This window comes from Brachypodium distachyon, chromosome 4, assembly GCF_000005505.3.
Source record: "Brachypodium distachyon strain Bd21 chromosome 4, Brachypodium_distachyon_v3.0, whole genome shotgun sequence".
NCBI lineage: Eukaryota > Viridiplantae > Streptophyta > Magnoliopsida > Poales > Poaceae > Brachypodium > Brachypodium distachyon.
The window spans coordinates 9,318,054-9,389,505 of NC_016134.3; the positions used below are offsets into that span (position 1 = coordinate 9,318,054).

Below are 71,452 nucleotides of genomic sequence, written 5' to 3' on the forward strand. Positions count from 1 at the left end.
TAGCTGGAACTAATTTGTTTCCTCTTTTGTGTTACATAGCAATTTTCAACCTCTTAAATATTGGTTGTCACTAGAGTCTTCTGAAATTCACTACAATTTGTTTTTCATTTTTGTTTTTGGGATTTTCGTGGTGTTTCGACCTTTACCTTTTTTTAGAGCAACGATCTGGCTTTATTGATTCAACAGACAAAGTACAAAAAGATCGATACACGAACGAACACAAATAACGAAGATACTCAACAAAACTAAAAACTTCATTGTAGTAGCTTCGAAGTAAACTTCTCTTGATCCATCCTTCACATCTTGATGCTTCTTCACATATTCGTTGACAAAATTGCAGAATACCATGCTTGCACAAGCTGAAATAACCTCAGAGGTTTTGAAAAGCTGCATAAGCTGCCCACCTCAAACGGTGGGCAAAAAAACACAAAATGGCGTGCCGTGAGAACCAGTGAGTCCATGGCATAGGTTGCAACGCCTACGCTAGGACGATGAAGGACCATGACACCAATCTCCTAGACGAGGGTGTCTCCATTGCCAAGACGCCACCGAGATGCACACAAAAACTTAACAAAAGAAGGTAGCAAAATTTGATGCCAGACGTTGATTCGTGGTTCCCCTTGTCTTTTAATGCCATATCGGCCGTGAGACAAAGGCCAGGGGAACCGCTGGAGATTGAACCTTCTTCGAAGATGATGGCGGCGGCTTGGGTTTCTTCCTCGAAGCGTGCAGTTGGCTTGTTTCAACATTTACCTTTTTTTTCGAAAAGAAGGATAACCTTCGGCCTGGATGCACATAGCCATTTTTAACCTTTACCTACAAAGTGAAAGACTTTTCTCCAGTCTTCTTCGGCTAAAACATAGCCCAACTCTCCCATTTTATTATCTTACTCGGGCTGAAGGCCAGCATCAAGGCCCAACTTCTCCCCTCTCTCACTCTCTCTCTCTCTTTACTTTTTCATATTTTCCCAACCACGATCCAGACAAATCATCCCATTAGACGGTCTTCATGCTGATGTGGCCAATTTAAGACGGTTTTGTTGCTGATTAGGATTTTTTACCTCTCTTTTCACCTGCTGACATGGCGCTCTGGATTTTGGGTCTTTCTTCTTCCTCTCTTCCGGTTCCTCTCTCTGTGCCCGAGCCGCCTGGCACCGACCCCAGGCCACGCCGCCTGCCCGCAGCCCCACTTCTCGCCGACCGCCGCCTGCCGCTAGCCCATGCCCGCGCTCCCTGGCCGAGCTCTAGTTCGAGCCGACTCCATGGCCTCCAGCCGCCCCTGAATCACCCCTCTGAATTTTGTGCTCAACCTCTGTGCTGAAATTCTATCGCGGCTCTGGAGGTGGGGATCTCGTCTGACGCGCTAGCTTGTTTTCTGATAGCATTCGCCTCGGCGGAGAGGAGATCCGGTACCTTCACAGAGGCAAGGTACAGCATGCCTCGACCCTCTGCATCCATCTTCCACTGAAATCTGACGGCCAGCAGCAAATCCAAAAGCCCATGAGCACCTGTGTAGCCAGCCAGTCAACGAGGGCAAGCAGGGGGAAAACCCTCCCGCGGGTGTTCTCGGGCAAATCTGAAGCTATGCGCGCGCTCTCTCGCCGCTGCCGCCGCCGCGCCTCAGGAGAGGAAGCTCCGGCGATCTTCCGCCCCTGCTCCGACGGCCCCGTCGTCCGATCCCTCGACACAGCGGACGTCCATGCCAATCTTTAGAGCTGTGCAGGCTGATTCAAGTCTCTGAACAATTGTATCGTATGAAGAAAGAGACCGATTGAAGTCTCTGAACAATTGAAAGATTGAATACCAATCTTTAGAGCTGTGCTATTGACTAATTGAGTGCCAACCTCATGTGTTTTACACTTGTAGCTCTCCGGTTACTGGAGTCTCTGAACAATTGAAGGACCGAGTACCAATCTTTAGTGCTGTGCAAGTGTAAAACTGAACACAAGCAAAAGCTGTACATCTGAACAACTGAATTTTTGAAGCACTTGACTGAAATCTTCTCTTACATGATCATTCAAGTGCAGCACATATATTACTTGTACACTCCTTGTAAAATCTCAGTTGTCAAGCTGAACATCAATACATCTGCAAAATCTCTTAACACAATAGTAATAATCACCGAACTGTTCCTATCATGAACATGCCTTTGCACAAGGAAATAACTGGAGAGGAACCCTGACCAGAAGGCTCGAACCCAAGTTACCCAACACAGCAGCTATCAAGTCAACCAACCTCAAATAGGGCAATTGCCCACCGTGGGATTGGCCGGACTGCGCGCAGATCCCACGAGATTCTTTCCAACTGTTTCTTCTAGGCGCGCGCGGAAGGAATACGAGCCAGAGCTACTCCCTCCGTCGTAAGTGTCAAAATATTACATGTATCTAGACGCTTTTTAGGTATAAATGCGTACATACATATTTGGACAGAGTTGAGACACTTAATATGAGACGGAGGGAGTACAAGATTCGGGGCGGCTGGAGGACATGGAGTCGGCTTGAACTCGAGCTTGGCCAGGGGCGTGGGCGATGCGGGCAGGAGGGGCGCGAGCAGGGGTAGGCGGCGGCAACGACCGGCGGAGCGGCCTGGGGTCGGTGCCAGACGGGCTCGGCCGCACAGAGAGGAACGGGGAGGGAGAGGAAGAAGAAAGACACAAAATCCACGAGTGCCATGTCAGATTTGTCTGGTTTTATGAATTTGAGGGTTAAATTAGACGGTTTTTTACCGAAGAAGAAGTTATTCATCCCCAAAAATACAGTTGAGGGTGAAACATGGACTTTTTTCTTTATTTTAAATTCTCATATCTGTAGGGCATTTCCACGTTGGAAGCTCACAGCGGTTTTGGCTTTCGGTGGATAAGCTTATAAGCCGGGTGTTTTTTCTGTAAATATCCGAGGTGGTATTAAATTATGCTTAACAAACAACGTACTCCCACGGCCGGTTCAGCAGCGCGTTTGTGTTGATTAAGGAAACCGGCCAGAAGGCTTTGATTTGCGGACGCGGCTTGCCTGTTCCCTCACAATATATCCGTGCTCCCCTCCTGATCTATGGCTGAAATTTCTTCACATCTACTCCTCTTTCTTCCATCGTGAAAGCTCTGGCTGCAAAAGATACCCCATGGGCCATGGCTTCGGCCTTCACCGGCCGGTGACTGGTCTCTCGCGTGCTGAACTAATTAACGACTCGGTAAGGCTTGCGCTTCAACCAACGCCTAGCGCTGATCTTGGCTGTCGAATTTTGCGACCGCGGGAATCCGAAAGCCGCCCATCCTCTCTGCTCGCAGCAAATTTCCTGCACGGGATGCTAATTTTGGCTGGTGACCACGGCTTTCTTCAACAGTACAATTCCGTTCTACGAGGATTCCATTTCCACTATCACCAACCGGAACCGGTGCTAATCGATGAATGAATTCTAGTTCAATGCCAACTACTCCATCCTCTCTGCCATCAAGATCAAGTTGTATGTTTTGGGCCTTGGTTGAGTAAATTTAGATCTCTTATTTATTCTTTTTGAGACTCCACGACGCGGTGGCACCCCGCCGCTGCGACCTAGGAGGATTTGAAGAATTCCAGCCGATCATCGTCAAGGCGGAGGAGGGGCTGCTTCATGTCCAGAATCAGCATGGGTTGTTCAGATCGACCGCGAAACTGAACTGTCGTTTGGATTACAGAGTCAAAGGAAGAAGAAGAAACGTGGTCACGTGGGCACAGCTTAAAGCCTTAAACACATCTGAACCGTCAAGAGCGACGGGAGCACTGGTGCTCCACTCCTCGGCCATGGCCTTTCGTCCCAGCCAATGATGACAAGGATATGCAGTAGCCCTCTGCAAATCTGCCATAATTATCACCCTGGGCGACGGACAGCGAGCCAAGTTCTGGACTGACAATTGGCTTCCCGGTGGAATGTCAGTACGTGCAGGATATGGCGCCAATCCTTTTTACTTTCATCAGGGACTCAGGTATCTCTGTGGCTGCCGCTCTCCAGGACAACAGATGGATCCGCGACATCAAGGGCGGCCTCTCTAGTTCTCTGGCCATTGCAGATTATTTGAAGCTCTGGGACATGACTGCCGATGTCAACCTCTCGCACGACAAGGCGGTTTGGCTACTCCAAGGATGGCATCTTCTCAGTAAGCTCTGCCTATAAGTTGTTCTTTGCTGACAACACTCTGTTCGCCTGTGCGAAGCCCATCTGGAAATCCAAGGCTCCGATGAAATGCAAATTCTTCATGTGGCTGGTGGTTCATAATCGATGCCTCACAGCGGATAATTTGGCGCGTCGAGGATGGCCACATAATCCAATCTGCGCCCTGTGCTCTTCCGAGAATGAAAGCTGCTCGCATCTTTTCGTTCAATGCCACTTCACTCTCCAGGTTTGGCATCACCTTCGGCTCTGGTCCGGCTCGTTTTTCCCCATCCCAGCCGCCTTTTTCACAACACCGAAGACTGGTCATGTGGGACTGTGGGTTGCGGCCCAGAAACGTGCCCCAAGTCTCACCGGAGGGATTTCGACACTTTCATCATACTTGTACACTGGAGAATTTGGAAGGAACGAAACGCCCGTGTATTCCACCAAGAGGAGAATCAAGTGGACAGAGTGTTTGAGCTGATCATTGAGGATCTCCCCTCCTGGCGTGCGGCAGGCTGCATCTCAGCTACCTAATTATTTTCTCCTTTTAGTCTGTGGCTGTTGTATCTCTGTACCGGAGGTTTAGTTGTGTAGTTCAGCTTGTGCTCCTTTTTCTCCGTATCAAATTAGCCAATCGCCTAATCCCTGCTCCTCTGTACTTTGCCTCTTTCTTCCTCTTTCTTCGCCTATTGGAGGGAGTATTTTTGTTCCAAACGATTTTTCGATCAGTTTCTACTATCATCAGTGAACTGAAAAAAACCCCATAGTTTTCACATACTTTGTGCTCTAAACTAACAAGAACGGACCCAAGATCGCAGAACTAAACAGGTTCACGCAGTTACATGGCCAGACAGATATTACAGACAATTCTCAAGGTCGCCAAGTATCCACAAAAACACAGTTTTTCCAAAACCCATCTGGCAGTCACATCATCATCTTATACGTCTTCTGTCACCCCCCGCCGTTCGACACCAGGCAATTAAAACATGTGGATACGTAGGTGATTTGTTTTTCACATTTTTGTGCTTGATTCAGTTATGCAGTGCTAGATGAAATAGATGCTCTACTGTCTATTTACTGAATGTTATTTTTCACATTTTTTGGTTGAAGCCATATATATATTCCCACTTTGGAAACAGATTTGCTCAGTTTTGACATTAATAAATAACCTATCGTATAACATGTTTTATTCTCTTCTTCAAACGTTGTGAAGCGTGTAGAGAACGCTGTCTTCTCTATCACTATCACTGTACATGTCCCAATTGATCTTGAGTAGATATATATCTTTTAAATTTTTACAATTAATCATCCCTAAATTGGTGGATTTGTAAGTTTTCACGCATGCTCCGTCCTGTACACTTGAGACTATCAAGTTCTTTGGTTTTGATTTGCTAATGAAGAATCATTCAATGATCGACTTGTTACATTTCAGAATTATAGAGACCAATCAACCAAATCCAATAATTATTCAAAACGAACAAGGTGACGCACAACTGAGAGGCCAGTTTCTAATTATTCGCCCTGCAGTATGCATATACAGCATGCAGTGTAGGCGAATAGGCGATGAATCACGACCGTGGATCGACCTTGGAGCCGTCCATCGGACAGCAGCACTTGTCCGTTTCCGATAGGCAAAACGCCTTTGTCTTGTCGTACCCGGAGTTAGCGCATAAATTCAAGCATTTCGTTGGGTTGCATCCATCGTTAATGCCAACGCAGTAATCTAGTACACGAGAATACAATAATAATTAGTATGAGTTTTAGCACAAAATATATAGTACTCCTACAGTTAATCTAGATTAGGAATCATGAATAAGCACAATCTCAACATGTAAATATTCTCAAACTAATCTGGATCCATAATCGTCTCAACTAAAAAATATAGCTAGCCCGTTTAAGGACAGTCTAGACATAGATTAGGAGAATATGTACGATGTTCAATGTAAACTAATTAACTAACCTCCTTTTGCATCACAGGACTGCAGCACAGTGGCGGCCATCACCACCAGGATTAGGGCTGTCAAGCATGCAACGGTTGTAGTACTGTTTCTCTTGCTGCTAAGCGCCATTGGGAAGAGATATAGATGACGAAAGGTAGCTAGATATATACTCGTCTGCTATAGCTGTTTGATCTTCTGCTGGCTAATGAGTTGATGATGTCGCTCGCTCCTTTGCTAGTGTTTATATAGAGGGGAGAGGCAGCTGTTAATCCTGCATCCAATCATAGAGGATTGAATTATGAGTATCAAGTCATTAGTATTTACAGATAAGTCCGTATCGTATATTTTTGGATGGAATTGATGATTATTATTCTCAATAATAATGCATTTATGTATAAGATTGTAGCAGCTGGAACCTTCCTGATCTTGTAGCTGGAATTAATTTCTTTCCTCTTCTTGTGTAACGTACCAATTTTCTTTCCTGATCTTATATCTGATTTTTTGGATGGAATTAATGATGGATATTCTTAACTCTTAAGAATAATATATTTATGTATAAGATTGTCACCTCCCTATCTTTTTAGCTAGAGGGGGAGATACATACGCACTGTGAAATATACACCAAACTTTTGGCAGGGATTAATGTTTTACTAATTAACGGCTATCCTTGGATAGCTAATCACCTCCTGAATTTTTAGCTGCAATTAATTGGTTTACTCTTTCTAATGGAGAATTGATCGTTGGTTTCCATATATACGCAGATGCACAAGACCGTAATATTAAGTTTTTTCATTCATTTTCTAGTTTTTGATTCTAAATTAAAATGGAATATCACAATTGTTTTGGATCGAATTGATAATTAATATTCTTAAGAATAATACATTTATGTATAAGACGATTGTAGCAGCTGAAACCATCCTTATCTTTGAGCTGGAATATAATTATTTTTCCCTATTCTTGTGTACCGTACCAATTTTCAACTTCTTGAATACTGGGTGTTACTAATGTCTTCCAAAATTAACTACTCCCTCCGATCGGTATTACTTGTCTCAAATTTGCCCAAATACGGATGTAGATACGTGTAAAAAGCATCTAAATACATGTAATATTTTGCATTTTATTCTAATTTTTGTGAAGTTTCAGCCTTTACCTAAAAATGGAAAGCCTTTTCTTTTCTCCTAGACTATTTACAGATAAGTACATATCGGATTTATTTGGACTTAATTAATGATGGGATTCTTAAGAATAATACATTAATGTATAAGACTGCCACCTCCCTAATCTTTTAGCTGGAACAAATTAAGTTGTTTCCTCTTTTGCGTAACATAGCAATTTTCAACCTCTTAAATACTGGTTGTCACTAGAGTCGATCATTTGAAATTCAATCCAATTTGTTTTTCATTTCTTTTGTGGTGATTCAATCTTTACCTACGAAGAGAAAGACTTTTCTTTCTCCTAGACTTCTTCGGCCAAAACATAGCCCAAGTCTTCTCATTTTGTTACTTGGGCTGAAGGCCAGCATCAACGCCCAACTTCTCCCTTCTCCTCTCTCTCTCTCTGCCAAAGCCCATCTCTCTCTTTTATTTTTTATATTACCCCTCGGCCATCTCTTCCCCCGGGATGCCGGGATCGAGGTAGTGGAGCTGAATAATGTATGCTGACTATAGATCCGCAGGCAATAGGAACTGTCCCATCTTAGGATGTGTCGACCGATAGTCCTTCAGCTTCCTGTAACTCCTTCGATCCAGCTTCTTTGGGCCACTCCAGCGTTTCTAGCGGAGCACAGAACGTTCGGCGTAGCTCCACTATTTGGCTGGTCCAGAAGCCCGTAGTCCCTGGGCCGGAAGCCCATTTTCCTTTTATTCTTTTCCAGGTCCTCTTCCCCGATGCTTCCCAATCGATACATCTCGCCCCCACTCCTCCCAAGTTGACTGCCCCAGTGCTGACGACGCGTTGTGGTGGTCGACCGGTCCCGGACCCACGGATCGGTGGCGGCGCTCGACGAGGCGGCCTACCGGAGCGTGAGACGATGCCGCGAGAAGGTACCCAACGGCGCTCCTGGCCGCACCAGCGGTCGAGGAACACATACTATGACGACATGGCCCAATCCGTGGCCTAGCCGGAGATACGGCCTAGCCAGCGACGCTGCCCAGCCAGCCACAAGGCCGCCGCCGCCGCGTAGAGGTAGACCACGATGGCAAAGGCAAAAGATTAATTGCTACTGCCATAGGATCTTCTTCAACTCTACTTATGTCATCTCCTTTTCTTTTCAAGACAAAATCAATTCTTCTCTGAGTGGGCTTCCCCCTGGGACACGGCTTCGGTGAAGTACTTCACCTGACGTTGGGTAGTTGACATGTGGGCCAACGTTGTGTGGGGCCCACATGTCAGCCTCTTAACTTCACTGAATCCTTCTCCTTCCCCATGGCTGTTGCAATTTCTAAAAGTGAAAGCATATTCATGGAACAATCCAATCGGTGCTGAACGGGTCCCCTCCTGGCGACGTCCATGGCGTTCGCCGGCACGGGGGAGTTTTCCGGAACAGGGTCACCACTGGGTAGCGGCATAGACGGGGGCGTGAGCGCCTGGTGCTTCGAGATAGAGAGAGAGAGAGTTTCCGCCGGTGTGTCGGCAGGGCACGCACGGCGGTGGCCCAAGGCGAAAGCCTCGAGAAGTTTTTCCCAGACCGGCCGGATCATCTGCCCGAGATAGCTGATCTGCGCAGGAGGATGATGGATCTAATCCGATCCTCGGTGAAATCACTCAAGCCCGAGATTGCCGTCACCCCACAAACTAGCATGGGGCAGGGGGACACGGATCTCCGGCCATCAAGTTTGAAATTTCCGGTGATTGCTATGGAAAAGGAATCTGAAGATTCGGGGATTGGCGGAATTACTGGGGACGGCCCAATAGTTGCGCCGTACGAGGCTATTCTCCGCGACGGGGTGATCCCGACTACTGCTGTGAGTGGAAAGTTTCCTTTCTTCAGAGGTTCCGCCACTATCAGTCATCTCTTTCTGAAGGTATGAAAGGTTGCGGACATCAGTCGTGTTTCCCCAGTCCCTCCCTGGATAATTCCAATGGCAAAATATTTTTTTATATTAGAGCATTCCTATAACAGCAATATATCACAGCACAGCAATAGATAACAATATGATAGATAACAGCAATATATATGAGAAAATCACGCATCCATGATAGATAACAGCATCCGTTCACAAAACTTATTACAAAAACACAGATATTCAATATTTAACATTGTACATCAAAGTTTCAATACATCGGCAGAACCCCGCCTTCATAAAAATCATCATTTTCCTTCAGGACCTCTTTGTTGAGAATGGTGGCTATCTCCCTCTGAATATCGAACACAAGAACAGCTGGGTTGTGTCCATATTCTGATTCCATCTTGAAGTAATCCGCCATCTGCTGGTAGGTCGTCTTCGTCTTGGGCTTGAAATTGGTGACCCAATTGCGGATGATGTACGCGCAGTAGTATCCACAGAAGACTGTATCGTGCGGCTGTTGTATGCATGCGAAGTTTCTGTGATAGGTTATTTTCTTCCTGCCGTAGCTTGGCAACTCATAGTCAGTCACCGCCTTTTTCCACGCCTCTTCGAAGAGTGTTCCGACGGCTTTGAAGTCGCGCGGCTCATAGCCTTTCTTCAGTCGGAGTGGATCAAGATACGTCACCGACGCTTCTTCGAAAGAGAAGGCCACCACCACCCAATGTTCGCTGTTTACAAAAGGAACACACATTTATAACCAAAAAGAGAACAACTTAGTGGAACGAGAAAGAAAGCAATGGTCGTGAGAACAACTTACTCTAAATGTTAGAGTGTAAGAACATAACGGCGTTGCTTGTGCATTGCGAAGAACTTAGCTAGGTATGAAATTGCCTTCTCTCTCGAACCCCGTTTCCATTCTTCTAGACCGATGGTTGCTTTGCTGAACAGGAGAGGATCGGCGATGGCAACGTGTCGTTCTTTCAGGCGGAAGGAATCCCTTGTGAAGCATGCACACTAGAGTCTTAACATGTTGTTGTCTAAGCACTTCTGGTTGAAGACGTGAAACAAGTCAAGGATGTCCACGCCGAAGGTAAATTCCTTTGTCTGCAGGTCCCCCGTTTCGGCGTCGTAGAAGCCATAATACTCTAGCACCTTCACATTCATCTGTTGACCATGCTGTGCAGAATTAGCTGATGATGCCATGTAGTAGCCATGTAGCTCTTGCATCTCTCGCGGGAGGCTCCTTAGGTCCTTAAGGCTGACCATCGGTTAAAAAGGGTAGAACATCAACACTTTATCGAACTCCCTGGCCACGAAGTAGGCTCCACCGACTAAATCACCAGCTAAAGGGGGGGGGGGGCCTTCATATTCAAAATATCTAGCCGGTTTTCCCAATTCCCTTCGATTATTGGAGGATTGCTGGGTTGCTTGCCCGTTGAGTCCAACTCTTCACTCTTCGAGTCACTGGATCTCTTGCTGATTTTGGACCCCCTCTTATTATTGCGCCGGCGTTTCAAAAACTCGGCCTCCTCTTGATCCTTGAAGGTCTGGGAGACCTGCTTGCCAGATGCGTACTCCAGCGCGCCCGCCATAGATTTCCGTGGCACGGGTGCAGGTCGTGGTGGTTGTGAGGGTTGGCTGTCTTTACGGTGGGGCGGCGACGGATGAGGCGGCGGCACATGAGCCGGTGCAGCGTCATCATCGCTGCAGTCTTGCGCTGGTTCAAAATCGAAGCCTCCTTGCGCCGACGTTGGTGAATCCAGACGTGCCGACTTATTGGGGGATGGGCCAAGGGGCGATGGAGAGGGAAGTCATCGAGCGGAAGCCGGTGGAGACGCTCCGAGACACGACGGAGAGGGAGAAGGTTGGGTAGTGACGGCAACCAACCTCCTGGGCCACTGGATGTACGTGCCCCGTCATTGCCCTAGAGTCACTGATTCCTCCTCTGGAGGATAAGGGACCGGCGTCTTGTCAAATTCCGGGAGCACGGAGTCCACCTGCACCCTGACATGATTCGGGGCCATGGGGTGTTGTGCACGACCGGCATTCTTGGCATCAGCAGACCACGCGCGCCTAACGGATTCCCGGTGGATGTCATCAATACCCGGCACTTAATACTCTTTTGTGCGTGACAAACAAATTAACATACGTACATTAGTGTTATGGTGTGAAGAATGACGTAATTGAGTATATATATACTATGGTACCAGTAAGGAGTTTACCGGGATGTCATCAGATGGGCCATCAGGGTCACTCAGGAGTTCGGTGCCGGAGCCAGCACTGCTCTTATACGGTGGCGGCGAAGGATTCGGAGTCGACTGATGATCATGCAGAGTGATAGGCCTCGGTGTCGCGCCCCGGTTGCCATCATATGTAGCAACGAACTCCTCCATAGTCTGGCCGGAGTCCCTTGCTTTTTTCGAGCAAGCGAAAAACTCCTCCCTCGCCGCCTCTATTATTTCTTCGTGCTTCTCGGCCTTTCTTTTACGGCTCCGGGCTTCTTTCTCTTGAGGAAAGACTTTGCGGCGAAGGGCCCCGGTTCCTAAGGCTCGAATATGGCCCCCGTGCTCATTTCTTCCTAGAGCATAGCTTAGTGGTGAATCCCACTGTGCACGGAGCTCGTCGTGGGAGCCTTCCGACTCGAACTCGGCGACCTTGTCCTGAAATAAGACAAAGTCGGTGCCAATTTATAAGTGAGTGTGTTAGAAGCTAAAATGGAAAAGAAGTGGCGGTTGAGGCCTTACGATTAAGACGTTCTCGTCATCGCGGATAGGCTTTAGGCCCGTCCACTATTCTTTTGTCATGGTACTCCGCACAAAGGTGGTGGACTGGTCATGATGGAGCATTGTTGGGACATGAGGGACTATCCCTCTTGCCGCTTCTTTCCCTCGATACCACGACTGCCAAGGCGGTGGTTAAATTTCCTCTTGGCACGTAGCGCCGCGTACCACTCTTGGTTGCTTTGAAATTTGGATCCTTTTCCTTCTCCTTGAACTCCTCCCATTCCTCCTCTGTGATCCTCGGCCATTTCTTATGAATCACCGTCTCCCAATCTTCGTTCAAAAAATTTCTGGCATTGGTACCCCAATTGCTCTGACCCCTACGCATTGTGGTCTTCATCGCTCCGAATACTTCTTCACGGAGCGTGGGATCAGGCACCTCGAACCTCTCCCATGCCTTGGCGTAACAATCTTCCTTTACGCTCTGCGGCACCTCGGTCCATCTTAGGTTGATGTTCGTGAACTCCCGAACGATTGCATTGCAAGTGTTGGTGAAACACGACGCGGCCCTCTTTGGTGATTTGGGTTTCCCCACGTCGTCAGTCTTGGTGACGATGAATTTCTCCTTCGTCGGCTTGTTAGACCCACGTGGCGCCTTCTTCTTCTTCTTAAAAGTAGACTACGACGTGGTAGCCTCAGAGCCTGCGTTGAAGCCTGAAGGATCACCGCCGCCGTGTTCAGGCTCATCGTCTTGGCTATGGGCTATTGTTGTGCCCGATGACGAAGAACCCTGAGGTGAGTCCTCAGGGTTTTCTCCATCGCGACCCTGAGCTTCCTATACAATGCCCTTACATGGATTACTTTAAAATTTTGAAAAATTCGACATGACCCGTACTGTAAATCTAGAAAAATTCGGCATGACCCGTGCTATAAAGCTAGCGAATTGGTCTACCAGACCATGATACCTGCATAAAAATTACCCACCCACATATACCCCCTCGGCGCGATGGCCGGCCCCCTAAATTTCAACGGCCTCGGCACGATGGCCGGGCCCACATCATGCATATGCCACAAAATGCATATTCAATTGTATTAGCTTTCCTTTCACCAATGCTTTGACCACAAATTACTCTATTAATATGACCAACAATATGGGGCGTATTAGCTTTCCTTTGACCAATGCTTTTACCACAAATTACTCTATTAATATATAATTATATCACATAGATTCATATTCATTATATTCCTACTCAAGGAAATTTGCTGATGGATATGATTTTGATCACATGAGTTACATATTCATTTTGAGAAGAGCATAGCTTGCATCGATCCATCAATCCACGGACGATTTGCTTTACACTTTACCCATCGCCAAAGCAAGGAAAAAAATCCCTAACCCTAGAACATGGATCACTAAACCCTAGAACAGTAAACTTAAAAAAAATCCTAACCCTAGAACTTACCTCATCGCCGGCGGGCTCTCCCTCGTCGCCGGCGGCCGGGGACCCCGGCGGTGTCGTCACGGCGGGGCTTGGCCGCGGGATTTCGGACCTCGTCCACGAAATCCGGAGGGCCCGAATCCGCCGTGCGGCGGGGTGGCAGCGCCTCCTCCGTCGGCTCGTCGCGGGGCGGGAGATCCGACGGGGCCGATGCCGTGGAGAAGCCACGGCGGCGGCCAGTTCCACGGGTGCGAACCATGGCGGCGCGCGGCGGCGGGGGCGACGGGTCGGGGACGGCAGGCCGGTCTGGGAGGAGAAGGGGAGGGGAACGGCCGCGGCGGCGGCGAGTCGGTGACGGAGCAGGGCTTCGCCCGCGTTAGTTAAAGCTGTGCCGCTGCTGGCCTGTGAGACGCGCGGGCGAATGGTTCGAAATTTTGTTAAGTCCCGTAGCTATCTATTTATACCACGGCAGCACTCGTGGCGGTCCGTAGCATAAACCGGCCACTAGTGCTGGCCAAGGGGATTTTTTCGCCAGCACTAGTGGCGGTTCACCAAGCAAAAAATTCACTAGTGTTGGACACTAGTGGCTGGTTTGTGCTTCGGACCGCCACCAGTGCTTCTGAGAGCGCTATAGCACTGGAGGGAGCACTGGTGGTGGTTCACCAAGCAAAACAACCACTAGTGCTGGACACTAGTGGACGGTTTGTGCTTCGGACTGCCACGAGTGCTTCTGAGAGCCTATAGCACTGGAGCGAGCACGGGTGGCGGTTTATATGCAAAACCGGCCACGGGTGCTGCACCCGTGCTCCTGGATCTAGCACGAGTGGCCGGTTTGTGCCACCAACCGCCACCAGTGCTCCTCAGTGCCTATAGCACTGGAGCGAGCACTAGTGGCGGTCTATTTGCAAAATCGTCCACTGATGCTGCACCAGTGCTCCTGCATCTAGCACGTGTGGCGGTTTGACCGCAAAACCGACACTGGTACTAATTTCTGAATCAAGTTTTAAATTCATATTAAATTCTATGTAGATCCAAAAATTAAAACACCTGTCCTTTTGAGTGTAAACTACTAATATCATGTCACATGCAAAGTTTGAAACCTAAATACAGAAATATCATCAACCATTTATATGATTATGTTGTTCATATTCAAGTTATTAATTGCTATAAAATTGAATTTTGCTCAAAATGATCTGAAATTTTGCATGGAATGTTTCTATCAATAAAAAATCTTACATATAAATTTTGGTCCAAAAATTCAAAAGGATGTACCTTGGTTCTTCATTTTTTTCACATTGCTTTTTCATTTTGGAACCATCTAGGTAGATCTCTCAGAAACCATCCCACCCCATGAACCAAATGTGACATGTTTTTTTTGTTTGAATTTGAATTTTTTTTATGGGTGTTCTATAGCAATAGGGAAGTGTCCACACCAAATTTGACAATGTTTTGAGAAAAATTGAATTTTATAGAATTTTTATAGCACAAAAGCCACACATAATGACACTTAATCATAGAAGGGTATATAACATTTGAATTTATGGTTCAAAAGTTTATTGAGAATAAAAAATCTTATTATACACATAAAAGAACAGGTGGTGTATTTATTTAAAACCCAAAGAATATATTATCAATTTAATAGCTTATTGGAAATTCATCACCAGTGGCGGTTTCTGTCGTGAGAACCGCCACTGATATGCGGTACACAAATTTAGTGTCTTCAATGCTCCTGCGTATCATACCAGTGGCAGGTTTCATTGCGAGCACCGCCACTCGTGCTTCGTACTAGTGGCGGTTCTCTGCGTAGTCACCGCCACTAGTGCTCCTCAGAGCAAGGGAAATTTTTGCGCCAGCACTAGTGGCGGTTCGTGCGTTTTTACCGCCACTAGTGCTCCTCAGAACGAGCTTTCGTGCTGTGGGTTGGGAGTTTTAGTCCCACCTCGCTAGTTTACAGAGAATCTGACCAGCATAAATAGCCTTCTCCACCTGCACTCTCACTTCCGAATCAGTTCCCGTACCTCTCTTCCTGGCCGGCGGGCCCGGTTGTCCTCTTCTCCTGGCCTGTGGGTCCGGTTGTCATTCCGAAACTTGGTGGGCTCGGTCAAAGCTCTGTGGGCCCGGTCAAACCTGCCCTAGTAGGTAGTAGGCAGCTCCCTGGTTCGCCGGGCTGGGCCGAACCCGAAAAGCTGTGTTCACTGGGTGGGCTAATTTTTTTTCCATGAAATTTGATAAAGTTATTTTGAAATTCAGAACATATTTAAGACATTTGATTTGAAATTTGAACAAGTTATTTTGAGACAATTAATTTCAAATTTGATCAAGTTACTTCAAATTCAGAACATATTTAAGACATTTTATTTGAAATTTGAACAAGTTATTTAAGACATTTTGATTTCAACTTTGAACAAGTTATTCCAAATTCAGAACATATTTTTGATTTCAAATTTGATCAAGTTACTTCAAATTCAGAACATATTTAAGACATTTTATTTGAAATTTGAACAAGTTATTTAAGACCATTCAGAAAGGAGGGCCCTAGTAGCATTATCTCGTCGGTGATATGGACCATCAGATGTACCATGATATCGAAGAATGTTGGAGGGAAGAACATCTCACATTCACACAAATTTTGTATCATTGAATCCTTTAGCTGGAGGCAGCGTTCCACCGTGATGGATTTTTGCCTGATTGTGTCAAAGAAGTCACAAAGCTTCATCACCGTCTCTCTGACCCAGGGCTCCATGGCACCTCTTATTGCAACTGGAAGTAACTGCGTGATAATCATGTGGCAGTCATGAGACTTCATGCCAACAAGCTTGTGACTCTTCATGTCAACGAGTCTCTTGATGCTGGACGAGTAGTTGGATGGAACTTTTATACTGTGGAGACACTGGCACATTCTTTGTAACTCGGCTTTGCTCAAGGTGTAACACGCAGATTTACATCGTTTCGTTACCGTGACTTCACCATTGTGGTTTTCCGGTGACTCTTCGTCTACCGCCCACAGCTTCTTCCTTATGCCTAAGAACTCTAGGTCCTTCCATGCCTTTGGCCCATCTATTGTCTTATCTGCATTGTTCATTAGCAAGCCCAACAAGCTATCGCACACGTTCTTCTCGACGTGCATGACATCTATGGTGTGACGGCTTTGTAAGAATTTCCAGTAAGGCAGGTCCCAAAACACCGACCTACTTTTCCACACAGGTCCATCGCCATCCTTCTCTTTCGCTTGCGGATTTGCTTTCCCGGCAACAACTTCCAAGTTCCTAACAATTTGATAGATTTCATGCCCAGTCTTTTCCCTGGGCTTCGGGTGACGCACTGATCTCCCATTGAAGTTTTTCTTGTCCTTCCTGCATGGGTCACCGGGTTGCAACCACTTTCGGTGTCCCATGTACACAATCTTCTGTGAAACTGGCAGCCTCTGTGAGTTCGTTTCATCCCCGCACTTTGTATACGCTTTGTACCCATGTGTGCGTTGGCAAGATGAGTTTCCGTTCGCAGGGTAGTCATGCACACATGTCAGCAGAGCTGGCCGAAGGGTGAACTCCTCCTTCTTGTGAGCGTCCCAAACCTTTCGGCCCGTACTCCAAAGTTCCGCAAGTTCATCTTTCAGTAGCTCCAGATACATGTTCAGATCAGCCCCCGGTTGCTTAGGGCCTTGTATGAGCATGGATAGGTGGATGTACTTCCTCTTCATGATAAGCCACGGAAGAAGGTTGTATATGAACAGGATCACCGGCCATGTGCTGTGTTTGCTGCTCATGTTTCCGAACGGATTGATTCCGTCCGTACTCATCCCGAACCTAATGTTCTTGGGCTCTGTGCCGAAGTCTGGAAACTCCTTGTCCAGGGTCCTCCATTGAGCCGCATCGGCGGGGTGTCCAAGTACACCATCTTCGTTACGATACACCTTATCAGGATCGATATCCTTCTGAGTCGGGGTCGTGGAAGATGAACCACCTGGCCTCCTTCTCATTTTGAAACCAACGCTCTAGCCGGCTACCACACGGGAGGTACCATACCGTCTTCGCCGCTGGACCACGAGTCACTTCTTCCTCTAGGAGGCCCTCAGGATTGGGGTCTTTCTTCCTGTATCGGGATGTTTTGCATACTGGACAGTTGTGCATGTCTTTGTAGTCACCCTTGTATATGATGCAGTCCAACGGACAAGCATGGTATCTGACAACCTCTAACCCGAGGGGACATGCAACCTTCTTCGCTTCGTACGTGCTCTTAGGCAACATGTTGCCTGCAGGAAGAACCGTTGAAAGGTAACTCAAAATATCCGTGAATCCTGAGTCCATGATGTTATATTTTGCCTTCATTCGGAGAAGTTCGAACGTTACTTCCAGCACACTTTTGTCCAGCCCTGCATTTTCATACAACGGCGTCTCTGCGTCCTCCCTCAGCTTCTGGAATTTACGGGACACTATCTCATCGTCAGTGTCATCTAACTGTTTACGCAGGTGCACATCATCTAGCATTTCGGCCACCCTGCCTTGCGGAACTTCTTGATCTTCGCCACGGCATGGTTCGTCGGGTGGATCATCATGCTCCATGTTCTCCATTTCTGGGTTGCTTTCAACTTCAATGGCATCCTCGCCGTCACAAGGCCAACGTGAATAACCCAACACAAAACCGTGTAGGAGCAAGTGCAACTCCACATCGCTGGGCAGAAGCATCATTGTGTTACGACAATTGCTACATGGACAACACGTCATGTCGTCCCCTTTTCTCAGCATATGTTCTGTGGCGACATCTATGAAGTCCTTAAGTTTTCTTATCCACTCTTTCCAATTTCTTGTCTCCTCATACATCCAACCACGGCTCATCAAGCTAAAACACGATAAGCAAACATAAATCAAGGTACATATAGTATCACACAAAATTCAGCATGACCTTTGCTATAAAATTTACAAATTTTACAAAAACTTGCTAAATAAACACCCACCCACACCCACATGTAAACACAAACGGCACGATGGCCCGTATACATGTACAAACAAAAATATTCACAAACACGACACGATGGCCGCGGAACATGCACATTCAACACATATTTTATTGAGAGAGAGCTTAATTAATCACACAGAGAGAGAGGGGAGCAGAGAGACAGAGGGGAGGGGGCACACGCGCAGCAACCAGAGAGACAGAGGGGAGGGAGAAACGGAGCTAGGGGAAGAGTGGGGGACCTCTCTAGCAAGGGGGCCGGCCGGGACAGCTCCTAGAGAGAGATCGAGCTCTCTCGGCCGCCGGCGCCATTTCAGCCACATCGAGCAAGAAGAGAAGAGAGGAAGGAGTTAGAGGAAAGGAGAGGGAGAGGAGGAGGAAGGAGAGGGAAAGGGAGCAACCTTCCGGCCGCCGGCGCCATGGAATTTTGGCAGAGCTTCGCCGTCGCCTGTGTGTTGAGGAACCGCAGCTGGTCCAAAGACGCGCGAGCTGAGGAACATAAGGCCACGGTAACTTTGCTTTATAGATAACTTACCAGTGGCGGTTCAAAGAATCTGCCCGCCACTGGTAACCGGGATGGGAATCTCTGAGGAGCACTAGTGGCGGTTAACTGATGCGGACACTACTACTAGGAGCACTAGTGGCGGTGAAAGCCGCATGAGTGCTGGCACCGTCACTAGTGCTCCACTAACAGCGGCGGTGGAAGCTAATCACCACTGGTACTCGTTTTAGATTCTTCCAACGACTTACCAGTGGCGGTTTGTTTTTTCGACCACTTTAACCGCCACCATTGCTCGTGCGCCGGTGACCACTAAAGAGCACCAATGGCGGTGAATGACCCGCGCCACGGGTGCTAGAGCACCGGTGCAGTGCTTCGTGTGAGTGCTTTCACCGCCACCGGTGCTCTACTAGCAGTAGCGGTGGTTGCTCACCGCCACTGGTATTTGTTTTGGATTGCTCCAACGACGTCCAGTGGCGGTGAATTTTTTGGACCAGCTGTACCGCCACTGAAACTCGTGCGCCAGTAACCCATTCCGATGTAGTGAGGAATCTTCTCTGTCCGGTCAGCCTATAAGGTCCACTTATACAACATGATTAGGAAAGAGCGTGTAGAAAGTTCTGGGATTAATGGCGAAAAAAACTGGAGCACGATGGTTTGGAAACTCCCTTGTCCCCCGAAAGTTCGCCATTTCATTTGGCGTTTCTGCAAGAACTCGCACCCAATGCGTGTTAATATTGAGAGAAGTGGTGTGGAACTTGACACCAGAAGTGTAGTTTGCAATAGTCTTTTTGAGAATGGGAACCACCTGTTTTTTGAGTGCAAAGAGGTGAAGAAGCGATGGCTGATTACTGATCTGGAGGAGCAGCGGTGCAGTTTGGCTGCGTGTTCCTCGGCAATGGAAGTTGGGCATGCTATTGTCCTGATGCCTATGCCAACTGCCATTAAGGTTGTTGCCTTGCTGTGGTGCTGGTGGACAGAGAGGAACAAGGCAAATCGTGGGGAGCATATTGTCTCTCTGAATGAATTTCAAGCCACCGTGATGCATTTCCTACTGGACTGGCAATCATTGATGCCGAACGTCAAGAACCTTGTGTCTAAACCAGTTTTTTCCTGGAAGCGCCCACCGACGGAATTTGTTAAGATCAACATTGATGGTGCTTTTGATGCAGGTACAGGCCATGGTGGTTGGGGCTGCCTTGCAAGAGACTCTGATGGTGATATTGTGTTTGCGGCAGCCGGCTATGTTGAGCACGCTGCAGAAGCTCTTCAAACCGAAGCCCATGCTTTTATCCGTGGTATCCTTTGTGCTGAGAACCTTGGTATTGGAAGAATCATCATGGAAACTGACTGTCAAATCCTTCAGCGTGCCGTTTCGTCCTCGGAGTATGATGCATCTCCGCTTGGTGCGATGTTCAGGAAGCGAAGTACCTGCTCTCTATTGGTTTTATCGAGTTTCGCGTAGTCTCTTGTAGACGTGAATGTAATAAACCCGCTCATGTGCTGGTGGCTTTCGGTTCGAGTAGCGGTCGTGTTGATCCCGTACTTTGGCTGGACAATTTTCCTACCGATGTAATTCGTCTTGTGGCCGGCGATTTGTCCGAGCCTGTGAGTTAATGGAAATGCCTGCGTTTCCGGTAAAAAAAAATCCAATCGGTGCTATGACAAATTGCAAACTAGGGATTTAAGGAAAGAAAATGAAAAACACCTGGATAGAGACATTGGGGAAGAGGAGGAGCAGCGGGCGCAGGGCAGCCTGAGTCTGAGGCTGAGCCTGCGGTGGCGAGCGGCGGCGGCCCTGGCTGGCTTCAATCGTCGCCTGGTCCGTCGTCGTCCTCCAATATAGCACTATGAGCAATATAGTCGCAGCGCGCCCCTGGCTGGTTGCGTGCGAGTGGCGACCAGGAGGAGGCGCCGCAGAGGCCAGAGTCATTGATAGGGCAGCGGCCTGGTTTCTTCTGCTGCTGGGCTGGGCCTATGAGCAATAGTAGAACTACTAATTGTTTTTTGCAAAAATCCTGGGCGGGCTACGGCCCAGTTTGGCCCGCGTTCTTGAGAGAAATAGTAGCGCATGAAATCAGAGTTACAGGGCTACAGGCGATTGAGTCTGCATTCCTATGTTAACTGATTTCTGGCCCTATGGCTTAGGGGAAGAACAAGGCGTGGTGAATTCCTGGTGGATCATTGCTTGCCAGATGGAAGGACGTGAAACAGGATACAGGCATGCAGCTGTAGGTCATGACAAATTACGGATATGATTTTTCTTGTGAGGCGTCTTGATCTGATGGTTTGCTCTGTTCCGCTTATTGATTCATAGCGTGTTCTGTCCCGGTTCTCCCACGGAATAGGAAACAACGGCTCTCTCTAGGAGGCGTGCGCGACAAGTCGAAGAGGAACGACGAGAGGAAGAAGTAGTGCTTTGAGATCTGTATTGACATGTGGCGTTTTCTGGAATGGGTCTAGCTTGATGAGGAAATAGACCCGGTCTCATAGGATTTTTTTTCCCCGGCTCAAGTCCCCGAACAGGACGATTATTCAGGAGCGCCGCCCATGGAGCAGTTGCTGCAGATCAAGGCTGGGGATGTTAAAGCACACAGGGGACAAATTGGAGAACATGAGGTCTCCTTGTTTGAGTATGGTGGCCACTGGAAGAGCGGGCTCGTCGTCAAGGGCATCAGGGCAGTTATTTTTAGCTTCAGTTTCTCAACCCACAAAAACTGTGGTGGGGAGAAACTCCTGAGAAACTCAGCTCCAGTTTTGTTTTTAGCTTTTGGCATATGTGAGCTGTCTATTGAAATGTATGTAATACTCTAGTCTAAACTTTTATCCTTATTTCATCAGTTTGCTACACATAGGAGTACACAAGAAAACGATTTCACAACCTTATGTAAGATTGATAGATGTTGTCACTGTTACTTTTATTCTCTAAAAGTAAGTTAATTCTGTCCAGTTGATGAAACTGGTATGACATATACAAATATTCTGCGTAGAGCTACATACATACAAGTGCAATCAATCTGCCAAAGATGAATTAGTTCATCGCGCATCACGTGTTCACTAATACTATATATTTGACAAGCAAAATGCTCAAAATTAATCAAGATCTCGAACAGAGAAAAGTAGTATTCTGTTCCAAGAGGAGAGAACGGGAGCGGTCTGCCACGGCCAACCAAGGGGCTACTGGAGCCATGGCTTCCGGCGACCGAGGGGTCCAACCAGCAGGGCGACGGCGGAGGCAGCACACAAATCCACGGGAGGCACACCACGAAACACAAAGGAGGCGGCGTCATGGTGGAATTGAAGACAAATTGATCACCAACCAGTTCATTGCAGAGGTCTTCTGATCCTTGTACGAGCTGTTGTCGACTTGCTTAACTCCTTCCACAAACGAGCTAATTTCCCCGCGGGCCCTGCCTGGCCGAATTCATTTGGAGATATGAATCGCCCCACAATGGGTGCCAGGCAAATTCATCCTGTTGAAATTCGAGTACTAGATTATATTGTGATGCAACATCAAAAGGCCTGCCGGGAGCGCACTCAGCCATTTGACTTACAGTCAGACCATCAGTCAGGTCATATGGCCCAGCATCTACCCCGAACACAGCTGACAGCTGTATACCATTTCTCCGGTCATATCTCTTAGAGCTTGGATTGCCCTATTTAGGCCCAATACGGGTGTAACTTACAGCACGGTAAAATAGTTCGCTCCCGATGAAAAAATGATTGGATGGCCGTATGGAATTCGCTGAATTCGAGCGTAACATAAGCCGCGTGTCAGGACCTCCTTTTTTTTTCTCCGGTGGTTTACTACGCTCGTAAAAGTTTTCGGGTGGAAATTGATCAGGAGGTGACCGGTTTCTACTATCATCAAGTGTGTGGATTACCTAATTTTTGGCAGGCCGGGAATAACATATTACTAATGAATGGATATATATCCTTGGATACCCGGTCACCTCCTGATCAATTTTTGGATGGAATTGATTGGTTTCCTCTTTCCATTGGAAAGTTGATTGCTTTTCATTCATTTTTTATTTTTGATTCTAAAAATGGAATAACAATTCTTATTATTTGATAAGATGGTCCACGTGGATATACATCTTAGACCATTTCCATGTATGTAGAGGTAGGGTGGACTCCACATGATGCCCCCAAAATCGCAATCGGGGTTTCGGCTTCAGAGACATGCAGCTTTTCAAGCTGATGTTGCATGAAAGAAAGCATGCGGATTTTTTTTTAAATTTAGACACCATTCTTATTTGTATCTTACACAAACGTTTTTTTTTACTTACTTGCCATATCGGTCCTTTACTGCTTAGAACTTAAAAGTTTTATATCTTAGACCATTTCCATAACTTGAGACATGTGGTAGAGGCAAACAACATTTCTGGGAGAAAAACATTTTCAATCATTCAAGAGCGGCAAATTAACGTTTCTATAATTAATTTGCCGTCCACCAATATTACATCTGAAGAAACTGATACAAAATTATTCCTCAAGCTAGCTAGAAGGGTAATGGTATTAGACTAGGCACAATAACACTGCCCATTCTGGCAATGGGCACCAGACGAAGGGTTGCCACTAACGCTGCAGACAGTTCCGCAACGTTGTTCACAGTTTGGCAAAGGGGAGCACGCTGCAGCTTTCACTCCATCAACAACTGCAAGGTCGATAGAAAAAATACATTATAAATCCCACATGAATTAAGCAATATTAACTGGCACACACAAATCATATAAGATGATCGATGTACGTAGTAGGATAATGGAACGCTTAGTTTCATCGTGAAAATCCCGCATGAATTAAGGAATATTAACTGGGTGCAAGCAATTAATTAAACTTAGCATAAGCTACTTCAGTACAAGGAACATATGGACTCGCAGAGTACAATGATCTATATAGCGTAGATCAGAAAGAAAACATGCCAACCACAAAAGTATGTAACATGTTGGAAATTTTAGTAACTAACCTGCTGCTGCATCACAGGACTGCTGGACAGTGGCCATGACCACCATGAGGGCTACCAGGTACACAATGGTTGCATTTCTCTTGCTAAGCGCCATGACAATAGATATGTAAGCTCGCAACTGATCTTATTTTGTCTACTTCTGTTGTTTGATCTTCTCTGGCAATGTGTTGATGCCATTGGGCTCTTTTTGCTGGTGTTTATATAGAGGGGAGATCGAGACACATACCTAGATATGCATTAATGGGGATGATTATCTCCGTCATATTTTTTGGCAGGGTATTATTTATTGCATTAATTAAATGATACTGTGTATCCCTAAATAAGATAATCCTCCCTGATTTTTTAGCTGGAATTGATTGGTTTCCAATTTATGCAGAGGCGCGTGGAAATTTTAATTCCGTAAATCTCACAATTATCCTTATTCTATATCTATATCTATATATACCTACCTATCTAAAAAATATGCAATCATGGAGATCGAGTACCTGCCAAATCCCGCTGAGTAATCAGGGGAGATATATTTCCAATTGGGTTGTTTCCAATCCCGCTGAGTAATCTGCGTTTCCAAATCCTCCCCGCGTCGTCCCGTTTCCAAATCCCGCCGAGTAATCAAGGGAGATGGATTCCAATTGGGTTGTTTCCAAATCCTGCCGAGTAATCAGGGAAGATGGGTTACATGTACGTACGTGCATAGCAGGACGATGATGCCAAGATGGAAGACACGATCATAGGAGCCATCAAAATTTGCAGTAATCGTATTGTTCACGATGTCAAGCTACTCCTAATAGTAGGAAAAAATGCATATTTTGAGTTCACAAAGTAGATCAGTGGGTGACTACAAGTTTTATTCGCGCCAAATCAACGCTAACTTTACCCGAAAAAAAATCAACGCTAACTTTACTCTCAAAGAAAGAAAAAAACTAACTTATATTAGTCATTTAGCAGGTTGACCGTAGCCTTCAGTCTCATCGATCAGCGTGGCAGATTTACAGTCATGGACCATCATTCACACCGTAAAATTTGACAGATATATGTCGCACATTCTAAAATTAAGCATATAAGGTATCCACTGATTAACAAATTGATAGCACTATCGAGGTAGGTTCTTCTAGCTGCACGACCTACAGGTGAGTGGTCGTAGAGGGCATCTTCTGAAGAATGGATGCTAGCTGACACATTGTGCGGGTGAAAGAGATCTCTATCATGCGAATTATTACATCCAATGGCGAAGAAAAATTCACCGTTTCGATAGGAAGAAAAGGTAGACAGTATGTGAGACCTCTCAATTAACATACAAGTCGCTGGGTTCGGTAAATGTCTAATCAATCACCATACATGTGCGCAAGGTTAATCTTTCAAAATTCCATTCATTAGCGGTCGATATGTTTTCCCAGAAATACTACATTAACTCCTCTCCAAGCTTCACCATTTTCATAACAGGCTTCATTATATAATCCATTGCGGAAAGAAAAGAGGCTCTCACATTCCCAACTGACACATTGATACATCAAAATCAATTACTAATAAGGGGAATCAACCTAATATTCACTACTACAGAAAACCCCATCCGTGATCCCCCTTCAATGACGGTTAAAACGGACCAAAAAACACACCGTCACTGGAGGCCTCTCGAGGCATCCATGAGCGCCACCAGTGGCGGTGACACCGCCACTGCTACCCCACCACCAGTGGCGGTGAATATTATCCCGAAACAAGTCACCGCCACTGGTAATGGCCATGGAAATCTTAACAACCACCAGTGGCGGCTCTTTTTACGACCGTCATTGGTAGACCACCCGATATATGATGGTACTATTCAGTCTCAGTGCCCTTTCCTGAACCCCTTAAGCACCGCCCGATCACTTGTTTAGAACTCAACAGGAACGGGGAACGCACTGAGCACTGAGTACTAACCACCGGTAGGTGGGGCGGCGGAATCCCTTTTATGCTGGTCGGAACTCCTCTAAACTAGCGAGGTAGGACTAAAGTTGGGGAACTGGTGGGAGATCACCAGTGGCGGGTAAGATCTTACCAGCGGCTCTGCTTCTCACCGGCGGTGAAACCCTGCCAAAATTTGATGGCGGCGGCAGGAAGGTAGCTCTCCCCCCTTCTCCTCCCTCTTCCTCTCCCTTCTTCCTCCTCCTATTCTTCTCCAATTTTGTAAAATGGCCATTAATGGTGGCTTGGCCGCCGGCGGGAAATTCGGCCCCGATCTCTCTCCGGCGGCTCTCCCGGGCTGCCCCCGCTGTCTCTGGAGCTCCCCCTCACCCTAGTGATGATCCTTCCTCTCTCTCTCGCTTTAATTTTTCTCGGATGAGCTCCCTCTCTCTCTCTCTAGCTCTCTCTCTCTCTTTGCAGCTCTCTTTCTAGCTCTCTCTCTCTCTAGCTCTCTCTCTGCGGCTCTCTCTCTATATAGCTGCTTATGGGGGAGCTTAGCCCCTGGGGGTTAGCCCTAGGGTTAATCTTAACCTCGGGACCGGTGTACGTGCATGTTCAAACATATTAAATGTGTGTTGACACCGGCCTTCGTGCCGTGTATTTCTTATCTGATGTGATACCGGCCGTCGTGCCGATGTGGGTGGGGGTAATTTGTTTTTGATGCAGGCATCGAATTTCGTAGCGCAAAATGCTATTTTTTTTAGCAAAGGTCATGCCGAAATTTTCCATTTTTGTCGAGCAAGTTGTTTGTTTATTTAAAAAAAAAATTGTGTTGTAGCTCGATGGGCCGTGCTTGGATGTACGAGGACAGGTTACGTGTTGAGTGGATAGAGCGGCTGAAGACTTTTATCGTTGCCGGCGTGGAAGATATGCATAGGAAAGTGGGTGATAAGATGTGTTGTCCCTGTGTGAGATGTCGGAACAGCAAGCTGTACGAGCCAACGGATGTGGAGATGCACTTGCTCATGCGGGGATTTGTGTCATGTTATTCAAGGTGGACTTCTCACGGGGAGGATGGCATTGAAGTCGATGGCGGCATTGAGATGGAAAACATGGAGTCTGACAACCAGCCTGGTGAAGAAGCATACCGTGGCCTGGATCCAGTACAAGACGTTCCAACCGGTAGGATGGTTGAAATGCTGGACGATCAGCATCTGCAGAATCAGTTGGATGACCCCGAGGATGAGAGGGTGTCCCGTAAGTTCGAGAAGCTGAGGGAGGATGCCGAGACACCGTTATATGAAAATGCCGGCGTGGATAAGAGTGTACTAGAAGTAACGCTCGAGCTTTTGCGTATAAAGGCAAAATACAACATCGTGGACTCGGGATTCACGGAGATTCTGAGTTACCTACGTACGGTACCTCCTCCGGGCAACAAGTTGGCTAAGAGCACGTACGAGGCAAAGAAAGTTACATGCCCACTCGGGTTAGAGGTCATCAGATACTATGCTTGTCCGCTAGACTGCATCCTAGGGAAAATTGTGCGTCAGCATAATTTTAGGTCTTGATCTGTCCCTAGAGAAGCTAATAGAGTTGCTCATGACCTATCTAGAGTCGTTAGGGTTGACCACCGAGTGTTTTGTTGGATGATTCTTCTAGTTTTACTTTTACTCGTTGACGATGTGTCTCTTGTTTAATCCTTAATAAAGCTAACCATGATGGTATTTTCCTATAAAAAATATCTTGATCTGCCCTTTGCTCCTCGCTGTTTCATTCTGGAACAGCCAGAACACCATGTAATGTTGGCAAGCTGTTACTGCTCGAATTGATGAGGAGGCAAGTAATTCTGATTTGCGAGAGTGGCTATTTCTGTTAATATTATTACATATTCCCTTGATATCAACGGAGATGGCAAGTCAACCCGGGAAAAATTGGCATAAAAAGGAAATTCATAATCATATGAGCGGATTTGGTGGATCCTAAAATTCTAGCCCTTTTGTGATACTCGTAATAATTTGTTCAACTTGGTGAGTTTTGTGCTGTTAATTTGCATCCTGGTTCCTGGATCGATGCAGAGGGCCGGGGGGTTAATTTGAACTCTTTTTGTTGTCTCGATTGATGCGACTTAATTTGAGTCAACAGAAACTTCCATTATCGGAAAAAAAAGATATATAGAGCAGGCAATAATTCTATTATTTCTCTCGATCAAGATCCATGAATTCCGTACAGCAGAAATACATATATCATCCTTTTTCTTGATGATTTGCAGACTGTCTGTATAGCTAGACGACTAAACGGCCATGGTTTGGACGTGACAGCAGCAGGCGTCGTATTTCGGGCCTGGCCTGCAGTATATCTGGAAGTTCTTGAAATTGTTCTTGGAGCAGAAATTCTCGCACGTCGTCGCATTGCACGGCACAATGTCATGGCAGTAATCCGCTGCATACAAAACTTAGACATCATCAGCAATCAAAATTTAATTCAAACGACCTAAAAACAGTAAGAGCAACTAAGAAAGAAATCATGCAAGCAACCACACTTCTTGGTGCAGTCTTTTCAGCGGACCACACATTTTGCTAATTTGTCCAAAAAACTACACTTCTTCAGACAGATTGTCTCACTTTCCCCCAAATCTGATGATTAGGCATGGTTGACAGTTTTCCTGCCATGTGGAGCCCGCTGTCAGGTGCCACATAAGGCTTAACGTGACCCGACCCTATAACGGTTCTTCTCCTTCTTTCTCTCTGACCTGCAGGTCCCACTCAAGCCTTGCCCTCAGAAAAAAAAACTCAATCTCTTGTCTCCCTCGACGCCGGCAGCCAGGCCACGGGTCCTCCGCCCTCCCCTCGCTGCCCCCCCCCCCCCTTCCGCGCCTTCCCTTGTCTGCCCGCACAGTACTGGGAGCCGGTGGAGGAGGCCGAGTAGCAGCACGGCACGGTCGTCGGTGCCACCAAGCCCTACCGCATCGAGCTCGTCGGCGAGGGCGACGGTGGAGGAGTCGGCAGGGAGGTGCCCGGTGGAGGAGGTGGCGCGGGGGCACGGGAAGCAGGGCAAAACGACGAGAAGCTCACAACGAACGCGAGGGCGCGCTCGGAAACCGCAGAGGAGGACCGCAGAGGGGAGCTCGTCGGCGACGGGCGGCGGCCGAGGTAGGTGGACGGCGCGGGGACGGCTCGGGGCGAGCGAGGCTTGGGGAAGAGCACCAAAGGGTTCTTCTTGTCCCCCCGGAGCTCACCAAGCCTGCGGTGGAGGTAGAGGACCACCGGACGAGGAGATCGCGTGGTGGCGGCTCGCAGCCGGAGCCGGGGAAGAAGATGTCGATGGCGACGATTCTTGGCGCTCGGGGACGATTTCTTCTGCTCGGAAGATCAACTCGACGAGGCGGAGCTTCTAGGCAACGTCTCGCGGCACGGGGAGGGCTACGGCCACGGCGGCGTGAGGCGACGCGCGCGCCGGCGCTCTGGATACAGAGGATGCCGCTCGCGTTCCGGCGAACAAAGACCACGCGTGGAGGAGGTCCGGTTTAGGACCTAATAGGCGCTCGAACACGTCGCCAAGGACGAGAGAAGGAGGCGCCCAGCCGTGGAGGTTGCAAGGCTGCTGAAGAAGAAGAAAAAGCAATCTGAGAGCTTGAGTGGGACCCACAGGAGAGAGAAGGTTATCGGGTCGGGTCGGGTTAAGCCCGAGGTCGCCTGACATATGGGACCCACACATAAGAAAACATGTCAAAATGGTTAAATCCTCTGATTTGGGTGGAGTGAGACAATCTGTCCGAAAAAGTGTGGTTTTCCGGACAAATTATCAAAATGTGTGGTCCGTTGAAAAGACGATTCCAAAAACTGTGATTTCTTAAAATTTACTCGTATATTATTAGTAGTATTGTTGTTATTACCTTGAGCGTTGCATGATGATAGAACCATCATGGCCACAGCCAAGACTGCAAGAGCTGCAAGGAAGAGAGCCCTGATATCCTTGCTGATGACAAGCGCCATATGATCGATCGAACAAGAAAATATAGAAAGAAATTAGTAATCCTTTGTTCTCTTGTATTGCCTGTGTACTCCTTATGTTTTCTACAGTTGCATAGTCCAAATTACTTGGCCCTTGTTATATATAGAGGCCAGCCGGAAAGGGGGCAATTCAAGCCTGCTAAACAACGATTAATTCCCTGCCGTAGTTTCAGCCTTGCATATTGGCCCCAATTTCGAAACGCCTCCCATGCAGCCAAATCTTCCTTCTTAGACTCTGCAAATCTTGATTAATTGTTACAGTACTAACTTTAGACCCTGCATATCGATCGATCTTATCCTTGGATGTCATTTATTACCTGCTTGTTTTAGGGAAATTTTATTGCTGCCAATTAAACTGAAAATTTCCATGTGTTGGCCGGCCGGCCCAGCCCACATATATTTGGGCTTCAGTGGGCTTTGCAAAAAAAAGCTGGGCTTAGTTATGGCCTCTTTGTCCCTTTTTTTTTGCAAAGCCCACTGAAGCCAATTATATCTCCTCTTAAAACAATATCAAATTATATCGTTAATTCAAAGTAAAGCATCTGGCCGTTAATTCGGCCAATCAGAGAACCATGCCTGTTAGATCCTAATAATGATCTTCGTCCACTTTAGTTTAACAAAAATATCCACTTGTGACCTTTCTAACTCCCAAACTATTTCTCCTCCAAATCTATCAACAAGATTGCATAAGTCCTCCCCCACGTACAATGACCGTGATGGAGATTTGGTTTATCGAGGACCATCGGTGTTTATGCATGTTGCATTTCTATCATTCTATTGTACTTAATTTATTTCATAGATTAATATATAAAGCCAAATCGTTGTTAAATTAGCATATAAGAGCATGGAGAAAATACGTTAGTATATGAAGAAAAGAATAATGATAAGGCCTGATTCTGGATTTTATTTAAATAAAATTTAGAAATTTCGTTAAACATGAAAATTCACTGTGCTTCATAGTAAACAAAAAGGTCCGGAGGTTATTGCCAAGAAGAGGAGGGTACGACACTTCTAGACACCAGCCAATTCCACCTAGTGCATCAAAACACAAACAAATTAGTGTACTCCCTCCGTCCAACAAAAGATCTCTCAAATTTGTCAAAATTTGGATGTATTAATATATGACTCAGTGTATAGATGCATTCAAATTTAGTGTTGAGACATCCTTTGTTGGACAGAAGAATACCATATTTCTCCTAAAAAGAGAACGATAGCAATACAACACAAAATAAATCAGTAAATGAGGTTGTATATATCACTTTAGTCTCTAGATATTGATGCCAACTACTCTACTAATGGATAGAGAGCTCATGCCAAGAAATAAAGCAACAAATGCTGATATCATTATGATTGAAATAAAATATACAAAAATATGGCTATACATACGCATGAAATCTGAGATATCATTTTGTTTGTTTGCATTAAAGACCACATCAAATCTTAGCATCAAAGCATCAATGGAGCAGACTGAAGATTAATGCAAAAAAATTAATTCATCAAAGCATAAGATTCGACGTCAACCTCTATAAAAACACCAGCATAGACCAGAGAATATCGTCGTACCAGAAGTACACGACGAGAACACAAGTTATCTCGTCCTCATCAAGATGTTACTCATCAAGAACAATGCGACAGGGATAACTGTGGTTTCTGTGGCTCTGATGATCATGTTTTCCATCTACGCATCATCGACATCCTGCTATGCGCGTACTAGTAATAACATCTCTCAGTAATTTGTTTATGTGTTCCCATACTTCATAATCCTCACATGAGTTATTTGTGTCCGCCTTTCACAATAAATATACCTGTTTTGTCAAAAAAAAATGTTGTAGCAAAAAAATACCTGTGTTTTCCAAAAAAAAAGGTTTGCATTCCTTTTTTTCCCTGGCTACATATATCAATCTTCTCATACATGTTGGGTTTTACATGGATCATTATAGGTGATGATGAAGTGAATGTCCAGAGGTACTGCTTTCCTTTGGATAGGTGCAATGACAACTATTGCAAGATCGCGTGCAGATACGGCAAACAACTCCCTTCATTTGGAGCCTACTGCAAGACTGGTCCAGATGACAAGCTTGAGTGCTGCTGCGGCTAGTATAATGCATATGCTTCTCGTCGAGCAATAATTTTACTACAGTGTCGTGCATATGTAGTATTGGTAACCAAAATTTATATGAATAAACCACTTGTGATGTGGATTTGGTGAATGTGGTTCTGTGGGAAAATATTGTCTGCCCACATGTCTAAATTAGCCACATGGAGGATGGTAATTAGCGACACACATACATACACGCTGATATATCTTGTGATCGCAAAATCTAACACGCAACAGTTCACTCCCTAGTTTAATGGTGTGAACGGCTACGTCGAACTGTATAAGGAGAAAGAGGGCGGAAAGAGGACGTGGGAGGTGGAACAAAAGGGAGAGGTTTAATAGGACGGCGTGCGGGAACAGCATTACGGCGGCGGCAGTCTCAGCGATGGGTGCGCGAGAGAGACGAGAGAGTAAATGCGGTGCTTCCCCCGGCCTCCTCGCCATGGCCTAGGCCTTCTAAGAAGAAGCTGCGCGCGCTGACAAAGCTGCGCCCGCGGTGCCTCCCGCAGCGAATTCGCCCACGGCAGCGCTGACACGAGTCACTTGCCTTCGCTCCGGCAAGCCAGTGTTTGCCTTTGGTGCAACGGAGCTAGCGCCGAGGAGGTAGTCCAGGAAGCTGAGGCTGCACTCAGGCTCGCAGAAGACACGCATCCCACCATTGATATCTTCAGTTCTCATATATATGTATCCATCCTGCCAAGCTCAAGTTGTAGGTCTCGTGGAACAAGAGAGGTACGCATGCATTAGTTAATTCCACAATTGGGTGTATGTAGCATATACTATGTAGTATACATGTAGTATGTAGAATTAATGTAGAACATACCCCCTCCATTTCACAAAGGTTGGCATATTTTGATTCGTTAAGACAAGACTTTGATCAAGAATTACTTTATTAATATGTAACTTTTATGATATGAAATCATGATCATTACAAGAACTTTTAAAGACGAATCTACTGATATAAATTTCATGTATGAAAAAACACATATTGATATAGTTATCATTGCTCAAAGCTTTGTCTTAACGACACAAAATACGCCAACCTTTGTGAAATGGAGGGGTGGTATATATTTTACTTTTTAGGTAGAATATGCAGATTTTTAACATGCTCTATTATACGTACACAAATGAAAGTATTTCTAAAACATAGTAAAAACTATGTTCCGGGTTGCAATTTTTTCATGTAGTTCATTTTGAAATATCTTATAAATGGTATATTTCAAACAGGTGGGACCCATCGGTCAGGAATCCAGACCAATGAGCTTAAACCTGTGTTTTGGGCCACTTGAGGCCATTAGACCGAAAACGTGTGCTTCTGCGGGAAAATTAACTGCCCGAAAAGAAAGTTTCTATTAGATAATGATGCATGCATATATATGTGACCTTGCCTCATGTTCCTGGGACACACACTGTCCAGCTACACAGCTAGGCAATACTACACAACACAATACTCCTCTCATGTTTTCTAGAAACCGCCACTGTTGACCTCCCTTTTAGTGACGGTTGATGTCGGAGAAAACCTAGATACTATCTGAGTCCACCCTCTAGTCATGGTTTTTCTGAAACAACCGCCCCTAGTGACCCCCACCCCTCCCCAGGGACGGCTCTAGATTTCAAAAACGCCACTGGAGGCTCCTGCAAATTGTAAAATTCTCATAAAAATTTAGAAATCTTTTTGTAAATTCTTCATTTTTAATGCTAACATCGTGGAGCAATAATATCAATGATTTAAGGGGGGAAGTAATTTTTTTTTAAATTTCATTCATAAATGATCACTATCTTGGTTCCAAATAATTCAATTGGAACCATGCATACCAATCATGATCACGGTAGTGAATTAGTACGGCCGCACATACGAGTACCTAAAGAAAGGTATCCTAAAGAAATGACCTTTGTTTTATGTACATAGAGTGTGTTTCTCCTCCATGTGTCCAAACCGTGCCGCACTGGAGACCATGCTCATGACCGAGCAAGAAGAGCAGGATCAGATATAGAAAAGAGCAATTACCGGTGTTTGACTCATGACCAAGTTCAACCAACCACCGGATATCTTCAAAAGTTGTGCATTAGAGGGCACGGAGGCCCTCTATGTCCAACCTGGCTGGGTGGTGAGCTTGTTGTAAAAGGTCTACAATCTATTCATCTGTCAGGTGTTTCTTGGGAAGTTTTTCCTTAATTTCGAAAGTGTGATCTTCGTGAAGTAAAATTGGAGAATATTGCCAATATGAAGGACTTTGTTATAGAACAAAGCTTTTGTAGGTGAATAAGATTTACAATTGCACTCATTTGGTTTAGTAATTTCTCTAACAATCGGTATCACAGGCTGCTCATATGTTCCCTATTTTGCAGGTTAATAAGGCTTAGACTCACTTGGGAAGTTTAGAAAAATGGGTAACAGCAGGGGATGCTCGTCATCTTTTCCCTGTTTTGCAACTACTGGTTATCCAAGGTTACCCCAAACTATTGGAGTTTCCATTTGCAAACCAATTCTTTACCCTCCTGAACAAGACTGGAATATGGACCGGTTTCCCAAACTGAAAGAGTTTAAGATAGAGAACTGTCCAGAATTCTTGTTAATTGCTCCTATCCCATGGACCGAAACTCTACATCAAGTGAACATAAGCGATGTGAAGCTACTAGAGAGTTTGTGTTACTCAGTAACATCCTATAGCGTTCAATTGCAAATTGTTGGGACGGATGATCTGCACAGCTTAGACCACGTGTTATCATTTAATAACCTGACAAAGGTTGAGGAGCTTACACTCAAGAAGTTCCCACCTCTGGAGTTGAAGCACCTTCCTGATGCTAACGTCATTGAAGAAATTGATTGTAGAGAGTTCAGATGCTCTTGTTGGCCCATTGGGAGGTCACGGTGTGGTGGAATTGCAGCTCCCTGTGAGGATCTTGTGGTCCATAAATTACATTGCGCTAGTGGGAAAGAATTGACGAAACTCCTCATTCACCTCCCAAGGCTCTCCAAACTGGTAATCTCCTCCATGTATCCAAACCGTGTCGCACTGGAGACCATGGTCATGCCCCCCCCCTCCGCGCATCTAACTATTTGTTTGCAAGGAGTAATTACTGGTGTTTGACTCATGACCGAGCAAGAAGAGGTACCACCGTAGGTGTTACACGCTCAAAGGGATTTAACCACTAGCATAGATCCTTGTGCAAACTTAGACGGCACTGCCATAATGTCCAAGAACCTGCACACTCTAAGACATGGGAACGTACCTCAATTCGGTCGGATTTCCGAACTCTTTCAATTCTTCTTTGAGAAAAAATAGACCACCTCCGGTGTGCTTAGCTCTCATGTGGACACTAGGTTCCCTAACCCGCCTGACATCTTTGTGTGACTATCAACACAGCCGTATCAATTGTCTTAGCCGAAAGAAATTAACTCGATGATAATTCTTATAAACATGTATTCTCAGTTTCTGTAAAACCCGTAACTTCCCTATTCCCATGGGAAGTTCCCTCGCGTTGGTTCTATTTAATCCTAGGTACCTCGGGTCTAGTAAACTCACGAGATGCAGATTAATCTTATTTTGTCTTCCAGAATCAAAGAGATCACAACCTTCTAAATCCAATACCCGTAAATCTTGAATCTGTGAAAGGGGCGGCATAAGACTGCTAGTACGATTAAAGAGGCAAACGGATCTCACTTGTGACATGCATGTTGTACGAAGCTACGGGGTGATGAGCTCTACCACGATAGTGTCTTATTAAACACCAAGATTGTTGTTTATTCGTCATGCCAGAATTTTCATAGCACGTGGAAGATGAGAAACGAAGAAGTTTATAGCTTGAGCATCCCATGCTTGAGAGCAAGGTGGGAGGCAGGGAAGCTTTTAGTAATGACATATTTAAAGAATGGAAACTCTATCTGACAGAGACTGACAAAGGATCTATTATAAAAGAATATTTTGTAGTATTCACTTTGTCCTCATGAGCACCAACAAGTGAAGACATGAAGAGGAATCATTAATTTAGCTATTGGAACCTACTCTCTCGTTTGAAGGCTTGTTGATTGTATAAGTGTTTCTTTTTCAAAGGACTAAGATTGAGAAAGAAAGATTGAGCTGGAGGTGGATAGCCAAAGGTTTTATCCACATGAGAAAAAAAAAGCGAGCCTATTCTTGAGAGTTGCTTCAATGAACTTGTATACAGAAGCACGATCCAACTAGTAGACATGGACTACAACGAAAAGACCCCATGTGGAAGTTGTTGCCGTGTGCATATATGGCATGGTTATTTATCCCATATGTTCATTGTCACGTGATGAAAAATCTGTTACTCCCTCCGATCCGTATTAATTGTCTCAAATTTGCCCAAATATAGATGTATCTATGATTAAAAAGCGTAGATACATGTAATATTTTGACAATTAATATGAATCGGAGGGAGTACTATATCGGCCCATTGGATGGAAATGGGAGAATAATACATGATTCACAAAAAGGTTCGTAGCTAGGCTTTAGCTCTCCAAAGCACTAGCACGCCAGAGATTAACACCCCTTGGTTTGGTACCATGAGCAGGTCACAAGTGATGTCTTTTTCCCCTTTTCAGACTGATATTAATCGATGCTGCCTCTTTTTTTTTTGCGGGTATCTGATGTTGCCTCTTTATTGCTTTTATTTTACGACAACTTTTGAAGGTTGTGATCTTAAAGGAAGACTGTCTAAGATTATATTATGACCTTGGGAGCTTATTTTGCCTGAGGCGCCTAGGACTAAAAAGAACACAAAGTTGGTGAACTTCACACGGAAATAAGCAAGAGTAACAGTTTTTGCAAACACAGGAGCAAGCAACATGTTCGATCTCCTCATGCATGCTTTGCTCGATCAAAATATCCTTTATAATAGATAGATTAATTGTCAGGCCATTTAATTAGTGCATATATAATTAATCTTTTTTTACCAAAATATATTATTAATCTGCCAACTTGTTTTTCTTTAATATTGTCAGGTTAATTATGTAGAGCAAAAATACACAAAGACGAGGAGAGATGTCTATATCAACGAAATGCTAGAGAGGAGAGTATATATACTCCCATTTGGTAGATTGGTTGGACAGAATGGAATGGGCGCCCGTAGATGGGTTGAACCGAATTGAATAGAAATGGACGCTTGGAATGGAATAAACCGAGTTCTTGGGCCTGGAGAATCATCTAAGGGGCATTTCCTTCTTATTGGGCCTCGACGGACCGAACTGCCACGTCAGGTGCCATGTCGGTGCCTCGTCAACTACGGATATATACCTTGTCATCACAACTTATTCCACATAGGATGATGACATGGCATCCACGTCACACTTGTTGACATGTACACACGACAACTCACTCTGTATATCTTGCTGGGAACGAAGTTCAGAGAGTTCTATATTGTAGGCATAACATTACACACTCCGCATGCATACATCTTCTTATAATTTATCAACTAATTAATCAAGATCTACATATCGATCCTTAATTTGATCATATTTAGGCTGGAGCAGCAACGTCACGGAGTCTGTGCTTGCGTTTGCAGCAACACTGGCTGCTGCGGGGTTCCATAAGCTTGCAGTGTGCCACCCATCCATCACCGCAGTTCTGCTGGCACAGGCTCATGTCACATTGCGGGATGGGCAACGGGATGAAGCAATGTTCTAATAAAATGAACGAATAAATATGATCAATATATCATGATGATTAAAGTTGGCTATATATATATAGAGAGAGAGGGAATCAAGCTGTATATGTACCGTCAGATTCTCCATCACATGATGAGAGGAGGGAACTAGCCGTCATCACAAGGGCCAGAAAGAAGCACAGGGCAGTCTTCTTCTTCCTCTGGAAGATCGCCATGAGCTAGCTAGCAAGGACCTTTCCCTTTCTATGATCACTACTCTTTTGTGATGTGATGTGATGTTTCAATGGTGGCAGGTGTTTAGATAGAGGCTCCTGCATGGAAAGATGTGTGGTATCTCTTCTACATGGGCTATTGATTTGATGATTAATTTGATTGAGCATTAAAGTTAGATTGTGATCGACCTTAATTGGTATATGCCATATTAATTTAAAAGAGCAATCTTCTCTTATTATAGCTAGTGATATATGGCAGCACCGGCAAGATCGTATTCGTTAGTTCAATGATGATTTATGCATGAAATCTTTTGCTCCTAGTAAAATACGTGGAAAAATACGGTAATACCTGAGACCATTTACTGGCAATTAATAAAATGTTTTAATTGCCAATGAATGGTCTCAGGTATTGCCGTATTTTTCTAGGTAAAATGAATAGGATAAATATTTGGCTTCATTTTGTATTTATTTAGGACATTAAAATTGAGTTGTCTAAAAGACCTCCCACGCTATGATTTGGGCGCTCTTGACCATTGGATATGATGGCCGGTGGACGTGTTATGGGCTTCTTCTTTTTTTGAGAGAGAGAATGTGCTGTGGGCTTCTATTCCTGTAGAAAATCCTCAGGGCCAGAAATTCATTGGGCCATTGTCGTTGCCTCACTAGACCTCTGGGCTATTGGGTCTGGAGAAAAGGGTCAAGTTCTCAGACCTGACAGTGCTCAAGACGCTTATCGTGCTCGTGGTGATGTGTGAGTTCTTCGGCAATGAAGACCCTACGATGCTCTAAACTGAAATAATTTTCAGAGCAAGCCCTTTGAAAACAAACAATCCAAGCCATGTTACCAAAATAACAGTGTCTTGTTTTATTACATGAATTCGAGTTCTTTATACTCACTCCATTTCAAATCATAAGATGTTTTAGTTTTATCCTAAGTCAAAATTTAAAAATTTGACAAACAATATCAGCCAATTATCGGACGTTTGTAACTATCGAATTAGTAGCTCAGTTGTGTAAGATCTCTGATATAGGGAAATAGAGAATCAAATTTCAGCTTCTGAGTTGGCCTGTTGTTTGTTTGTACATAATACTTGGATTCATGCGTCGAATTAAAGTTTGAACTGTCAAGCAAGCTAATTAATGTTTTGCACATTGCACACAGCTAGTTGCTGCTTGTGAGATTTAATTTGTCTTCAGATAATGCAAACAAAATTTCCTGTGCGGGCATTAGAATGCAAACAAAATTAATCAGATATTTTGATTGGGAGAATGAAAAAAAAGACTTTTATTTGTTTTCAAAACCGGCATTAGGAGACTTAATGACTTGCATTATCCCTCTCTCTCCATCAGTCGGAGACATATTAAGACAAAACTTTAACCAAGATTTTAATTCAGATAAAACTTTAACCAAGAAGTACTCCGTACTTGATTGACATGTAGTACTATATGACCTGAAACCATAATTAGCACCAAGTGCTTGACGAATCTATAGAAATTTCATGCCATAAAAATCCCATATTAACAAACTAATTCTTGATCAAACTCTTATCTGAACGAAATCTAATACATCATAAATTGCGAAAGGTGAGAAAATATTTCTCTTCATTGATGAAGCCTCTCTCCTTTATTTAATCATCTCAATGTAAGGGATGACTATAAATCCTGAACCAAATATCTTCGACCATATGCATCGAGCTTGGCCGTGGTGCAGCAGCACATGCTGCTCCTGTCGCCAACGGCTCTGCAGCAGGCCGTGGATTCATCCCTGCAGCTCTGCTTGCACTGGCTCATGTTGCACTGCTTGATGGGCAACGGCATGAAGCATCCATCTGCACAAAAAAACAAGAAAACAGTACAGTATAGTATTCAGCCTAATTAATTAGTAGATGGTGTATAATTAATCTGCCCAATGGTAAGTCGATTTTTCCAAAATATTGCACCGGCTAGTCGGTTATGTTGAGAACCAATGCTCTCCCTTGAGAGTGGCCGGAGCAAGGATTTAGATAGAAGGACCCAAAAAGAGAAGGCATTTGATATTGAAAGGAGCAAACGGAGTATAAGTACTACTCCTAGTTTTTTTTTTGCGCTCATTTTTCTTCTAGATATTACAAGTTTTTCAAATGAAATGTTCTGTTTAGGGCATCATGAATCCTATTGTATATATTCTTATGATATGTTTATTTATTTATTGTCGAAAGAAGAATGGATGCAGAAGAACATGTTTCTTGAAAAAAAACTAAATCCCTGAAACCCAACAATGTAAAAGAAATATGCAAGTAACAAGTTTAGCATGAGTGGCAAAGGTGAGAGTTCAGAGAGAACAGAATACCGTAAATGGCCCTTCTTTTCGCATCACAAGAAGAGAGAAGGGTACTAGCCGTGATCACCACAAGAAGAGCCAGCAGCAGCAAGCACAGGGCACTCCTGTCTCTCTTCTTGAAGATTGCCATACTTGTTCTGAAGAGACGGAGAGGCTCTCTCTAGTCCTTTCTATCACACTACTTGTGTTTGTTCATTTCATACATAAATGTAGAATTGTTGATGGATGTTTTTAAATAGAGGCTCATGGAAGTCTTGGGGGCGCCACGGGCCGAAGGTTTAATGTAGACTAGTAGTACAAAAATGAGTTGTCGTAAATAAAAAAATGAAATATCTTAACTCGGCCTCGGTCAGAATTAATTTTTGGACAATTAATATGGTTCCATGCAATTAGCTAGCTCATGCATACCGGCACACAACTATAGCTGGAGACACCCACGTTCGCGAGTTTGCAAACTTGTGGGATTCTAAAAATCCCTTGAGAAACCATGGTGCATGTAAATGTTAATATATATGTGAGCAAGTAAAACATCGTCAGAAATATTATGTACTCTGCAAATAAACCAAGGTTACAAGTTATATCGATCTTTGATGTTTTCTCAAGGCAATCCCACGTTGCAATATAGGCAATTTTCTACAAATTGATTGTCAATGCTAAAAATATATCACCGGGCACATATTTTGAAAGAATTGCAATTGGATTCAGAGGAAGTATACTGTAGATATATCAAACAAACACAAGCAATGACAAAGGTAGAGTCTCCAACGCTGTTAATAATCAACTGAACAAATCGACCAGCAAGGTTCTATCATGAAACGAACCCAAACAGCAGGCCATCAGAAGTACAACATTCCTCAAGCAGAACTTATACGTATATTTATAAAGATATAAAATTATAAAGTTTTCCCTACAAGTAAATGCATCACAATTCACATGCCCGGAGGAAGAAACTGACTTGGAACAAAAAGGACGCATAAACTTGAAAGAAAAACACCACGACTGACTTAAAATGATTCGATGTAGCACAGCTATCCAACCGCAGCCTCAAATGTAGTGCCTGCGCTCCACGTGCCCACTTCCTGCTCTTGAAGAAGCCCGATGCCCCCTGTTCGAATGATCGACAGCGCCACCGGTGTTCCACTGGACGTCTGGGGCAGCATCCGGAGATCTTACAGGACCCGAACTGTGGTACTCAAGAGTGTCTGAGTGTCTGCCTCTTCCCCTTTGCCTACCATCATTTGCGCTGCGGCCCCTCCCACCGTGTTGTTGGCCAAGGCAATGTGGTGCTGGAAACGGCTGCTGATATTCCCACTCTTTTTCGTTCCATACCGCAAGGTTTTCGTCTACGAAGGTCATGCCTACATTACCTTGCCCACCCGACAGATCCATTGCACCCTTTCTGTCGACTACCCGTGTCGATTTGCTATCCATGCCATGCGAGTTGTGTTTGTCAGGTAAGCCATGGTGGGAGTTCCGCGGCCATTCAGAGATGCCATTGTCTTGTGCATAGGTCTGAGGATGGGAGATGTATTTAGGCATCCAGCGAGCCCTAGATGCAGCTGGTGTTTCGCAGGAATCCACTGGATCATCAATGGCACCACCGGTGTTCCGCTGGATGTTACAGGCAGCAACAGGAGATCCTACCGGCTTTGGATCAAAGTACTCAGAGTGTCCACCACTTCCCCTTTGCCTGTCCTCATTTGCGTTATGGTCCCTCCCTCTGTGCTGTTGCCCAAGGTGATGTGGTGCTGGCAAGAGCTGCTGATATTCCCACTCAGTTTCGTTCAATACAACAAGGTTTTCTTCTTCAAAACTCATGTCTCCATTGCCTTTTCCACTCGGCAGATCCATCCCACTATCTCCGTCGACTATCTGCGTCGGTTTTCTATCCCAGCCATCAGGACATCCTACCTCCTCAGCATCATAGTTCTCAGAGTGTCTGCCTCTTCCCTTTTGCCTGTCCTCATTTGCGTCCCAGTCACTCCGGCTGTGTTGTTGGCCAAAATGGTGTGGTGCTGGAAAGAGCTGCTGATATTCCCACTCTGTTTCGTTCCATATCAGAGGGTTTTCATCTTTGAAACTCATGCCTAGATCATTGCCTTGTCCACCCTGGAGATCCATTCCACCATCTCTGTCAACAATACGAGTCAGTTTGCGATCCATGCCATGTGAGTTGTTCGTGTCAGATAAGCTGTGGTGTGAATCCTGCAACCATTCGGAAATGTCATCGTCTTGTGCATTGCTCTGAGGATGGAAGATGTGTTTGGGCATCCAGCGAGATATGGATAGATCTGACGTTCCGCGGATGAAGCGTCCCCTGCCTGCCCTCTCCTTGTAGCCATAGCTACTTCCTGCATTTCTTTGACCCTCAACATGGTAGTGCCTTGGACTGTCAGTTGCACGGTGTCCTTCCCAATTATTGACAGGAAAGGTTTCCCAAGTACTGGAAGGCAAGACAACTGTTTCAGTTAGTTTTGAACGATCCTCGGTGGCATCATGGGTCTTGGACTCAAATTGCTCCTCTGCTCGACATTGATCAGATAACTCCTGTACGACATCTGCCACATTGAAGTAGCATGCTGGTTCAGCAAGATTTTGCACCACCGAAGCCAATCCCTCAGTACTCTTTTGTTGCAAAGAAGCACGATGCCTCCCTTGACCCCAGCCCATCTTCTTATCCAGCCAGTTTTTGAGCTCGGTTGGAACATCGGCTTTAGCAGAGGTGAGATTAACATGTGCTTCTTTATCATGACTCGTGGTCTCCAAATTGGCATTTGCCCTATTATCATAAGATGTTTTGTGGTTCTCTGCTGGCAATGTTTGCCCCAGATTCTTCCGTTGCAGCTCTTCGTATACCGGCTTATGGGCATACCAACCGGTTTCACTCCTTTGCATTGTTGCCATTTTCTCCCTAATCGTACTGTGATTTCCAGATGGTTGTGGCACGGCAGATACAGGCATGCTATTTGGACCGCCTTCTTCATGCTTTTCTCTGTTGCCTGTCTGTTTAATTGGTGTGTGCAGGACGCTATCATTCCAAACTGGACTCTCAACAGGCGGTACACTGCAGTGGTCCTTTCCTGATTTCTTGATCTGCTGAGGCTTTGACAGGCTATTGGCTTTATTGTGTACTTCCTTAGCCGCCGCTGCCAACTCCTGGTTTACCGAAGCAAGTGGAACATCATCAAGCATTATACCACCCACCATAATACCTTTAGCAGAAATAACCTGGGCAGGAACCATAGAACTGCTGATGGCAACATATGGGACAAGGGTTTGATGCATACGTGAGACTTCTATAGTATTCTTCTCACTGCCAAACACAGGTGGTGATGCGGGCCTAACTGCAGCAGAGTCCCTCTTGATATTCTTGTTTCTCGTTGAGAGTTTCTCCTGAGGTTTAGCTTCAGTAGCCAGTGTGTCTGCAGGAGTCTCAGCGGTGTTGCTAACATAATCTGAGGTTTCAGCTATGTTTGATCTCTCCCTTATATTTGGCTCACGTGAATAAAATTGTCTTTGCCTATCCTCCATCTGCCAGTGTTTTAGGGCACTGTTGTCATGTGACTGTGAGGTGCTTTTGCATGCCATCATGTTAACCTCTGTGTTCTTGGCTGAGGACATGACATTATGAATCCACGGACCTTTACTAACACCTTCAGTATTTGATGCTGGAGTGGAACTGCTGGAAACTGTAGCATAGTCAACTCCATTTGCTGGCCAAGGCACATTAGGACCATCAGCAGAGACAATACAGCATGTATCTTCTGCTCCATCACGTCCAGTTTTTTGTTCATGGTACAGATTGTTATCTGCTTCTAAGAGTGCATCATTGGATTTCTGACTCTGCAATAATTGATGTCTGTTCAATTCTTCTAGTCTTGCAATAGCATTTACTTTCTGTTTACTAATCCAATCATTCGCATCCTGTAGTTGTTTTGCAGCTTGAGCTGATAAATATCTCATTCTTGAATGCTAAATACACCAAAAGAAACACTAGTTAAACAACACTGGTGGCATAAGATTCATCGATCATTATTAACATTTTTGCAGTATTTGCTTGCCTATTTTAACATTTCATCTCTCCACATTTGCCACTTTATCGCGCACTCTGTTAATGAATCTCCAGAAAACAGAAGTGGCACACATAACATTATAATAAAAAAAGATGTGCCTAAATAAAATTTGTGGAACTCGAAAGCAATACATGGAAGAGACACACTGAAGTAGAAATGAATTTATCGAGTGAATGCATTCTTGGAAATAACAGAAATATCTAATATGAAGGTTTAGAGGAGGACTGGCGTCTCGAATCTAAGTGAAGAACTAACAACTTTACAGAACGAAAAGTTATATGACATCTTAAAACAGTAAAGAAACATATTATCCTTCATCACGTGTATGCCGCACAAAATTTTGCATAGCAGAACTGATACAATCAATACAATGTATACACTGAATGATCCAAACCACCCATGCACATGCCTAACCCTACCAGTAATATGGACATTTCAATCATAATTTGTACAAGCACTAAAATGGATGCATGTACTGCATTATTTGATCTCTGTATAAAACTCATTACTCATGAGGTCCTAAGGAGATTACAACCACATACCTGGCCATCATAATCAAGCAAATTTTGCACCTTATCAGCAGCTGTCACTAATGCCTGCTGTGAAGTGTTCCTAGAAAAAGGTTGGTTTTGTTGAGCATCTCTTATAACAATTGCTCGCAAAGCGTCAACCATAGACTGCCCTTCCCATCCATGTCTCGAAATACTACATGGCATGTCCTTAGCACAGCCATCGAGCCAGTTTCTTGACGTAGTGCCTCTTCCATATGCAAGATAATCAGCAGATTTACCAAGTTTTCCAGCTTCACAAAATTCAGTAGCCTTTTGTTCTGACAGACCAACAACACTTACACCATCAGTAGGCACATTTGGTGGATTAATTGGCATAGGGTTGTTGCTTTCGGAAACAGAATTACCCCTGTCAAAGTCAGGACCGATTTCACTGGTGGCAGCACTTAAGAGAATATCTTTTGTCACATGATCTAGCTCAGCACAAATGTTTTTCTCGTGCTCAACCTTGGATTCCATGGATGAAAGTAGATTAGACAACTTAAGGGCATGAAAATTTCTAGCTTTGTTGTTTAGGCACTTTATTTTCTCTAATAGGGCCACATCCTTCTTGATGATAGGTTGCTTCTCAATGTCAATTGCATCTGAAAGATCATCCTTGACCTTCCCAAGAACGTGAGGACGTTGATCTGTGAGGCGATGATCAGCGGGTACCTGAGGATGAGATAGACCCCTGATGTCTAGGCAACACCCATCCTCTCGTGCATACGGCCTTAATGCTGCGTCCTGATTGAGTGTGAACTGGCCAGAGTGAGCAAAAGATTCAACCAGGGAACTGCCAGAGGGGTCTGCATGCTTGTATGGATCATATGGTGCCTCTGCTCGATGCAACATTCTGTTTTCATCAGGGGGGTGATCAGGAGGAGGATGCCAGTAATCTAACCACGGAGGAGGCATACACAAATTAGGAGCTTGTGGGCCATGCGGTTGAGTCTTCTGGGCTTTACTTGTCAACTTTGCAGCAGGAATTGGATCACCTCCTTCACAGACATAGTCTGTTCTTAAGGTACTTTCATGCTCATAATTGGAAGATGAAATTACCTCACCAGTTCCTGCCATACAAAAATGTCTTTCACCATTTGACACAAAGAGAAACATATCGCATCATATGCAAAAGAAATTAAATTTACTCAACACAAATTGCTATGATGGTATGACCAACCGTGAGGTAATGAAATATGAAATAGTGGGATAGCTTAATGAATCAAGTGTATACCAGCCATTGGCCTCTTTCTTTGTCCATCCTGTGACACCACAATACCAGAACCAATAGTTGGACGCCCTTCTGAACTATGTCCTGTAACTGAAAAGGCAAAGCGTAAGGACAACAAATGTTGTAGATTCCCAGATAAAATGTATGGAAGCAATATCAGTTTAGCTGAACATATAGACCTGTTCAAACAAGAAAAATACCATCAGCTATCTGTTTATTCCCAGATAACTCGGTGTTAAACAAGATGAGTTTACATATGCTACATGCACAACAGAAACTACAAACGTGTTTTGTGCAAGTCAAATGTTATGTTACAGTTAGTCACCTTGTTGACTGTTTGACGCAGAATTTTTGGAGCCAAGTACTGGGAAATCATCTATACTCAGGCTGAACCCTTTCCCATGTGATGTAGGTGCCTACATTGGCAAAATGAACTATTAGATATATCTATTCATTGAGTGGCTAACTTGAGTTACAGATGAGGTGCATACCCGTTTGGCAATAGTTCGTGATGGTGCTTTCAGAACATTAGTGAAAGAATCTGGAAAACAAGAATGCTGCAAGCTTCCTGATCTTGTCTCGGTGCTTCGAGGACGATTCGTAACAGTAGGCACGTGATACAATGGTACGTCACGGAAGTCACTTCCAACTGTTGATGATGACGTTGAGCTTCCTCGAGAAGAAGGGCGGTCATCAATGTGGCTAGGTGAACCAGAAGCTCCATCATTCTTGGGATGCAGAAGTCGGAGTGAACCCCATGCATTTGATGATGGGAGCATCAGTTTGTTGCCCCACGCGGCAGTGCTCATGAAATCCATGCTGAAATTCCACCAGACAGCGATAAGAATGAATCCTCTCTGCTTGCATATACATGGGTTGATTGGACACTATGTATGCCTAAGGAATCCACATATCCGGCATCCAATTCAAGCTATTATTTCAACACAGAAGTAAAACTACCGACCAATCTAAACAAAAACTCTCCACAACCTTACAACCATATTATCCATTCAGCAATATTAATTCAATGGTACACCTAAGACACGATATATTTCGCATATTGATATTCCTTTCTCTATTTAACTAAATCCAAATAACGCCAAAGACATGTGCACCTCCACCCAAGCAAGATTACTGACTGATCTATGCAAAACACCCTCCACAAACTTAAAACTATATCACCAGTTCAGCAATATTAATACAACGGCCCAACAAAGGCACGATACATTCGGTATAATCTGCCTAAACCAAACAACATAAATACATGAGACCATCCAGAAACCGCCCTATATCCCCATTCTAGCAAACACCTAAAACACTATCGAGGCAGAACATCTTACTCCACTCCGGAACAATCCCCTCTCCGCAACTTGATCAAATGACACCGATTAATGCATCGATTTCACGACGCAAAATAGGAACTAATGATAAGTTTATCACGCAACAAACGCCTCGATCAGTAGTAGCTTCTGCCGCCCTTATAGCATGCCAAGTGCAGGTTTAGAAATGAATGCTAGTAGTACCTCTGGTTCTGCGGATTGACGGGCTGAGGAACCCTCGCGGCGCCGCCGGACTTCTTCTTCGTCGGAGGAACCCCCGCCCATCTGCTGCTGCAGACAGCTCACAAACAACACGATCACCAACTAAACCCCCTAAAAACCCCAAGCAGCAACCAAATCGCGTCGACCTTCTTGTTTCGACGGAGAGGAGGATATGGGGAGGAAGTAGGAGCGGGTGGGATGGGGCCGGACCTGGTGCTGTCGGCGAGCGGGGTGATGACCACCATCGCTGCTCCCCCTGCCCTCGCTCCGAAGGCGGTAGGGCGTGTCGCGGGTAACGGGAGGCGGGTGGCGCGGTTGAATGCGGTCGATGTGGATGCGGCGGCGAGAGGGAGGGGGATAGAGCCGGTGGTCGCCGGCGGCGGCAGGGGGCGGGAGCGGGCGGAGGAAGGAAGGAGTCCAAGCCGGAGTGGGAGTAGGCGCGGGGAGAGTGACAGACAGGTGGGGCCTGCTCGTCAGTGGAAGCGAGGATTTTGTGGGGAGATGGAAATGGGCCGTTGAAATTGTGGGGCCGGTTCGGGCCCAATTGTTTTGTGTAGGCCGGGCCATTTTAGTGGGCTCCGTCAGCGATCTTTTCAAATCGATACGGGTAATTGCAAATTTTTGTAACCACCTCAAAGATAAATTTGTTTCCAAAAAGTTAAAACCCCTGTAAAAAATTCGCAGACTAATTTTTTTATTCTGCATATATATTTTTTTCTAAAATATGTTTTATATTATGTTTGACAAAATGTCACATTGTTGCGTCACTTAGAGCGCTAGAGCCTGTGAGTGAGTGACACTGTCCTTTATCCATTTGAGCTCTACTCAGATCAGGCAGACCTAGACATTATTTGTTCTGCCAAAATGCCAAATAAATCGTAAGGCGTCCCTTATTTTTCTGCTGTTTTTCTTGGCGATGCTTACACGTGGCAGAAACCAGTAGAGAGAAAGGGAGAGAGATTAGTTTGCCGAACTGCTAAAATTAGAAGAAAAAAAATTATCATCGGTGAAAAAAAAAGAAGATACAAACGGTGGAAGAAGAAGAAGGAAAAAAAAAGTTTGCCGGCTTTCCCTCTCGATCGCCGCCGGAAAGAAGCGAGGGCTTCCTAAGGTCGACGACAATCGGGTGCCCGTCGGTGCGAAGCCTCTGCTGCATTTCCATGGCGGCGGAGCAGGAGGACGGGGAGGCGGGTCCCGCCGCGGAGGCGCCGGCGGAGGCCAAGGAGGAGGAGCCACCGCCGGCCGCGGCGGAGCCGGCGGGCGCGGGGGATGGCAGCGCCAAGGAGGCCGAGCCGCCGCCGGCGGCGGGGTCCATCGAGGGGCTCTCCCTCAACTACGAGGTCTGAAATCTCTGAAACTTTTTTATTTTCTGAAGAACTTTTATTCTAGAAGAAAATTCTCTGAATGTGTCTGTTTGATCAGATCATCGGATAGGTGTTTGTAATGTATGTAATGATGCTATGTAGGAACCGAGTTGAAACAAAATTGCCATGTTTGGAACTGTCAATTGGGGCAATTCATAATGTCGATTGAGCTATGAACTATGATTTGTCAATTTTTCAATATGAAATTGAAACCTGGCGATGATGTGCATTCATCATCTGTCAATTTTTCAAAATGAAACTTCCGACGGTCGCGCATTTTACTTATTGGTTTTCACCAGGTTTATTTACATATATCTACTGGTAATAGGAAGCAAGAGCTCTCTTGGGAAGGCTGGAATTTCAGAAGGGCAATGTAGAAGCTGCACTTTGTGTGTTTGATGGCATAGACCTTCAAGCCGCCATCACCCGCTTCCAACCATCCCTTTCTGACAAGGGAGCCGCCAAGAAACCGGCGAAATCAGATTCAAGTTCCGACCCGCCAAATGCTGCTAGTCTTGTTCTTGAAGCCATCTACTTGAAATCACTGTCCCTTCAGAAGCTAGGCAAATCAACAGGTACAGACTTACTATACACCACTAGTGCTTCCTACAAAAGCATATACATACTACTGACAGGTAAACAGTCTCCTTTTGCTTATGTTAGAGACTTTGTAATAATTCTTGCAAATACTTGTGGAACATGCAGAGGCTGCTCAACAGTGCAAAAGCGTCCTTGATTCAGTCGAAAGCATGTTCCAGAATGGCCCTCCTGATATCGAACAAAAGCTACAGGAGACCGTCAATAAATCTGTGGAACTTCTCCCGGAGGCCTGGAAAAAGGCTGGCTCTCTTCAGGATGCATTAGCTGCCTACCGACGGGCTCTTCTCAGCTCGTGGAATCTAGACGAGGAATGCACCACAAGGATTCAGAAAAGGTTTGCTGCTTTCCTGCTGTATGGCTGTGTAGAGGCGAGCCCGCCCAGCTCGGGATCGCAAGCTGAAGGCACTTTTGTGCCAAAGAGCAACGTGGAAGAGGCTATCCTGCTCCTGACGATACTACTGAAGAAGTGGTACCAGGGGAAGACCCACTGGGATCCCTCGGTGATGGAACACCTGACCTTCGCATTGTCGATTTGCGACCAGCCAGCGCTGATCGCAAAGCATCTGGAGGAAGTTCTACCTGGGATATATCCTCGGACGGAGAGGTGGAACACTCTAGCTTTTTGCTACTATGGTGTTGGTCAGAAAGAAGTCGCTCTCAATTTCCTGAGGAAGTCTCTAAATAAGCATGAGAATCCAAAAGATACAATGGGGTTGCTCTTAGCTGCTAAGATCTGCAGTGAGGAGTGCCATCTTGCTTCGGAGGGCGTTGAATACGCAAGAAGAGCGATTGCAAATACTGAATCACTAGATGTTCATCTGAAGAGCGCCGGTCTCCATTTCTTGGTCAGTTGCCTGGGTAAGAAGGCTAAGATTGTTTCTTCTGATCACCAAAGATGCCTCCTGCAGACAGAAACCATGAAGTCGCTTGCAGAATCGATGGCTCTTGACCGGTACAATTCGAACCTGATATTCGACATGGGAATCGAGTACGCTGAGCAGCGCAACATGAATGCTGCACTTAGATGCGCGAAGGAGTTTATCGACGCGACTGGTGGGTCTGTTTCAAAAGGTTGGAGGTTGCTAGCGTTGGTTCTCTCCGCGCAGCAGCGATTCTCAGAAGCAGAGGTGGCCACCAATGCTGCGCTAGATGAGACAGCAAAGTGGGATCAAGGGCCATTGCTGAGAATAAAGGCTAAGTTGAAGGTCGCTCAGTCATCACCCATGGAGGCAGTGGAAGCATACCGGGTCCTTCTTGCTCTTGTTCAGGCCCAAAAGAATTCCCCTAAAAAGTTGCAGGTTTGTTTTCCTGATCAAATTCAGAAAAAGCACCATCTTATCTACTATTTTCTGTTTGTAATTTCTCATTCATTCACTCTCCACCTACTGTTCTTCAGGGAGAGGATGATGGTGTTACTGAGTTTGAAATCTGGCAAGGTCTTGCAAACCTCTACTCCAGCCTCTCATACTGGAGAGACGCTGAGATATGTTTGCAGAAGGCCAGAGCCCTGAAGTCATACTCTGCCATGACGCTCAACGCCGAAGGTCAGCCACACCTCCATCACCACCTCCATCACCACCTCCATGGCATCAAAAGAAAAAGGACTCCATCACCAAAATCTTACGAATCTCCACTCAATCGACAATTTGACTAAAAATGCAATGCAGGTTACATGCACGAGAAGCGGAACCAGAGCGAAGACGCGCTGGCGGCCTACGTGAATGCCTCCTCGACGCAGCTGGACCACGTGCCGTCCAAGGTGGCCATCGGCGCGCTGCTCTCCAAGCAAGGGCCCAAGTACCTCCCAGCGGCGAGGTCCTTCCTGTCAGACGCCCTGAGGATCGAGCCGACGAACCGGATGGCGTGGCTCAACCTGGGGAAGGTGCACAAGCTCGACGGGAGGATCTCTGACGCCGCTGACTGCTTCCAGGCAGCAGTGATGCTGGAGGAATCGGATCCTGTGGAGAGTTTCAGGGGACTCTCGTGAGATTATCACAACAACATGAAGTCCTCTGTTTTTTTTTTAATTCTCCAGATTGCTATCACTAATTCTTGTTTGCTTCCCTGGTACCTGGCTAAGGTTATTGATATTAGCTGTGGGTTTTAGTTTTCTTTGAAGTAAATAGTATGTATATGCACAATTCCATTTGTTGTTTCTGCATTTCAAATTTTAAACACGGAAAGTGGGGATGCTTTCATGTATGTATTTCACTTTGGCCTCGTACTACTTTTTATAGTCAATATTAAAACTATTTGCCAGATACACCCTCCTTTACAAAATACATGGGTTTTTTTTATTCATTAAGGCAAATCTTCAGGCTCTCGATCTGAAGGTCGGTCCATTTTGCCACGTTGACGACACCCGGTCCGTTTACGGTTCACGCCACATCCGCCTAAGTTACCAGGCCTCCTGACAGATTTGGGGGGAAATGGAGGAAACTTAGACAGGGTAAAACCGGCAAAGGTTTCGTTAAATGAGGCAACATTAGGTTAAACGGTGTAATTCTTGTTTGCTTCCCTGGTACCTGCTGAGGTTATCGATATTAGCTGTGGGTTGTAGTTTTCTTTGAAGTACATGTACATGCACAATTCCATTTGTTGTTTTCACATTTCAAATTTGAAACAGGGAAAGTGGGGATGCTTTCATGTATATATTTCATTTTGGCCTCGTAATACTTTTTATAGTCAATATTAAAATACATGGCTTATTTTGATTTCATTAAAGGCAAAGCTTCGAGATGTCGATCTAAAGGTCGGGCCATTTTGCCACCTTGACGACTCCCGGTCCGTTTATGGTTCACACCACATCTGGCCTCCTGACAGATTTGGTGGGAAATGGAGGAAACTTAGACAGGGTAAAACCGGCAAAGTTTTCGTTAAACGGTGTAATTTGGGTCACAAATTTCATAGTAGGATGTAAAATAAAAATAGGATTTCACTCTAGAGTTGGACTCAAGTTTACAAAGATGAAAATGACATCATAAAGTGACCTTGATCATAATTAAGATGATTACAACAAGAGGCAGAGCTCTTACAACAATTGACAGTTACCTAAGGCAGCCGGCGGGGCACAACAACTCAACAAGGGGGCTGTTGATCATGATCCAACCGAAAGGACATGAGGAATGTGGCCTCATCAATCTGAAATTTCTCATGATATGCTTTGAAGAACTGAATTACACAAAATTCATGAATACCCCTCATGTTGAGATGGATTTGGAACTTTGGAAGCTCTACCAAGAAGAGGAAAATGGTCCCTGGAGAGATCATATCGACCGATAACCAGGCTGCGACTAGCAGGTGGCAGGTGCCACGGAGACAAGGGGAACCCAAAAAAAGAAAAAAAAAGAAGAAGCCAAAAGCCAAACCTTTCCGCTAAAAAAAAGGCAAACCTTTCGTGGCGGCCGCCGGCAAGACGAGAGCGAGGGTAGAAATGTGCAAACCTTCTGGTATCCATTCCGGTATCAGAAGTAGAAGCGCGAGCCGCCGCCGCAGGACGAGATCGAGGGAAAGGAGATGACGGAGGCTGGAAAGGGGGCGGCGGCCATTCCGCGGCTAGCGGAGGAGGGGGCTACGTACCGCCGCACTGGTTGGGCCTCCGCTGGTGGGCGGGGAGCGGCGACCTTTTGGGATCTTCGTGCTCCGCCGGGCCTGCGGCTGCCTGGAGCTCTGGATCCTAGTCCATGGTAAGGTAAACCACTAAAGTCGCAGGACCTAGATTTTGGACTGTATCAGTATTCGGGAAATGCTAGATTATTGGTCGCATAGCATTTCGCAAAATACTAGAGCCGACAGTCCTTTCAGTGATTAATTGATCTCACTGCAAAAAAGCTCTCGCCTGTGCTGAAGCATGTTCCTTTTTGCTGGTACACTATACTGTGCACATTCAGAAGCTCAGGACAGATCGATTGTTTGGAAACCTCTTTTTTTCCTCCATAGTAACACCGTTTGTCGCTTTTAGTTAGATACGCTTGTTATTCATGCCTATTTGTTTGGGGTGTCAGCTGATGTTCCTAATGTGAACAGTCAGGGGCATCTTGTTTTTTCTTTCCCTCTGCTGTTAGCTCATAGCCTTGTAGTAGTAATTTGGGTGACGGATCAATTAGGCAATTGTATGGAGACAAATTTATTTTCTCTTGTTACAAGTTTTGGACGGGATATCTGGAGATCTCCGTTTTTGGAAAATATTGGTGAGCCTTGATGTTTCGATCAAAGTGCAAACCATGGGTGCTTTCCGTGGTGTTTTCAGCAAATCGTCATAGTTTATAGGTTATAGTTGATGATGGATTTTTCAAGAAAAAAAATAGTTCATGGATGACGAAAAGGAGGTTTGCCCAGCAGTGGTAGGTGATCGCTAGTGTGGAGACAGCGGCCTTCGTGAGAGTACGCATAAGGGGAAGGTCCCATTACAAAATTGTAAATTTCGAATTGAATCCATTTTATAATCTATTGTATTCTTTTTCGAGAATGCCGCCACTCGGATTCAAACCGAGATGCTTGAGCACTGCTTCCTAAGAGCAGCGTGTCTACCAATTTCACCATGGCGGCTAACTTCAAATAATAGGTAACTTAAAAGAATAATAGTTATTATCTCACGAACCGTCCAGATTGGGAAAGTCCATAAAATTTAGGAACATTAGAGTCTTCATTTAAATAGACTTCGTTTGGTAGTATCACACCTCATAGGCTTTAGATTCAACTAAACGACTCTTCCCCTTTTTTCAGAGAGCATGTCATGTGTTGCAGCATACCTAAATGTGCTTATTGAATTTTTTTATATGCCTTTTTATGTCTCAAGTGTGCTCGAATACAGGAACAATTTTCAAAATGACTCTTGTATCTCACAACATGTGGCACCTACAAATTCCTGTGCAATGTACTGAACATATTCTTGAAGTCAGTTGTTATTTGTTTCTTAGTGTGCAGTCCTAGGCATCACCGATTAATTTTCAGAATCATTTGGTCAATATGTCAAGCATATCAGGTGATTTATGTGTGTCGCAAACAACTGCGAGCTTCACTTGAACCAGTCAATTAATGGCCACAAGAGTTCTCCAGCACTGCAAAATAAATCCTTTGCCTCTTATGAGCCTCTGATTATACCTCATCTCGTGTTTGGTGTAATGGAGAGGAAATAACAAGTGATATGCTGCTCCTGATGTGACTTGTGTCCGATTAGGGTAGAATCGAAGGTTCCTTCATGTAAATCCTCCAAAATTTGTGCTAAACCTCCTAAGCTGATCATAGATGCACTCTTAAATGGATAATCTGATTGCATTTGTGTATACAGGGTTTAACTGAAGGATTGCAGCCTCTTCTTTTTCTTTAGTCAAATTGATACACTCACCCATCGTTTCGGAACCTGCGTGATCTGTCCTTCATTCAGGAATAAACATTGCAAAGTGATAACTACAGATGTGGCAGAGCCTCATCAGTCAATGTCATGTATTATCCGGCCTCGTAGGCCGCAGAACTCAAAATGTAATTTGTGAGGGAGAAGTGTTCGGCCCCGTCGGTCACGAACAACAAGTACAGTGCAGTCTCATCGGTAAGGACTGATATCTAACCTCACCTCTCGGTGAGCATGATGAGACTTCATATGGATCTCCTGCACCACAGTCAACTGCACATATATGAAACACCGATAATTTTATTAACTATGACAGATGTGCCTCGCACGCAGACTGGAGTGACGATGTTTCGGGGTTTGAGGCAAACAGCAAAATCATGCCAATAGCTTGTCTTTTCTGCTCACTTCAAGTCTTAATAAGCCCCGCCATGTTATAAATTTGTGGAGTGAGTATCTCTTCTTCTAACAGCTCAAATTATATGTTACAAAGCACCCATGCTTGAACTTTCAACACGCTGTAAGGATTCAACATCAAATCTTCCTTTCACACAGTCCGGCGTCACTTATTGAAGCCAACATGTGAGTTCTGCTATGCAAGTCTGACCCACTAGCAACTTACTCGGGCAGACTGTTGTTGTCTGAATAATACAAGGAAAATGCAGAAGCTACACCAAAGGCTAAGCAACATCCCGCAAAACACTGTGCTCTGAATCTTTGATATTCTGTAATCTGAGTACCCTGGCTCACAAAGTCGTTCATCAGTTACATTAATGTGCATCATGTACTCAACCATTTGAGCCCAATATTTATTTTTAAGGAGTTCACTATAGCTGTATTGAATCATCACGGGTCAATCGACAAAAATTTGTGAAGTTAGACATGATACATGTTCTTGTCCAGAGACAAACTGTGACTTGCGGTATTAGTGAGCACATTCTTTTTAAGACAAATAATCTGAGAGAACTAGTAAATTACCTATGCATCTCTGCATTGACCGCCAAAACTTTATGACTCGTTCCACCATCCGGTGATTTTTTTTTGGCTGAATCAGTTTTCTTAGCTGACCTCTGTTCTTAACACCATGCCCCAGTGTGTGCCCCTGCTTGGCACGGAAGGGTGACATTTTTCATAACTGAGCTGAATGAAGAGATTCTCGCGGGAAATTTGACCTTTTGTCACAAGCCTGATAATGTTTCTTTTTCCATGAAAAATGCTTGAACCCATGGAACATTTCAGATCATGCAAGGTTTTTCAATTCGGGTAACGACATCCTTGAAAATGGAGTATACACCATGACATGAGACTGAACTCTTTTTTACTGCAACCTAGGCAAAAGGAGATGCAAACTACTCTTTGAGATACCAAGAGCCAATAGACTGTTCATGCTATGATTTAACGCTGGCTAGCTGACCCTGACTGAATGCTTCCAACTAATCTGTACATATAACCCTTATGCTCTCATGTTTTCTTGTGGGTGAATATTTAGCGAAATAATTAAAGTTATTTCCCATGGACGACAACACGATGGGACTATGATTATCCTAACGAAGACTACCCGATGGCTAGTGGAGACGACAAGACGATGGCACTACCTGATGGTTCCCCCACGACTGATTGCAGCTTCAAGTAAACATGACTTGTGAAACTCACAGTAATTACAATGATGTGATGATCGCTTGCAGCTTTTAGCCAATTGTAACACTCTGACTTCACTGTCCCCCATCATGGTCTTTTTCCCGCTGCCAACTGCGATCGCTAAAGAAAAACTAATGTATTTCACTTCGTAGCTGATGGCTCAATAATGATGAGTTCAGGACCAGTTGCAATCACCCCTGCAAGTCTTTGATCTGAGAGAAACATCCCTAATCTGAATAGTTTCATCAGGTTGAAACTACTGTACACACGGCACAATTTTTTCTGACGAATAATACCCATTTATAGTCAGAACATGAAATGAATCTAGTCGAAGGCACTCTTTTTTTAACTGTGGATTTAGCATCAATATGAAATCATGGCTGCCCTGAACACGGGGAAAATCTTTTTGCATCAATTTGACCACACAACATGAACATGATGCGCAAGTCCGGATGTACTTGCAGAACAAATAAATGAAGTGATGCTGGTAACTATATATTTTGGTGTTTGCTAGCTGCTTGGTTAACAAATTCTGATCAACTCCATGACTGAAAGGCACTGAATAGCCTATGCTGCATGTACCTAGGGACTTAATAATGGAATATTAACTGTTGTCCCATTGTAATCTTTGAGCTGTTCATGCTACGGGTCTCTTTTCATATTGTCGCTGGCTACTGGCTAACCCAATTGGCTGCTATAATCTATACATGACGAGTCAAAATAATCTTCCCAACTGTTTGCTGGGTAAACTCTTAAATTTTTCCTTTTTAGGAAATCTAAGCTCTTATTTCCATTGATACGGGATGGAGTTCAAATGCATATACACAAGGGAATACCATGCTTGAGATGTATCAGTTTCAACTAAAAAAAAAACTGAGATCCTCTGCGTCAAATACAACAATTTTCTGCAATGATGTGTCGTCAGACCCGTATCTCAGAGAACCACAATAACTATTCCCTTTCTGAGTTGCTTAGTTAAATTTATTGAGCTACATGTCACATTTGTAGCCCCTCAAACAGTTTTTTTTTTCCGCACATTGCCATGGCACGTGTGAACTGCAACTTATTTTTCACCAAACATTTACCCTGACGCCCATATCTTGGTGAGACTATGCACCACAAAGATTCAAACACATATCCTTCTTATCTGCATGAGGTGACATTTTGGTGAAGTTCCAAAGCATTTTTTTTAACCCAGATTTCTGGTCGACTAGCAAGGACCAGTATAGTGTGATGCGAACAACCCACTTGTGCTTAATTTCTTAACTCTCTGCCCCTGAATGTGCACAAAGGGGTAAAACTCTGCAGCTGGGCCTTATAGCCTATCTTCACGAGAGAGCACTGGTAGCCTCATTTTTTTTCAGAATCCTGCTGACTATGTCTGATCCTCGGACCCTCTTGGTTGCTGATAAAACGAAGGCTACCTTTTAGTTGTAGATTTGTTAAATCAACATTTTGAACATGCTTGCTTCTAGCTCTATTGTGAACAATTAACATAAACATCTCGATTTCTGCTATTTTTTCAGTAAACGGCCCTTAAAGTGGTACATATCATGTGCTGCATGTTGAAGTTGTGATCCAAATTCTCAAGGAGGTGTTTCCCAGGACCGGAACTTCCGGTGTACTTCCGGTTGGGCGGAACTTCCGCCCAACCTCCGCCTCACCTCTGTGACGCTACTGGAACTTCGCGTGAACACTGCGAAGTTTGTCCCGGAACAAGCCCGGAACTTCCGTCTCAAACCCGGAACTTCTGGGGTCCCTGATACGGATCTGTTTTGACCTAATCTTCCTGTTATATATACCCCTTGTGGCCGCCGTTTTGGGGACGAGTTGCATTTGTAGAATCTCCCCGGCGTTGTGTAAACACTCCCCATATAGTGAAGTTTCGCTGGCTAGTGCCCGTGGTTTTTCCCTCTCGTTGTTTGAGAGGGTTTTCCACGTTAAATCCGTGTGTCCTTGTGCTGTGATTTCTTCTTCGTTCTTCATTCTTGCTTGTCGCGTTCATAACAAGTGGTATTAGAGCCCCAGGTTCCGCCTAGGGTTTGCGACATGTCTACCTTGAAGTTCGATCTGTCGCAGTTGGACTACACCACACGATTCTCGTTTTGGCAAGTGAAGATGCGGGCGATTCTCGCCCAAACTTCAGATCTGGATGAAGCGCTTGATTCCTTCGGCAAGAAGGATGAAAAGGAGTGGACTGCCGAAGAGAAACGCAAAGATCGTAAGGCTTTGTCTTTGATTCAACTTTATCTATCCAATAATATTTTGCAGGAAGTGTTGGGGGAGAAATCCGCAGCAGCCCTGTGGTTGAAACTGCAATCGATCTGCATGTCTAAAGATCTAACCAGTAAGATGCATGTAAAGATGAAGTTATTCACCCATAAGCTGCAAGAAGGTGGTTCGATAATATCTCATATAACTGTTTTTCGAGAGATAGTTTCTGACTTGCAAGTTTTGGAGGTTAAGTATGATGATGAGGATTTAGCCATCTTACTCTTATGCTCGTTGCCTAGTTCCTATACAAATTTCCGCGATTCAATTCTTTATAGCCATGACTCTCTAACCCTTAATGAGGTTTTGGAAGCACTTAGACATAAAGAAAAGATGAAGCCTATGGTGCAGACCGATGGGTCGTCGTCAAAGGCAGAAGCTCTGCAGGTTCGTGGCAGGACCGAGCAGAGGAATAACAACTATGGCAACCGAGATAAGAGCTAGGACAGAAAAGCTCGTTCAAAGTCTCGAGGAAAAGATAAGTTCTGCAGGTATTGTAAGAAAAATAATCATGTCATTGAAGATTGTTATAAACTGCAGAACAAGGAGAAAAGGAACAGTACCTACAAACCGAAAGATAAGTCCAACAGTACTGGTAAGGCCGCTGTCGTTTCCACCGACAGCTCTGAGGGTGAATGGCTCGCTGTTCTTGCTGCTTGTATTTCCCGTGATGATGAATGGATTCTTGATACAACATGTTCCTTTCATATTTGTTGTAATAAGGATTGGTTCAGTTCTTATGAGTCTGTGCAGACTGGAGATTTTGAGCATGTGGGCAATCACAATCCTTGTCATATTGTTGGCGTTGGGTCCGTTCAGATCAAGACCCATGATGGCATGACACGCACGTTGAAAGAGGTGAAGCACATACCAAGCATGGCAAGAAATTTGATCTCACTTAGTACCATGGATTGTGACGGGTATAAGTACGCCGGTGGGCGTAGACTCTTGAAGGTATCTAGAGGTTTTATCATTCACATGATAGGTGATATGAATTCTGCTAAATTATATGTTCTTAGAGGTAGCACTTTGCCTGGTCTTGCTGCTGCCGTTACACCTAATGATTCTAATGATTGTGCAAAAACGAATTTGTGGCATATGCGTCTTGGGCATATGAGTGAACATGGGATGGCAGAGTTGGTCAAGAGAGAGCTCATCGATGGCTGCAACTTGAGTAAGCTTGAGTTTTGTGAGCACTCCGTTTACGGTAAGCACAAAAGGGTTAAATTCGTTTCTTCCGTTCATACCACCAAAGGCATATTAGATTATGTGCATGCTGATGTTTGGGGACCCTCCCGTAAGACTTCTATTGGTGGTGCTAATTACATGCTTACCATTATTGATGATTACTTCAGAAAAGTTTGGCCTTATTTTCTGAAACACAAGTCTGATGTTTTTGGTGCTTTTAAGATGTGGAAAGCTATGGTAGAAAAGCAAACTAAAAGGAAAGTAAAAAAATTGCGTACTGATAATGGTGGTGAATTTATTTCTGATGAGTTTGAGGAGTTTTGCAGCAACGATGGTGTTGTTAGGCACTACACGGTTGCTCGTACTCCACAGCAAAATGGCGTGGCTGAACGCATGAATAGAACCATCATATCAAGGGCCCATTGCATGCTGTCCAATGCAGGTTTGGGCAGGCGTTTTTGGGCTGAGGCAGCTTCCACCGCATGCTACCTCATAAACAGGTCACCTTCTATTCCACTTGACAAGAAAACTCCCATTGAGGTATGGTCTGATAAACCTGCTGATTATTCACAGTTGAGAGTTTTTGGTTGCACCGCTTATGCTCACGTTGATAATGGAAATCTATAGCCTAGAGCTGCTAAGTGCATTTTTCTTGGCTATGGTTCTGGAGTTAAAGCTTTCAGGTTGTGGAATCCTAAAGCTAAAAAGATTTTGCTGAGCAGGAATTTTGTCTTTAATGAAAAACTTATGTGTCATGATACTTTGTCCACTGATGCCTCTCGCATTGAAGAGGAGAGACTTAGAGTGCAGGTGGAGCACGTTGATGAAATTGTTGACAACGATGCTCAGGTTGATCATGGTAATGATGATATTGTTTCACCCTCACCACCTGTTTTGCAGCAACCCACACGGTCTATTTTAGCTGACCGTCCAAAGAGAAATAAAGGTCCACGCCCACGTTTAATTGAAGAGTGTGATCTTGTTTATTATGCTTTGAGTTGTGCAGAACAGGTGGAGCATGAAAGTGAACCGGCCACATATAATGCAGCTGTTGTTTCCGGCGACCGTGTGAAGTGGTTGTCTGCCATGCAAGAGGATATGCAATCTCTTGAGAAAAATGGCACATGTGATGTTGTGCCCTTGCCTAAACAAAAGAAGGCCGTTCGCTGCAAATGGATTTTCAAGAGAAAGGAGGGTTTGTCTCCTAATGAGCCTATAAGGTTTAAGGCAAGGTTAGTGGCAAAAGGTTTCAGTCAAATACCAGGTATTGATTACAATGATGCGTTCTCTCCAGTGGTAAAGCATAGTTCCATCCGTATTTTCTTTGGTATTATTGCTATGCATGATTTTGAGCTTGAGCAGTTAGATGTGAAGACTGCATTTTTGCATGGAGAGCTTGAGGAGGAAATATACATGGACCAGCCTGAAGGATTCATAGTTCCTGGTAAAGAGGTTTGTTTGCAAGTTGAAAAAGTCCCTTCATGGTTTGAAGAAATCTACTAGACAGTGGTATAATGGGTTTGATTCATTTATGATCTCACGTGGCTTTAGTAGATCTCAGTATGACAGTTGTGTCTACATTAAATTTGTTGATGGATCACCTGTATACTTGCTGTTATATGTTGATGATATGTTAATTGCTGCCAAGAGCATGAAAGTAATCACTACTTTGAAGGCACAACTAAGTAGTGAATTTGAGATGAAGTATCTTGGTGCTGCTAAGAAAATCCTAGGTATGGAAATTAAAAGGGACAGAAAATCTAGGTTGCTATTTCTTAGTCAGCAAAGTTACATTGAGAAAGTACTTCACCGTTTTAATATGCATAATGCAAAGTGTGTTAGTACTCCTATTGCTTCTCATTTCAAGTTGTCAGCGTTGCAATGTCCTACTTCTGATGAAGATATTGAGTATATGTCACGAGTTCCCTATTCTAGTGCTGTCGGTTCTTTGATGTATGCCATGGTTTGTTCACGTCCTGATTTATCATATGCTATGAGTTTGTCCGGTCGTTACATGGCTAATCCCGGTAAAGAACATTGGAAAGCTGTTTGGTGGATTTTCAGGTACCTCCGTGACACATCCAATACTTGCTTGAAGTTTGGCAAGACTGATGAGGGACTCGCTGGCTATGTGGATTCAGATTTTGTTACCGACTTGGATAAGAGGAGATCCCTCACAGGTTATGTGTTTACGGTAGGTGGATGTGCTGTGAGTTGGAAGGCAACACTGCAACCAGTTGTTGCTAAATCTACAACCGAAGCAGAATATATGGCTATTGCTGAAGCTCGCAAAGAATCTGTTTGGTTGAAGGATTTATATGCTGAGCTTTGTCACAATGTTTGTTGCATTAACCTGTTTTGTGATAGTCAAAGTGCCATTTACCTTACCAAGGATCAGATGCTCCATGAGAGAACCAAGCACATTGATGTCAAGTACCATTTTGTTCGTGACATTGTTGCGCAAGATAAATTGAAGGTATGCAAGATCAGCACTCATGATAATCTTGCTGATATGATGGCAAAGCCTGTTCCTATTGCTAAGTTTGAGCTATGCTCAAGCTTAGTTGGTATAACTGTTTAGCCCCTAGTAGCTGTTGGCGCCGAAAGTGTTTTCTTTGTTGTTTTAGGAGTTGTTGCTGTTTATGCTACAAGGAGGAATTTGCTATAAGAAGGAATTTGTCTCAAGGTGGAGTTTGTTGAAGTTGTGATCCAAATTCTCAAGGAGGTGTTTCCCAGGACCGGAACTTCCGGTTGGACGGAACTTCCGCCCAACCTCCGCCTCACCTCCGTGACGCTACTGGAACTTCGCATGAAGACTGCGGAATTTGTCCCGGAACAAGCCTGGAACTTCGGTCTCAAACCCGGAACTTCCGGGGTCCCCGATACGGATCTGTTTTGACCTAATCTTCCTGTTATATATACCCCTTGTGGCCGCCGTTTTGGGGACGAGTTGCATTTGTAGAATCTCCCCGGCGTTGTGTAAACACTCCCCATATAGTGAAGTTTCGCTGGCTGGCGCCCGTGGTTTTTCCCTCTCGTTGTTTGAGAGGGTTTTCCACGTTAAATCCGTGTGTCCTTGTGCTGTGATTTCTTCTTCGTTCTTCGTTTTTGCTTGCGCGTTCATAACACTGGATGCCTGCATTAATATTATTTCTCTTTCTCAATAAATTATATACTGCATATCAACCGCTGATTTTTCTCTTCCACAGAGTAACTACAGACTTAACGGTTGTCTCATTGCAGTCTATTCCTCCTAAGGTACAAACATTTGCATGGAGGCTTATTCTTCGTGCTCTTGATGCAGGGATGCGAGCAGGTAGAGTTTCAACTCATATCAATAAGACTAGTACCATATTTGCAGTTCAGGGAGATGATATGCTTCTGTTTTTCTTATGCCCCTTCTCTAGAGCTGCTGGGTATGCTACGTGTGGACTGTGGACCGTTACACAAGCAATGTTACTGCGTTACTGCTTCTATTGTTTCCATTTCTTACCCTTTTTTATGGTGTCTAGAGATGACAAGTTGTTCAATACAAAAGATTATTCTCCTATGCAGATTCACCATTCCGTAAATTGGAACTTCAGACTGGAGCTATCATCCAACTTATGCCTCAACCAGTGCATCAACCTGAAAGAATAAATTTCGTGCCGATTTTTTTTTCTCCTGAATACTTGACTATTCAGATTCCTCAGGGCATTAGCTGGTCTTGGAGTCTTTATTGAACATTATCCCCTTCCAGCAGGTTGAAGATTCAGATTCAAGAAATTACTCCCAACTGTGCTTCGGCACTTGTTCTAGCTGGAAAATCTTCTCCATGTCTCAATCTAATTTCCTCATTGATAGGTTAAGCTTGCCGACGCTGCCAACAGAAGCTTGATGTCAACGGATACAAAATGTGACAGCAACTAGACACCAGTTGAATCAATACCGTCAAATCACTGATGCAAACTCAAAGGTGCATCACATTTGTAGGGACTGTAACTCTATAGCACACTATCTTGCTCAGAGAGCTAAGAAATATCATCAGCATAGGCAACCTCTTTTTACGTGTGTAAACAATGCTTGACTTAGGATGCCCTGTACTTGCTGTTGTAGACACTTTAAAAGTGAACTATTTCACTCCGATCTCTGTACACTGATTTGGTTGTTGTCGGGTACAACAAATTAGTGCTAGACTCTGTTCATATTATAGTTTTTTGACTGCTGCCTGAGCTCATCTGGTTGTTGTCTGATACAACAAATCCAATTAACATGTACATGACCATACTCCTCAGCTCGTACACTGATGCAAGCAACTTCTCATTTCCCTTGATTCAAATATCTGTGTAAACCTGACAACTATGAACTCACACATTCATCAAACAGATGACGGTCGAGCATTACTTGACCAGGAATATTGCTTCTCTCTTAGCTTCAGACTAAGACCAAATCTGCCTCACCATGCCCAAGGTGTAACCAATAAACAGTACCTGACCCAATATCGATGACCATTGAAGCGTAGCGAAGATGGGAGCAGAATCAAGTCCCACCGGGCGTGCCATTTGTTTTTGCAAGATAAATATTTAAATTTATCCGCTATGGTGTTTTAAGTGCGGGAGTATACCATTGTATACAATTAAACTGATATCAACACATGAAAATAGGAAAACTTGTATTTTATCGATTCTTGACAATTTACAAATTCCCTTTTCACATGTATTTTCTAAAGTGCGCCTAGATAATTATCTGAATTTGACGATTGAGGATTCTTGATTTCTGAAATCTCAAAAGAATTTCAGTTAATTACATCTGCGGTACATATACTCGCAGAACACTTCCGATTAAGCTACACCAAAGTGTCAATGGTCATCTTTAGAAAATCTTGGGCTCAGATCATCGCAAGGTTATGCAGCCAAACAAAGAACACAAACACAAGGGACACATGTTTTAACGTGGAAACCCTAAATCGGGAAAAAACCACGATGGCCCGGAGGCCAAATCCACTATATGATTGTTTACATACAAACATGTGTTACAATGATTTTGTCTCATGTATAGCCGTATGAGAATTGATATCAGATGACATTTAAATCATGAAGCCCAGCCTCGTCGGTCAGATATGAGAGTCTGAACCTCTGGCCTCATCTGCGCTCTTAGCCACTAGCGTGACCATCAGGATATCAATGAAGATATTCGGTTGTACCAGACTAGCAACATATCTGAGGTGACATTGGAAATAATGGTTAGTAGTAGTATATACAAGGTTGAAGTTCCATCAGATGTTGTTCATTTGCGGCGGCTGTTGCACTTGATGCTTCCCAGGGGGACAACTTTGCCTAGCGAGCATGAAATCCCTGCGTACACTGCATGACTGGCGGATACTACTAACCTTGTATATACTACTACTACTACCAACCATTATTTCAAGCTTCTGCGAGTTTTAACTCTTGAATTTCCAAGTGGAAACCATGAGCAGGTGAAATTGGACCTCACTGAAATTTGTCATTTGTTCCAACTGAGGTATTTAAAAATTGATGCTCATCGTGAAATATTTCATACGAAGTATAATAAGCATCTTTCTGAAAGTACAAGATGCAAAATGCAGAAAAAAGAGAAACATATCAATAAAACTTTAAAAGTGCACGTCTTTGGGCTAAATCCACATATATAAGACTATGCATGATAGTTGACACTGGAAGATCCCGTGTGGTGCTAAATTTAAGTCCATGTTAATTGTAAATACTGAATTTTATGTCGGCAATTGTGAGAAATGAGGCATTGATTTGAGGAACTTTACTTCAAGAATACGCGAAAAATGATTATCAGATATCTGAATTTCCTAACTGTTGCTTATCTAGTTCCTCGGTTTTCTAGTGACAGCAAAGTTTCCAAGGATTACTATAAAAGCTCCCTGTTTGGTTGGCTTATTTGAAATAATCAAAACAAGTATTAGGACGGATCGAGTTCTGGTTAAATAACACTCATCTATCGCATCCATCAGGTGTAAACAAATATCACAAGCCAACTCTGACGTTGTCATACAAATGGCGTAAGCTGAATTGACCTGAGTTTGTCATACTCTTCTAACAGACCTCTCTTAAATAGAGGCACCACCGTATAACCAAGGAGTTGCCAAAGAAGGCGCAAGGAGAGGCCGAGAGGTCAGATCGCCAGATCGGTATTGGTGTGGCGGTGAGACCAACCAATCCAAAGGTCAATGGTGTTATCTTAGTGCGGGGTGCCCATAGACCATAGTCAGGCTCCCATGAATGTAGGCTTGTCCGCCAAACATCGATAATAAATTTATCAGCATTAATAAAAAGACCATTCCATATGATCTAAAGCATTACTATATAGATGGATGATGTAAGCCTGTTAACCACAAGCATATAAGCTCGAGAGAAGAGGCAAGAACCTAAAGGAATTTTGCAAACAGAATACTAGCCAGCTAAAAGCCTAAAATACTCAATAAAAACAGAGTTCAATAGAAAATAAACCAGGCATTGGAGTGAAGTCGTTTCCAAACCGGTGTACCTCTTGTTCTTGAGGAACTCTTGGAGCTTCCTGATCAATTCCTCCTCATCCCATATTTCCATGTTGGTTTCCTTCTGGGCTGAATAGCCAAGTTGAGAGAGTATATTTCTCAAAATCTTCCTTATGTTTGGTTTCTGAGACACGGAGACAAAAGCTCGATGCTCGAACTGCACCTCTAGCTGGCGATAAATCTGATTTGCAAGTCTAGTCTTACCCAGGCCTCCAAATCCCACAATTCAGTTGCTGTGCAGAAACATCTTTTTCATCCATCATCACCTGAATTATCTCCTCCTTCGGCCCGGCGATACCAACAAGGCCCGCTGCCTCCGCATAGAGAGCCTGCAGGTGAAGATCACTTCCCACAAGACGTCTCTTGAGCCCTTGAAATTCCTTTATGGTCTCCTTGTGATTATACATTTTCTTTGAACTAAAGCGACTCAGCAAATTCAGGCACCTATCAATGAATCCCCTAAATCCATGTTGAGGATTGTCGTTGGACTTATGTTCAAAATGAAGCACAAAATCATCAACCTTGTCCTCAATGTCATAGGACAGCTCACGCACCTTATCCACCCAGCATTTGGTTTGTTCATCGGGCTCCTCCGCATCTGCCATCTTCTTCAGGAGCACGTGTATGCTGTCAAGCTCAGCTTTGAGGAACTTGATATCATCCTTCTCTTCTTTGAGTAGCTTATACTCGCCAGTCAGCAAATCACCAAGCTTCCCAATTAGGAAGCCCATGGCGCCTTCCACCACCGCATCCATGGCCTTCCCTTCTGTGTGCTAGCTGTCACGTATCAGCTCAAGATATTGGGGTCAAGGAGGCCTTCTGGACAGGGTGTAGTGTGGTCTGTGGTGGATGACTTGGAGGCAACATGAATACATGATACAGAACAAAAGTAAGGGATACTCATAAACTTACAACAGGGGACAGCAAGTTGTGACCACCTACATCTGCAAACTGACAACTATAAGCTGCAAACTATGATATTTTCTGATAAGACCAAGGAAACAACATCAGTTTAAACGAAAGACCAGCCCCCACCAAGATATTCGAAAACCGTTGATCTCCAGAAATTCTGTCTTGACACCGTAACATGCAAGATGCAACAAGAGAAGATTCTGTCTCCATGCTATTGTGTTTATTCGTGATCCCAAAATACTGTCAAGGCTGGTGATCCGCTGCCCAAAATAGAACTGTCAGCTAACAGCAGCTGACAGGCGCAAAAGGCCCAATTGTGAATTGTCCTTGACTGTTCACGCTAATAGCACGAACTGCTACACCACAAAAAAAGGTTCGAATTATTGTGCATGTTCACAAGGTAACCGACGGTTGTGTTAGAAGATTGGGCACGTCTGATCTGAGTTCTGACCAAGGAAGAGAAATGAGATTTCAAAACAGAAAATTTGTTCTGAGCTACTCTCCTAAAGTTTTCAGTCAAAAAAAATTGTTCTGAGCTTCTGAAGCTGTACGCTGTAACTCTGTAAATTACAGTGAGAAATTCTGACCAGCAAAAAGGAACATGTTTCAGAACAAGTGAGAATTTCTTTTAGTGCAACTATCACTAGTAATTCTCGAAACAATAGTACAGCCAATACTCTACTAGCAGTCTGCAAATTTACCATGGACTAGTACTCAGAGCTCCAGGCAGGGCTCATCGACCACGAGGACAGCATCAAGCCGCCGCTCCACCCGTCCGGCGGTGGCAGAGAGTGCCGTTCGAGCGACCGCTTCTTCTTGCCTCCCTCCACCGCGTAGGGCCGCCCCACCTTTCTTGGTTTCTCCTCGGCTGGCCACCGCCGGCGGCGGCCATGAAAGGCTTGGCTTTTTTTTTTTTGAGGGGAGAAAGGTTTGGCTTTTGTGCAGCCGGAGATTGGCCGAGGGCAAATTTGGGGACGAAAGGATAATTTCCTTGGGGAAATGGGGAAAATACGGGAAGCCACGCATACTCACGGCAATCGGGCCGGTCCGGACCGGGCACGAAAACTGGCAGGCACGGCCCGAAACCATTTTGTGAGGGTGATGCCCAGGTTTTGGCCCACTGCTTCTTTTTCATTAAAAAAAGAAAGAAGTCCATATTTCACTCTCAAATGTGACGCTGAAGCGATCCTTCCTTAAAAGGGTTCGATCTCTGTGCTTACAGTGCTAGTTCCTGGATCGACTTGTTAGCACACACAATTTCAAGATGTAATATCAAGATACAAAGGTCAAAAATATATTACATCGCATTGATCCAGAATTTAGTAGTAACCTACATATTGCATAACCTCATGGGTTATCTTAAAAGAAAATAAAATCTTACAGCGGAAGGCAGAAGATACAGGAGTCCCATAACAACTCCACAGTCGAAACATGTTGGAATGTAAGCTCGCAACCCTAACAATTCGTACCTCACTCTTCACCTGGTTCACCTGCAACATTTAAAGGTTGCAGCCACTAGGGGGTCAATACATTGAATGTATTGGCAAGTTTACTAAAGGGTTATAACAGATCCTATCAACTACATGCAGTATTTGGCTCGGTGGGGTTTGGCTATTTGCATAAAAGTATCACTGTTTCATCCTATCAATTTTAAACAAATAGTTTTGATTCTATTGGACACGGGGTAGAAACACCCATGCTCCTATTAACCTAGGCACATTAAGTAGAAACATCAATGCTCCTACCCAGTTCAATCCATTCGTTTTATTATGAAATTGGAATGAGTGAGACCTTCCTTATGGCCCCAATATCTAGTTGCTCATAATTGTCCGTAACCGGGGACACGGCTAAGTACTTAGTTTGACACTCTCGAGAGGTTGTACACATTCCCCACTAGAAATCGACGTGTTAATCCTTTGCTGTCCTCAGAGTAGAGTAGCAACGGCATCGATTACAGGAATTTTCAGAACATATTGCCCCAAACCACCTGAGGGACGCGTTCCAACCTACACTGCTACATACCGATGTCACCTCGAATTCAGGTTCATATTTCTTACATCCATCTTGGCAGAGCCCATAATACCATGTGGTTGTACTGGAAACTACTAAACAGGAAACTAGTCCAGTCTCTGGTTACCCCGGGTGACATTCCTCGGTTGCAACGCAGGCGCTCCCATAGAAATGGCAAGACGACTCATAGAAATGGACCTGACGTCACATACATCTCCAATTCCTCAAAGCAGCCCACCCAGGACGGTTCATTGAATTACTTGTTTTGCCATACACTAGGAAAACTATATTGTAATTCAATAGTATCACATTGTGAAAATACCACCCTCGTATATTATCATAGCATAGCATTTTACTACTACGATGGCAATTGGTGGTAAATACATGACAAGGGTATCCTATACTACTAGGATGGATCATAACTAGCATAGATACAATAATAATCCTAACAATGCAACTAATAAATTCTAGTGCATAATAAAATAATAGGATGATGGTCAAAGTGAACTTGCCTGATTAATGTCTTTGTATTCTTCTTCTTTTCGATACTCACAGTTACCGCACTCCGTATAATCTATCGCGAAGACCGAAAAGCAATAATAAATGACTATTCGAGAACTCCAAATCATAACTCCAATTAAAGAGCCAAAAGCAAATACAAAGTTTAAATTAAATAGTACCTAAGTACTGTTAGGCTATCCTAGGCATAGATCTAAGAGATAGGAACAAGGTTGGGACAAAAGCGGAGTGGAACGGAATTGATTTGGTAACCTACGGGCTGTTAACAGATACAATTTTCTAGGGGTCATAAGCTACTGTAGATTAACTTTGGAAGGTGTACAAAGTGGTCCAGAAATTAGAGTTTGGTGTACTCTTGACACAACAGAAAGAATGAACTGGTTTTCCACTACGGATCAACATGTATGGGCTATGGAACATTGCTAATCAATAAGGCAGTGCTAAAAGATACAAAGTTTGGTTGAAAATTGACTAGTGTTTCTGTGTGGGAAAATGTGCACCAAGTGGTCTAAACTGTATATCAGGGTGTGCTCTACACAACACAGAAAGAATTGGCCGAAAAGGTTCTATGGTTCGCAAGTTACCAGGCCTGGAATGTGCCTACCCAAAACAGTACTGTTTCTGTCGCGACAGAAAAACGGCCAAGGATGGGGAGGCTGTTAAGGATACAGTTTTGCAACAACGATGCACAATTGTGGATGAACTCGGAAAGGTGTTTAAAGAGGTCTAGGATGTAGATTTGGATTTGATCTTGACATGACAGAAAGAATCATCTAATTTTAAGTAATGGCTCAAAAGATATAGGCTCCGGAAGACAGCTAACTGATGTGACAGTGTTAACAGATACGACATTTGATTGAAGATGCACTTAAGTAGATGAATCCTAACTTGTGCAAAAAGTACACTAATGTATAGAACATGATCTAATTGATGATCTACAGAAGGTTTGGAACCAAACGGATCAATGGAACAACCTACATGAATTTCGAAAGGTGGCTAATCCAGAAGTAGCATACTGTGAATAGCAATTTCCAACGAAGATGCCGTACTGAATATGATGGATACAGGGTATAAAAAATGATATGATCTATAGTGGAGGACGTGATCTAACTACAACAGAAAGATTCGGCCGAAAATGATACACAGATGAAAAGATATGGGCTTCTAAACATGGCTAATCAAAACAGATCATGCTGAAAGTTTTCTCACCGAAACAGAGTTCGGAAAATGACAAAGGAGTCGTCCGCAGGGTCGATGTGGTCGTGGTAGAGGCTGGGGACGTGTGCGACATCGAGGCGGACATCGTGATGTGGTCGATGCGGTCGGAGACGCATCCGGGCGACGACGGGCGGAGCTCCTGGCACGGCGTCGGCAAGGGGTTGGGGACGGCGCGGCCAACGATGGAGATGGATCGCATAACCTTTTCACGGAGGTAGGAGATGGTCACGTGAGTGCACCGGTGAAAGGAATTTAAAAACGGACCTTCGGAGAGAGCTCACCGGCAACAATTGCGGAGGCAACGGGCGGAGAAAGACGTCAACGTAGCCGGCTGTACAGAGATTTTGAGGCCAAACTTTCTACATGGGAATGGGAGAGGAGAGGCAAAGACTCAAAGTGACGTGCATGGAATCTTTTTATATTGGCGAGGAGGGAGATCGGGCGTGGATATCGACGCGCGGCATTCGGGGCGCCTATTTTGGAAACTGCGATTACGAGAGGAAACTTCAAATTGATTGCCTGAATCGGTATCCGGGATGGTGAGAATTGATGGGGTGGTTTCCTTTCGAAGAAAGATGTGCAGGAAGGAAAGAAATCGAAGGAAGAAAATATGAAAGGAGAAATTTCCTCACCTGCAGAGGAGGAAGAAGAGCACAGCTCGTGCT

At 44.5% G+C, this 71,452-nt stretch overlaps 3 protein-coding genes and 2 long non-coding RNA genes across 10 annotated transcripts; 2 read left to right on the top strand and 3 right to left on the bottom strand.

Annotated features, from left to right (window-relative positions):
* Positions 1-23,067: 23,067 nt before the first annotated feature.
* On the bottom strand, positions 23,068-23,834 carry LOC112268802. Its single transcript, XR_002960280.1, has 2 exons — positions 23,653-23,834; positions 23,068-23,343 (listed from the first exon to the last, which is right to left on the bottom strand). It is a non-coding gene; the product is annotated as an uncharacterized LOC112268802 (long non-coding RNA).
* An 8,169-nt stretch (positions 23,835-32,003) lies between these two features.
* Positions 32,004-34,774, top strand: LOC112268866. The gene is made up of 3 exons (XR_002960349.1): positions 32,004-32,370; positions 33,548-33,897; positions 33,988-34,774. It is a non-coding gene; the product is annotated as an uncharacterized LOC112268866 (long non-coding RNA).
* A 5,780-nt stretch (positions 34,775-40,554) lies between these two features.
* LOC100840650 lies at positions 40,555-47,645 on the bottom strand. Of its 2 annotated transcripts, none has more exons than XM_024455297.1 (7): positions 47,408-47,645; positions 47,180-47,266; positions 46,148-46,475; positions 45,982-46,072; positions 45,660-45,740; positions 44,417-45,495; positions 40,555-43,773 (listed from the first exon to the last, which is right to left on the bottom strand). In XM_024455297.1, exons 1-7 carry the CDS (start codon positions 47,440-47,442, stop codon positions 40,846-40,848), a joined length of 4,629 nt encoding a protein of 1,542 aa, XP_024311065.1. In that variant the 5' UTR covers positions 47,443-47,645; the 3' UTR covers positions 40,555-40,845. The 2 variants fall into 2 exon arrangements, with proteins under 2 accessions (XP_024311065.1, XP_014757973.1); XM_014902487.2 differs by having other exon boundaries at positions 45,660-45,746.
* Positions 47,646-48,125: 480 nt separating this feature from the next.
* On the top strand, positions 48,126-51,344 carry LOC100841256 (protein NPG1). The gene is made up of 5 exons (XM_010240691.2): positions 48,126-48,537; positions 48,890-49,136; positions 49,267-50,459; positions 50,558-50,705; positions 50,829-51,344. Exons 1-5 carry the CDS (start codon positions 48,358-48,360, stop codon positions 51,146-51,148), a joined length of 2,088 nt encoding a protein of 695 aa, XP_010238993.2. The 5' UTR covers positions 48,126-48,357; the 3' UTR covers positions 51,149-51,344.
* A 13,185-nt stretch (positions 51,345-64,529) lies between these two features.
* On the bottom strand, positions 64,530-68,031 carry LOC112268953. Of its 5 annotated transcripts, none has more exons than XR_002960537.1 (3): positions 67,742-68,031; positions 66,119-67,396; positions 64,530-64,803 (listed from the first exon to the last, which is right to left on the bottom strand). XR_002960537.1 is itself a non-coding variant. In XM_024455336.1 (3 exons), the coding sequence occupies exon 3, from the start codon at positions 66,881-66,883 to the stop codon at positions 66,329-66,331; it is 555 nt and encodes a 184-aa protein (XP_024311104.1). In that variant the 5' UTR covers positions 66,884-67,072; positions 67,164-67,396; positions 67,742-68,031; the 3' UTR covers positions 65,876-66,328. The 5 variants fall into 5 exon arrangements, 4 of the variants coding, with proteins under 4 accessions (XP_024311104.1, XP_024311103.1, XP_024311102.1 ...); XM_024455336.1 differs by lacking the exon at positions 64,530-64,803 and having other exon boundaries at positions 65,876-67,072; positions 67,164-67,396; XM_024455335.1 differs by lacking the exon at positions 64,530-64,803 and having other exon boundaries at positions 65,876-67,300; positions 67,742-68,030.
* Between the last annotated feature and the right edge of the window lie 3,421 nt (positions 68,032-71,452).

What these genes read in the sequence shown, in the direction of transcription:
- LOC100840650 (XM_014902487.2), bottom strand. Translation starts at nt 47,442, where the DNA reads ATGGTGGTCATCACCCCGCTCGCCGACAGCACCAG. An exon ending in TGCGTCAAACAGTCAACAAG is followed by an intron (nt 45,747 to 45,981) that starts GTGACTAACTGT and finishes TTGCCTTTTCAG; the next exon opens with TTACAGGACATAGTTCAGAA. An exon ending in AAGAAAGAGGCCAATGGCTG is followed by an intron (nt 45,496 to 45,659) that starts GTATACACTTGA and finishes TTTGTATGGCAG; the next exon opens with GAACTGGTGAGGTAATTTCA.
- LOC100841256 (XM_010240691.2), top strand. Translation starts at nt 48,358, where the DNA reads ATGGCGGCGGAGCAGGAGGACGGGGAGGCGGGTCCCGCCGCGGAGGCG. An exon ending in GAAGCTAGGCAAATCAACAG is followed by an intron (nt 49,137 to 49,266) that starts GTACAGACTTAC and finishes TGGAACATGCAG; the next exon opens with AGGCTGCTCAACAGTGCAAA. An exon ending in ATTCCCCTAAAAAGTTGCAG is followed by an intron (nt 50,460 to 50,557) that starts GTTTGTTTTCCT and finishes ACTGTTCTTCAG; the next exon opens with GGAGAGGATGATGGTGTTAC.
- LOC112268953 (XM_024455336.1), bottom strand. Translation starts at nt 66,883, where the DNA reads ATGGATGCGGTGGTGGAAGGCGCCATGGGCTTCCTAATTGGGAAGCTT.